This window comes from Pagrus major, chromosome 10, assembly GCF_040436345.1.
Source record: "Pagrus major chromosome 10, Pma_NU_1.0".
Taxonomy (NCBI): domain Eukaryota; kingdom Metazoa; phylum Chordata; class Actinopteri; order Spariformes; family Sparidae; genus Pagrus; species Pagrus major.
In genome coordinates this window covers 10,672,061-10,732,264 of record NC_133224.1, presented here as the reverse complement: position 1 = coordinate 10,732,264, position 60,204 = coordinate 10,672,061, and the positions used below count along the sequence as shown (strand labels likewise).

At 40.3% G+C, this 60,204-nt stretch overlaps 5 protein-coding genes across 7 annotated transcripts; 2 read left to right on the top strand and 3 right to left on the bottom strand.

Moving 5' to 3' along the window:
* Positions 1-3,902: 3,902 nt before the first annotated feature.
* ntn5 (netrin 5) lies at positions 3,903-14,068 on the bottom strand. The gene is made up of 6 exons (XM_073474640.1): positions 12,592-14,068; positions 11,078-11,266; positions 8,964-9,113; positions 6,086-6,136; positions 4,729-4,809; positions 3,903-4,453 (listed from the first exon to the last, which is right to left on the bottom strand). The coding sequence occupies exons 1-6, from the start codon at positions 14,063-14,065 to the stop codon at positions 3,903-3,905; spliced, it is 2,496 nt and encodes an 831-aa protein (XP_073330741.1). The 5' UTR covers positions 14,066-14,068.
* An 11,893-nt stretch (positions 14,069-25,961) lies between these two features.
* On the bottom strand, positions 25,962-31,396 carry LOC141003931 (zona pellucida sperm-binding protein 3-like). 2 transcript variants are annotated; one of them, XM_073475410.1, is made up of 8 exons: positions 30,974-31,396; positions 30,716-30,834; positions 29,595-29,698; positions 28,964-29,138; positions 28,650-28,767; positions 28,477-28,559; positions 28,266-28,372; positions 25,962-26,269 (listed from the first exon to the last, which is right to left on the bottom strand). In XM_073475410.1, exons 1-8 carry the CDS (start codon positions 31,358-31,360, stop codon positions 26,130-26,132), a joined length of 1,233 nt encoding a protein of 410 aa, XP_073331511.1. In that variant the 5' UTR covers positions 31,361-31,396; the 3' UTR covers positions 25,962-26,129. The 2 variants fall into 2 exon arrangements, with proteins under 2 accessions (XP_073331511.1, XP_073331512.1); XM_073475411.1 differs by lacking the exon at positions 25,962-26,269 and adding an exon at positions 27,996-28,179 and having other exon boundaries at positions 30,974-31,395.
* Positions 31,397-31,710: 314 nt separating this feature from the next.
* Positions 31,711-34,693, bottom strand: cnpy4 (canopy FGF signaling regulator 4). Its single transcript, XM_073475112.1, has 6 exons — positions 34,524-34,693; positions 34,195-34,321; positions 33,367-33,463; positions 33,129-33,251; positions 32,753-32,870; positions 31,711-32,281 (listed from the first exon to the last, which is right to left on the bottom strand). Exons 1-6 carry the CDS (start codon positions 34,606-34,608, stop codon positions 32,145-32,147), a joined length of 687 nt encoding a protein of 228 aa, XP_073331213.1. The 5' UTR covers positions 34,609-34,693; the 3' UTR covers positions 31,711-32,144.
* A 5,167-nt stretch (positions 34,694-39,860) lies between these two features.
* Positions 39,861-46,970, top strand: LOC141003868 (calpain-5). Its single transcript, XM_073475344.1, has 12 exons — positions 39,861-40,025; positions 43,416-43,547; positions 43,640-43,851; positions 43,977-44,169; positions 44,254-44,447; positions 44,843-44,920; positions 45,106-45,532; positions 45,600-45,722; positions 45,819-46,015; positions 46,122-46,240; positions 46,576-46,712; positions 46,794-46,970. The coding sequence occupies exons 1-12, from the start codon at positions 39,861-39,863 to the stop codon at positions 46,968-46,970; spliced, it is 2,154 nt and encodes a 717-aa protein (XP_073331445.1).
* Positions 46,971-50,570: 3,600 nt separating this feature from the next.
* On the top strand, positions 50,571-55,185 carry LOC141004125 (transmembrane protein 272). Of its 2 annotated transcripts, none has more exons than XM_073475623.1 (5): positions 50,571-50,657; positions 51,571-51,656; positions 51,742-51,792; positions 51,937-52,143; positions 52,692-55,185. In XM_073475623.1, exons 2-5 carry the CDS (start codon positions 51,593-51,595, stop codon positions 52,898-52,900), a joined length of 531 nt encoding a protein of 176 aa, XP_073331724.1. In that variant the 5' UTR covers positions 50,571-50,657; positions 51,571-51,592; the 3' UTR covers positions 52,901-55,185. The 2 variants fall into 2 exon arrangements, with proteins under 2 accessions (XP_073331724.1, XP_073331723.1); XM_073475622.1 differs by having other exon boundaries at positions 50,585-50,657; positions 51,551-51,656.
* Positions 55,186-60,204: the final 5,019 nt, after the last annotated feature.

Here is a 60,204-nt window from a genome sequence, read left to right as displayed (position 1 = left end):
ATCATTTGTAACAGCAAACGCTGCTGGTGCGCACATGTTTGCAGTACAGTGTGTGTGTGTACACATGTGTGTGTCTGCATGTGTGTGTCATGGCGTTGCTGCCCGGAGCTGTGCCATGCTTGATTAGTCCTAATCTAGCTGGGAGTCAGGTTGCTGTGTCGGCGGCGTGTCTGTATGGAAAGCATGCAGGCTGCGGATCACAGGGATTGACCCTCTGCCTCTCAGGTTAACAGAAGCCCTGTGTGTGTGTGCGTGTGTGTCCTGAAAACAGTGTGTGAAAGTTGCTGAACTTGGACTTGAGCTCTTGGGTGTGAAACAGGAACTTCGAGGATGTGCGGAGGAGATGCAGAGGCTTCAAGAAGACAGCGACATGACATTTGAAGTGTGAGTGCAAGAGATAGTGAGAGATAAAGGAAATGAGAGGATAAAAATAAGAGTGTGTGTGTGTGCGTGTGTGTTTGCAAGAGGTCTAGTTGAACTTTGGCTCTGGCTGGAGTCACCTCTCGTAAAGCGTACCCTCTGCAGGTTGTAAACATAATACGACACACTCACAAACACACACTGCCAGAGAAGAAGCTGATTTTTTTCCCCCCATGTTCCACCAAAACACTGACCCTCGCTCGGCCACAGCTCCTCAGAAAAGTTTGTGTTGTCGGTTTAAAGCGAACGGAGCTGCAGATAACCCCCTGCAGCAGAGCGAGCCGCAGGCTTAAGTTGTCTGTTAGTGTCTGTGTAAGTGTGTGTGTTTGGGGAGTTTTAGGATCAAACCCTCATGTCGACAGAGGCCGCACCGAGGAGACGACCGCTGACAGGTGCTTCCTGCAGCAACACAGCAGGTGCTTCCAATTCACACACACACACACACACACACACACACACACGCACGAGGGCAGATACTTTGCCTCCGAGACATGATTGTGCATGTACTGGCACACATACATTGTCTGTCCCTACCCCCCTCTCTTCCCTCTGACACACAAGTCTGTTATTATTATACATGTGTGGATGTGAGCCGTAACCCTGCACTCTGCAGGCTACATGCTAAACCCTAACTGTCACAGTTGTGTTGTTGCTGTTGTCTTGAGTTCAGTTGTGTTTTCTTGTGCTAATTCTTTCATTAAAATTAATCTTTTTTTAATCTCATTTGGTTGAACTTGAAGTTTTTGACAAGTTACAATTAGTGCTTATACTAATTTTACCATAACAATAGGGAAACAACACAACCACTGGTTAAGACGCAACATTAGCATTCATTTGGAGTCATGTTTCTGGACAGCTGATGTATATATAATTCGGATTTTCACTCTCTTTTGTGCTCCATTTCTGGTCTCCACAAAAGGAAAAAGTTTCTTTTTTTAGCGACTAAATACTCCTCTTTCTTCACCAGCTAGGTTAGCTAGCTTGCTAACTTTGTCTGTGAGCGTCTTGGTGCTGGTCAGGTAGCATACAGCATGGTTTATTGTCAGAAATGATGAGATGACAGCAGTGAGAGTTAGCCAAAACAACAAGCTAACAGATGCTAAAAAGTGCTGTAGAGCTGAGCGATCATCCAAGTTGAATAAAATATTTTCATTCAAGTTTTTTTTGCAAACAACAGATATGTTAAAAGTACAATATGTAGGAATCTTAGTTGAAAACATTCAAAAATCAACTAAAATTACTAACAGAATGTGAAATAATAACAGTTTTGCACCTTTAACTTTGTACGTGTGTGTATCATATGAACATTTCTACAATGTGTATTACAAATTAAATTATTACAAATTACTTTTTATTAGGAACACTAGGGAATGGTGGTGGTGTGACAGCTCGGCAAAACATTTAAAAATGTACTAAACGTATCAACATAATGAGAAGTAGTTACAGGTTTGACTTTATTATGTCTATGTAGAGATATCTGCTGAAGTTAGCATGCTAACCAGCGGTCTAAACACCAACTGGTCCCCAAACTCCCAGTCCGGACTGCTAGCTGCAAGGCTAACTTAGTTAACTATTTAACACAGCTACAGTTAGCAGTTACTCTGAGCATATACTGCCCTCTATTTGTTTTCAGTTTAAATTTGACAGGTGGCCAATTCTTACATATTGCACCTTTAAGCACAGCATTGTCACAACAAAGCATTGAAATTGAAATATAAAAGAAACGTAAAGTTGCAATATGTTAAAGGTTTGCAGAAATATACAATGACTTGTTTTAGCACAACTGGCTAAAGCTAATTTTGGATACCTTTTAAACAAACAAAATTTGATAATCACAATCCTGATTAAACAGAATCTTTGAAGACATTTGGACTTCATGAGTATAAAAAAAACCCCAGACAGCCCCTCAGTGAACTGCATGTTCAGCCCCACTGACCGTTCATCAGTCAGCAAGTCTATTTTTCTCTTTTTATTTTCAATCACAGGCTCCAACACAGCGGCACAGCCAATCACCGACACGGCCGCTACCAAAACAACATGGCGGCTCGACAAATAGGAGCTCGTCCATCTGTCCACCACCTCCACCATTTCCCCTGGGCTATGACGCCATAGCTCCCAAATGGAAACAGAAGTCAGGACGACAGGTTGGACCGATGCTGTTCAGATCCATATCTGGGCTCCTAACGGTCGATCTGAGGATTCCTATATGGTTAGAAAATGAGGCTGAGGCTAGTTTGGTCTCTGTGTCAGCTGTCCAACGAGGGAGCAGATTGTAGATAGTGTCCATTTCCCCAAATAATGTACAGTATGAAAGCAAGGTGGACGTGTGTGTGTGTGTGTGTGTGTGTGTGTGTGTGTGTGTGTGTGAGTGACCTTGTGCTTGCACTGTTATTCAAACTACTGAAAAGTGAGAATGTGAGAAAAAGAGTTGTGGACATAATAACGAAGCAGTTTTAGGCTCGGAAATGGTGAAAAATAAATGAAAGAGTGTCCCTAAAAGAAAGATTTTATGAATTATACTCAAATATGAGTAAATGATTAACTTAGATATGGCTTTGTATGTTTATTGCAACCCAGTCGCTGGAATAAATGTTGGCAATGTATGTTTCTTACTAACTGCTGCTAACTGCAGCTGCCAGCTAGTTAGCTCAGTTAGCCATGCAGCTAGCGGTCTGGACAGTGAGGATTGGTGTTTACACTGCTTGCACTGGAGCTTTGGACCATGATGGGTTGGGGCTGGCTGGTTAGCATGCTATCTTTAGTAGATATTTCTGCAAAAAAACAGACGCATAACAGCAAAACTGTTGTTTCTTCACAGTCTGTTGATAATTTTAGCAAATTTTTAAATGCTGTCAACTAAAATTCTTACACATTGCACCTTTAAAAAAAGTATTTATATAACAAGGCTGTGCTTTGTTTTTATTTCCGAATGAGCTTTGTTGACATTTGTTGTGTAGCAAATGTGAGCGAGATTATGTCCCCTTTTTAATAATCTGATAAATTCACTTTATGGATTTTATGTTATTTATTTAAACTGTCTGTTTTTCTGTGTGTGTTTGTGTGTGTGTGAGACATAATTTAATATTGCAATAAATATGATTACAACAACACAGTACTTAAAAAAATCTTTATACGACAAAAACAGATTAGATTAGTCAGACTTTAATTTTTTAAAAGCTTCTTTAGTAGAAAATATTAACATTTATATAATTAATATTTCACATTGCACCAAGGTTGTTGGTGGACATTTTCAAATATTTTCCTCATGGGTGAGTTTTGCTTTACCATTGACATTCACATTTTAAGATAAGTACTTGAACATCACATAACAGCTGAGTGTGTGTGTGTGTGAGTGTGTGTTGTGGAGTTTCTTTGAACTTTCTCCAAGCTGGGAAGTAAAGTAACACCTGTTTTTGTCCTGAGGCCTTCAGGAAGAACTGTAAAAAAGTCTTTCTCTTTTTGCAGATTGTCCTTGTGGTTTTTCATCCAGGACCTTGAGTAGAGCACACCAGAGCGGGTGTGGTTGGCGAGGAGGTCGGCTCTGTGGATTTAACCTCGCTGTCTGTATAAGAGTGTACGTGCGGCGCCTCTGAGGTTTGAGTGTCTTTCTCAGTCAGCAGGTGAGGGGGGATGTACCCAGACTGGGCCTTTGTCTGCTCCCTGTGATGGTGGTGCTGCTGCCCATTAGGGGATTTCGGTGGGCAGCGGCCCCTCTTGTCCTGCCCCCGGAAGCCCCTCAGTTTGGGGCTCCAGTGTTCCCGCCACTGGAGGGCCAGGGTGGAGCGGTCCGCCACCAGGCGACTCTCCTCAGGGCCCCAGCCCCGCTCGCCCTCCTCTGCACCAATCAGAAGGAAGGTCCGCCCAACGTGGAGGGCCGGGCAGCCACAGCTGAGGTCACGGTCGGGGACCCAGAGGGAGTGGGGGCCCCTGCGTACACGGGAGGTGGACCCCGTGCGGAAGACGGTTTGGACTGAGATGGAGAACTGCCACCAAGGACCTGAACGCTCCATCCCTCTCACCTGCACCTTCAGCACTGGGAAACACAGAGACGCAATATAAATTCAAGTTTTTTAAAAATTCTTTAATATTTACGATAAATATTTAGGTTTAGAGATTTGGTTTTATTCATCAGATTTACACCAGTCTTGGTTTTATTTAAAAGAAAAGTAATAAATTGTTTCAAAATGAATGCCGCTTTAATATGGATTTATGTTGACTCAGTCATGAAAAAAAGGGGGGAAAAAAGAGATATAGAGAGCATCATTTTTCTTTTTGGTCAAGGTTATAAATAAAAAACATGACACCAACCGTAGTCCTTCAGACAATAAGTCTCCAAGTTCATCCTGACTTTAACCAGAGAAGGCTGGCAGTATGAAACACACTCCTCCGCTATAACAGAGAGAGAGGCGGAGAGGGAGAGAGGGAGGGAGAATGCATCAAATGAGAGGGTATCATTTCATAGCAAGCATATCAGCACATGTCTTTCCCCCTAATTACAATATGGCTGCTTCTATTTGTCATCACAGTATCCTGTGACTAACAGATGACCCCGAGTGCAGCAGGTGGGACATTCCTCAAGTCGCCACTAGGAGGGAGTGGTTAGCTGCTGCGTGAAGGGTGAGAGCACGGGCTCCCAAAACGGTTTCAATTCAAGGTCCAGTGAGAAAAAAGATGTGTTGCTGTACACGAGGCGACATCAGCAGGATTAAAAGGATAGTTTAGAGGGTGAATTATTCTGTGATGGCAAATACATTATTTCCTATTTCCGATGAAAGTTGCTCTGAACATTTAAATCTAGCAGCAACATGATGATTTATAACGAGATTAAAAGAGATATATACATACATTTTTAAAGAAAAGGCAAATTCATGCAAAAAAATTGGACTAATAGAAAAATGGACAGCCAGAAGTACATCAATATATATATACTTAACATGCTTAACATTAGAGGTGGCTGATAAAATCATCTATCAAGGCATATGTCATTTCTTACAGTGATATCATACATTTTTTTTGTAATTTAAATAAGACATACTGTTACGTTAGCGAAAGCCCAAAGAACCAGCAAGCTTTCCCTTCATATAGCTCTCTTGTTTAAGATGGCGTTGGTTACATTAGCTTATCATGGATTGTAAATCAAATATCGTCATATGTAAAACAGTCCTGCTCATTTATTTGCTGTCTTATACTTCATTGCCTTTTTATTATAAAAATGTTTTTTAAAAAACGAAACAGCTAGAATGGTACTCTGTAGAGAGCATACCTCCGAAAAAAGGCATAATAATACCCTCAAGCCCAATCCAAAATCAAATTAAACATCAGGATCTATGCATTATTCCCTAAGAAATTAACGAAAATGTTCATAAACGTCCCATCTCACAATATTAAAGAAAGTGAGAAAAAAATGACTGGATCTGCCCTTTTATTTGAATCCGCACCAAAAGTTAATGGGGTTTATTCTAGGTCAAAACCCATCCTCCATCCAAGTTTTGTGGATTTCTGTTCAATAGTTTTTGTGTTATCCTGATTACAAACCAACAAACTAATGGAAATGGGCGAAAACACAACTTATATTAAATGCGAGCAGGTGGATTTTATAAATAACACCTCAAACTGTATTAAATGTATTAATTGATTTACCATTTCTACCTGTTAATCTACTCACCTATGCTGTACTGAGGCTGGTACACCGGGGTCGGAGCGACCTCTTGAATTCCTGCCGACATAAACACAGTTTCAGACAGGTGACGGGAACAGATGCACAGAGAAGCTCCAGCCCACCTTCATGAGCTGTCAGGTTGTTGCACACTGTGTGTGTTATGTGTGCTATGCTTGAATGCCTCTCGGTGCGTGAGGCATGTCTGCACAGAAGATAAGCAAGTGTCAAAAACGTGTGTGTGTGGTCCTTTTTTATGGGCTGGAAACACACTCTCTGACGCTCACTTGAACACAGACACAGACACAAACTTTACTTTTGGTAATTTAATGAGGTCGGACCATCACTTCTTGTATGGTTTTGTTTCAAACACTGAACAGAGACTAATAAAGTTTGCTTGACTGCATGTCCATGAACTTGTAGATGGAAAATGAACAACCTGCTGGTCTGTACATACATTATCCAGGCCTCTTGTAAAAGTGTGTGCGTGTGACAGTGCTGCCATATTTTACCACTCCGTCCCCCCGTCCATGTCCTGTCCTCTCTGACACAACTGGGCCAGTGACACCCTACACCCCCACCCAGCTGACTGTCCCCCACTTTTAAAACACTGGAAGGTGCTCTGTGTGTTTGTGTATATTCACATTAAGATATAAAACAACGAAGATTAGGGCGCAGGGTTGGGTACCATTTAAAAATTGTCAGGTACTATTGCCTTTACGACACCTGAATCTCTTTATATTAAGACAGTACATTTCATAAAGAAAGCCAAACTTACAGGCTAAACACAAGTACATGAAACATACAATATAAAAAGGGAAAAAATATGATTTAAACAAAGAAATACCTGATCAATAAATAAGTAAACAAGACAACATGACCACAAATATCTGACCATCACCTTCATGATACTGAGTTAGTGCATTGTGACTTTGGATAATCTTGACGGTGAAGAAAGAAAATGAAGCATCTACCAGCAAAATGTGCTTTTTTTGTCCATTATAACTAGTTTAACTTTATAAATTTACCTTCCACAGTTCGTTTTTTCCCCCATAGTTTGTTTTGTTTAAATAGGACTGCTTTTATCAGGTGTCTGTCCTTCTACTACTGACATTTAGGCTATATAGAAGCAAATGTAATAAATTATAATTTGTCAAAATATGTAATTTAAAGGTAGCTGACCAGCATGAATTCCACTTGAACCAGAGCTAAGATGACAGATAAAGGTAAGCTAATGTCTTTAAGCACAAGCTAGCTTTCCCGTTTAGCTGCAATAAATGTAATGTATTTAATTTATCAAAATATGTGATATATACAGTAACTTTGCTAAAGCCTATAGCACCAGCAAACTCTCTCTTCACATGGCTCTCTTGCTTTAACTAATGTTATGTTAGCAGGAGCTTAGCTTAGCTTAGCTTTACTATAACAATCTGTCAATTGTTTACTAAGGAATGCTACTGAAATTTCAATAACTCGGTAGCAAGTAAATTTAGTTTTGCTTTAGTTAAGGAGTGCCCTTACTATCCCGCCAGCTAGCTTTCCCTTCGTATAGCCTAGCTCTGTTGCTTTAGCTAACATTAGTTATGTCGGTGTAACGGGAGTTCAGCTGTAGTTCTTCTCCATCGTGATTGGATTTAGCTACAGCCTCCTTTTATTACAACAAACATCTTGGTAATTCAGTTAATCAAAATTACATACCGTTTACTTACTGAAATTTCAATAGCCAATTAGCAAGTACATTTATTTTTAGCTTTAGCTAAGGCTAGCCCTGGGTATCTGACCGTGATTACTATACGTTTTGCCTTTGTAGGGGAGGACGGCAGAAACACAACCTTAATTCTGTGGACTTCCTGTGCTGCCCAAGGTGTGGATAAAAAGGTTCACTAGAAGCTAACTTTAAGTTTAGCCTGGCTGCTGCGTGCCTTTTGGTCTGTCTGATGAGACGAGGTGTTAGAGGTGGTGGTGGGGGTAAGAGATGCTATAGATAGCCTGAGATGGTCTGGCAGTAAAAACAAACAAGGTTTTCTTTCACTCACTCCTTTCACTGGGAGAGTTATGGGTCTGGGCCCTGTGATGGGGAGCCTTTTGAGCTGCACAACAGGTGTGAAGCTCGCCGCCGCTGGCTCCCTATGTCACCTGATTGGGGCTTACACCGCGCCAGTGCCTGTGTAGTTGTCGGCACTCGTGCGATTAGCCGGGGATGTGCACGTGGATTAGCACTCATGGCCGAGGTTCGGTGCTGGCCAGGCGCAGAGATACGAGTAGCAACAATCTACTTGATCTGACGCTGATCCCAGATCATCTGGAGATGAGGTTTCCCTGTCCCTGTGAGCTCATGTTAACGCTGCTATGGACACCGTCTCCAGGGATGATGAAAAGGGGACACGCTGGGAGATTGGGCCAAATTAGTCTGGATGGCAGCGGCCCCTTTTATATTGAGCTGCTACTTAATAAAGGCTTAGAGAGCTTGATAGGCGGTTTAATCAATTTAGGTCAAAAGCAAATCGAGTTGAAGGAGAAATCAAAAAGGTCACTTTATCATGACTGACAACAAACTATTAAGTCTGTGATTTATTTCAGTCGGCTGGCATTGAATGAAGAATGAAGAAAATTACTCATAATATAAAAACTTGCGTAACGACCCATATTTTCTGAACCGATGACCCCTTCAAGGCAAGTTTAGGCAACTCAAACTTCTTGGATAAGAGTCAGATGCCATGCGGTTTGCCAGGAAAAACAGAATTCAGGACTCCTCTCCAAACTTTTTTCTCTTATCCCAGCATTAACACATCAGGCGACGTCTGCCTTTGCTCCTCGTAGGATGGGTAATTAGTTTCTGACATTTTTCCAGATTCTTAATAGGCATAAATACTGCTAGTTGACTTACGTATGCAGGGCCGGATCGGGGACCTGCCCTGTTTGTATCCCGGGGCACAGCGGTTACACCTGAGGCCTGTCACACCTTCTCGACACAGACACTGACCTGATGTCTGGTTACACCAGCGACCCACCGCTCCCAGTGGATGGCACTGACACGCTGAGAAAAGAGAATGAGAGGATTAGAGAGGTGATACTGATGTCTCATTTCTCAAAGGTTTTCCAGCCTCTCAGTGGCAGCAAAACAAGCTGACAATTTAACAGACATGTTATAAGCGTACAAAGTTAATGTGGTGACATGCTGGCATACAGATGCGTAATTTCACACCAGCTGACATGGAGCAAAATTAGCTTTTGAAGTCCTGTCTCTCTCCATCTGACACATCTAATTTTGACCCTCCTTTTATCTCTGCTTTGGTCTTCAGCAACTACTAAAGGAAAAATCTGGCTCTTTAGTTGCTAGATGCTTCAATTTCTGCATTTACACCCCAAGTACTGAGAACTTTTAGTCCCAGGAACTCATTTTCAAGGAGCTCAAACTTCTTTCAGCCCGTTTTTCTGAAGACCAACAAAGATTAAGGCAAATTAGACAATTAATGTGAAAAAGCGATGGCTGTTTTTACACATTTTTTTTGGAACTATACAATACTTATGATACCATATAAAGTGACGGACAGGCATCATTGTTTTTATTTTGCAAAACAGCTGCCTTCTGGCACAATAAAAAGAAATATAAGTGTGAACAAAAACAGTGAAGTTGCAGGCTGTAAAACCAAAACAATCAGCTGAAAGACCCTAAAATGCTCAGCAGAGCGCAGAACTGGAAAAAGTAGTCTTGTTGTTGGTTCAGAAATCCAGTGATGTCGCAGAAGACTGTTGTACTGAGCAGCTTCCACATGTGAATATGTTTCATTTGTAGGAATATAAAGCATATTTGGTTGTTGTAAACACAAGGAAGCAAGTTTTTTAAGATATATCAAGCAAAAACAAGTCAAACTCCCTGGCTAAACTGCTCGAAGGACAGACAGGATGATAGACGGGATTAAGAAGACCATTCATCAGTAACAGCACCCAGGTTTAATCCTGCTTGACAGCATCCGAGTGTCCTTGAGCAAAGACGGACGACCTCCACTAACACCATAAAAGCTATTTTGTAGCTGTCTTGTTGGGTAAACAAAGACAAATTCCTCCGTAGAGCAATCAACTGAATGTCACATGGAGGACAACGCTAATATTGTAACACATCAAAATTTGCGATGTCCCTGGTGCTTTGAGCCCATCAGTAGATGGTTCCTGTATCCAAAATAATTTATTTTCTGCTTCTTCCCCCTTATTGTTGGCTGATGTGAATCTGTATAATGATTACTGCCTGGATTTGCCTTGGTTTACATTACAAAGCTTTTTATTTACCACTGCTATCACAGGATAAGACCGGATGAGAGAAGACAGATAGGGAGAGGAAGCCACACTTCAGCAGCTCTGTTCACACTCGAATAATGTTTGGACAAATCTTAACAATGAGTCCAAACAACCTGACTGGAGAAAATGAATTATGGGCCACTGAAGGGTAACTCTGTGAAATATAGCATCAATAAATTAAAGCTGAGATGTGAGACTGTGTGGTGGAAGAAATGAATTTGCAGTTCGCTTTTGTTTCATGCATAAAAAGTGATAAAATATAGGGTCGTTTAATCATAGCTCATGTTTCTTCATCCCTCAGGGGGAGCGCATTAACTCTGGATATATTAGACCTGTGGTGGAGCTTCCACACGAGCATGCCAGAGTGTCACAGTCACTTAGGACATGTGACCAGTCAAAGGTCAGGGGTCGCGGCAGATGCCAACCGGCGGTAACGATGAGGATGCAGGTGGCAGCTCAGTGGGGTTTCTGAGGGTTTTTTGTGTGCGTATCGCTAACAGGAATAGCTGCCCTCTCTCACAATGTAACCACCCCATAAACACTTCTGTACGCTGGGACAGAGACAGAGTGCAAACGCTGTCTCTCACACTGTGATTTGCTTTTCATCTTCCAGGAATGCACAGTTAGTTATGAAAGTTACATGACATTTAACCATGTATATGCACCTGAACCCTCTCCCACACACACACACACGTAGAAACTGACGTTGGCAGGCCTTGCGGTGGTTCAGCAGCTTGCTGTGGTCGCGGGTGTATCCGTTCTGGCAGTACTGGCAGTGGCGTCCGGCCGTGTTGTGGCGACATTTCTGACACACGCCTCCGCTATGCCGGCCCGACTGCTGGAACACCTCCATGCTGAAGCGGCACTTGTTTGAGTGGCCGTTACACTCACAGGCTGGGAGACAAAGAAATAAATACCAGTGATTTAAATGTTCATCACAAGATCTCACATCCAAAGGTTTGAATTAATTAACTTTTAGTTTTTTTGCCATTAGTTTACAACACAGATAATTTCCATTAGATCTGGCAATACAAGTAATTTAGGGCTGATAAACTCATAATCCTGGTTATAAAAATGAATATAGTAAAGTGTTAAACAGCTGTATATTCCAACAATAATCTCTCCTCTAGTCTCTCCTCCTCCTGCTCATGCAGTAAAAGAGAAGATACATTTTCTGGTATCCCTGATCCCTTTATCCAATCAAGACAGAGAACTCCATAAGAAGGCGGTCCTAGAGAGGAGGGACGGGATTGCTAACTGCAAAATGGACAGGAAGTTAGCTAAAACGATTACAACACTTACAGCAGCTATAACCATGTAACCACTGCCTCTAAAAAAAGTTGAAAGAACAATGAGCCGTTCTTTGGGACGACTCTTCAGAAGGATCTGAACTATATCTGGCTCCCTTCAAAGAGCCATAATTCACATCTCTGAGAGGAATACATATGTAGGCTTTATTGGAGAGCTGACAGCAGAAATATGACAGGAGGAAATGAGGTGAGAGAGAAATGGGGATTTGACATGCAACTTCTCTCTGGCCAAACTTCGACCAAGGGATATTGCGCTTCATGTTTGGGGCTTTAGGGAACGAGGGCACCCGATTTCTGTTTATTAAGAGAGGAACAGATGTAAACAACATGTAAATAAAATGGCCCACTCTAACTCTGGTACAAAGGAGGGCATGATGTCACTGCATCGTTATTACTAATGCAACGCAGACACCACCGGTTACACATTAAAATAGCATGTACATATTATCGCTCCATATTCACATTCATCAAGTATCAAGCAAAATGTGAAAAGTGTGCTTGTCAAAGCTGAAAAAGTTTTAGCTTTGCTTATACTGGATCATCAAGAAAACTTTTAATTTAAAAGCACATACACACAAAGATTGGTGTAATTATCAAGAGGAAGTCTGAGAAAGTAACCCTGATGATTTCATCTCGACCTGGACTCAGAGACTGTTTAGATTTATTACAGAAAGCCTATTACGAAATGTCAGCGTGGACAGACATGGGTGTTTAACGCTCAGGGAGGGTGTACTGAAAGACACTACCCAGTTGCATTATGGGAAGTGTTACTAGATCAGTCTGTCCCACAGCTTTACACAATGCTATATAAACCAGTTGTGTGTGTGTGTGTGTGTGTGTGGCAAATAACATAAAATAACATAACATTTTGTACAATATTTTCGTTCAGCAACAGGATGGAGGACTCACCAATACAGGGGTTTGGGTGTGTGGGTGTAGCTCGATGCCACGGTCTGTCACAGTAGAAGTCCTCGCACACGTCACAGTCTGGCCCGGCCGTGTGATGCTCACACACGCACACTGCTCGGCCTGTGTCGTCACGGCGACACCTAGAGGCATGTCCGTTGCACTTACACCTGCCGCCGACTTGCAGGTCCGAGAGGGCCAGAGGAGCTTGGACAGAAGAGGTAAAAGCAGCGGGTGGGGGCACCTGCAGGCTCCTTGAGCTTTGTTTGGTGTTGTGATTATTGTTCCTCCTCTTCCTCAGCTCCCGCCCCTTGTTGCTCCTGCTCCGCCCCTCAACTGTCCAGTTACAGCCTCCGTTGGGGCAAGGCAGCCAATGATTGTTTTCCTTCTTGCGACCACGGCCTCTGCCTCTCCCACCTTTTTTTGATGAGGCGAGTGAGTCTGTGCTAAAGCTAACATCCCTCTCCTTGCTGGTCACATTGTGCCCATCTTCGTCTTGTCTTGACGATTTATAATGACCCCTCCTTCCATGTTTGTCCACTTTCTCCCCTCTGTTCGCCCCCCTTATCTCTGAGTTTTTTGTATCCCTGTCAAAAAATACCAGTGTATTATCTGTGTTTAGCTTCTCGACTTGTTCTCCAGTGCGCCCCTTGGAGCCTGGTCTTGACCTCAGAAGCCCAGTCCCTCCGTCATGTTCTGCACCTTCACGCCATCGTGTGTCTTCCTTCTTATCATAGTTGCTCACCTTGGCGTCTTTGGACACCTTGTGGAAGACCACACGGATGTCTGTGGCTGTCACCCAGTCCTGGAGGGTGTGGCTGTGGTCAAAATCAGGAGAGGAAGGCCGTCCGTCCAGGGTGGAGAAGGCCAGCACCATGCCCCCCCGCTGCTTTTGCAGGGGGCGAGGATCTGAGCAGAGGGGCTCTGTCTCTTGTTGCCTTGTCTGGGCCACCGTCTGAGAGGGCAGCCCGAAGTTCCCAAGGCAGTCACTTGAGTAGTGCTGCATCGGCCTCCAGGTGCGCCCAAAGTCCATCGACTTGAGGATGGAGATGGAGATTGGGTCCGATGGCTCCCCCTGCTGGCAGAACTGCAAACTGATATAGGTGATCTCAAAACGGCGGCCAAGAGGCAGCGTGAAGACCCATTCTCCAGTGTCAGAACCTCTGTGAGCCATCCAGCAGGTCACGTTGTGGGGGTTGTGGAGGTCCGTCAAGGTGGTGATGTTGCTGTCATAGTCAGACCCTTGCAGTGAGTGGCTAGCATTGACTGGGATGCCATAGGCGGCGTTGATGAACTCCGACAGGCAGTGTCGCGGGCGGCCGTCCAGGTGGTAGCAGGGGTCGTGAGGCGAAGTCCAGCTCAATGGGGCGTGGGAGAGGGAAGAGGAGATGAGGGATGGAGGAAGGAAAAGGAGAAGTAGAAGGAAAAAAGGGAAGAGAGAGGGGGAAGGGGGAGGGGAAAAGGGTAGGAACATCATGTCATCCAGCCTGTGGAAGGAAAAAAGATGATTTTTAAGAGAAAGCCATGGGAGTTAGATCATAAAACAAAAAAAACAAAGTGATTGATTTATAAGACTTGCATTTCAAACCAACAAAGGAAATCTAAGATAGACCACCTGTGCCTTTATTGAAAACACACGATACCAGCTCGCTGCATCGCTTCATCTGCACCTTATTGCCTTTTGGTAGATGCCAGTAAAGATCTCATCTTGTAAAAATGTAATCTCCAATCTGCACAGTTGTGTCAGCCACCGGTTTGAACCTGTGACCTTGACAGCCCTTAAGCACATATTCGTCTTAAAACTCCCCTCAACCCCGAAAAGAGAACGATGAACACGGGTGAAGAAGGGCGCGCACCCAGCGGGTCTGTCTGAAATGACAAAAAACATGCCCGACAGCTGGGGCTAAACCCTGAGCTGGACCACATCCATCACGTTTATGGCTCTCTCCTTTTCAAATCACTTTACCGTCGGTCAGCGCTGTAGCCGAGCGACGTGCCTGAGCTTGAGCGGTGTGAAGAGTTCCTGAGCAGAGGAGAGGGTATGAGAAAAAAGAACCGAGGGGAGGGAAGGAGAGGAGTTGGAGATTAGTCTTGAGGATGGTAGGAAGTGATTTATAGATCGAAATGTGTGTTCGGCTTGAGCCCCTACATGGATACTTCCGTGCTAAAGACAAACACAGACTTGTGTACGTCTGCAGCACGAACAAATCCCTTCCCGTCTGTTACAACTGGTGATGAGTGAAATTTATTCGTCTGTCAAGATTTGATACCCAAGAGCGTTAATTCTGGCATGTGGACAAAACGAACAATGCGTGTACTCTCTCTGGAACCTGTGATTTATTGTTTTTAGGCCAGAAGCACATTCTCAACATGCACTTCTTTTTCGACTTTTTTTGCTAAGAACCATTTTGCACTTTTACTTTTGGGTCACTCTTGTTTCTTCCCTTCCCAAGTCAACTGTCATTTTCTCATCAATAACTACCTTCCTTCCACATTTTCAAACGACTTTCCCCTTGCTCTTCCGTCTCCCTGCCCATCTATCACCTGCCCCCTTCATTCTGTTCTGGGAATATTCTTAACTGCTGCAAGATTGATGATGTCCTAACAAGCGTTTGACACTGACAGCGAAGTCAGCAGGGCTGCATAAACCAAACCCATAGGAGAGGACGGGCTGAGAGCCTCTCCGGCCTCGTCATCCCGCTCAATTAGCCAACGACCGAAATATGAGGCTTCCCTCAGGGACCACACAGCTCTGAGGGGCCTTGCGAGGAGGCCGTGGCACTCCCTCGGCTGCCTTAGTCAAACTGCTCCTAAAGCAACGACGCTAGAAAGTGGATCGACCAAACCTGTTGGGGACAAAAGCCAAGATAAGGCATATCAGGCGACCCTGTTTTGTGGCGTTGCTACAGGAAACGCTCCAAGCAAAGGGTGTAGTGACGAGCGGTCTGACTCTGACCCCGGTGCCACCGAGCCACATTCCTGGGGTCCAGAATGCCTCGGTTGGTCATTCCTGACGTGTCGAGACATGCCCCACGGGAACCTGAACGCACTGATAAAAGCAGGACTTATAGTTGATCGGGTGATTAATTAGGTTTCTTGTTTCATACGGTGTCGAAGAAGAGATTATGAGCAGGGTAAAGGTTATTAGAGGATTCAGGGAAGTGCTGGAAGAATTCACTCTGGATGAGGAATGACGACAGCGTAGGCGGGTGGGGGTTCAGGGTTGGGACGAGTGAAACCCACGAGGCTGGAAGAGAAAGAGGGCGGTTGTTTAACATTCCCCTGACATGCACTTGCTCTTGTCTTTGTCACATTACATGACTAATTAAACATCGGCCCATTACAACCGCTTTGATAAATGGATGCTCATCTGAGAGAGGCCCCTGAGGTTTTTAACGCGCCCCTCCAGGCCAAATCCAGACTCTCTCTTGTTCCGAAACCAGATCATCTGTCTGGCACCGCCACCGTAACCAACCGGATACGGTTTCAACGGGTTTTTCTCTGCTGCTTTCCATAAATTCACACAGCCGAGGTGTCGGGAGAACATGTTGAAGACGAGCGACATTTGTAAAAAGCTGCTTGATGAGAAGAAAATGAATTCTTTTGTTGACTACGAATAGCACACTTCCTTTTTCTTTCTCCCCAGTGAACCTCAAGTGGAGGTCTAAATGACAAAAAAACTTAAAACAACAAATTCGCCTCAATTTTTGTTTGAGTGAAAAGGTTTTGAAATGACTTGGCAGCAATCTCTGCCTTTCAAAAAGCTTATACAGCCAAATAGTGGTAAGATGAGATCAACATCTCCGGCGGGTGATCTTTAGAAGCAGCTATGCTTGGCTGGCAAGGGGCTGGAAAAATACTTGCTGACAACCTGGGGGCATGTTTACAGCATAGTCGAACAGAGGAGAGCGAGGAGGCCGACGCTCGTGTTCGTGCTCTGCAGTCCCTATTTATTTTCCTCGTGTAATTCTCCCTCTATTCTTCATCGTGCTGATATGTGTCCTGGGGAACTTGAGGAAGCCAAAAATATTATAGTCAGGAAGGGACAAATGCACTGTTTTATGGATTTGGAAAGGGCTAAACTAACAAGTATTCACCTCCTCGTGGATGCTTACATCTTTTATTGTCTTTTAACATTAAATCAGACACAAAAATATCAAAGTAAAATCATATCTGAAGAACATAATCTAAGTTAATTAAAAATATAAAACACAAAATACTTTGTCGTACAGATATTAAACCCCGTTGTAGACAGTATTATACTACTTTTGCATCTTTATTATTTGCATGTGTTTGTATTATGTTTGCCCCATGGACCTCTGCGTCTATTTGTGTTTTGATAATTGATGTTTTTTTTTAATTATTATTTCTACTTCTATATGTCATTTTTGTTTATACTGCTTATCTTTTGCTGTCTTTCTATTACCTATGTACTCTTCTCTGTCTAAGCTCTGTGAGTTACCAGCTATGCTCCTCCAAGTGGTTGCTTTTTAATGTTCTTAGGGTTTTGACAGATGGAATAACTTGCAAGACACATTAGACACTTTATATCCACTGTTAAATTTAAGGGCATTATTAGGAATGTGGGGAAGGAGGCATGTTGTTGTTTTTCTTGAGAGGCCACTATGTTTGAATACCTGTTCTCCTGTTTTATTGTGGATTTTTGTGTATCATTTTTTATATGTTGCATTTTATTATGCTGTAATTTTGTAAAGCTGCTACCTTGGTCTGGTTTCGCTTGTTAAAGAGATCTTGATCTCAATCTGACCTTCTGGTAAAATAAAGGTGAAATAAAAAAATGATTTAAATAAATATTGGCTGTTGCAAAGCAAAAACTCGATGAGGAAAGTGGAGCATAAAAGTAATTAAGAGTAAAATATGATCTCCAAAGAGAAGCAACCTATGAATTTGACCTCTACCAAGGAGGTTATGTTTTTGCCCATGTTCATTTGTTGGTTTGTAATCAGAATTACACAAAAACTACTGAACCCATTTCCACAAAACTTGGATGGATGATGGGTCTCAGCCCAGAATAGACCCAATTAACTTTGAGTGTGGATACAGACAATTTCATTAATTTCCAAGGGAATAATTCATGAATCTTGACAAAAAAAATCAAGTGTATTTAGGTGGCTGGTATCTATGAGTGAGTACAAAAGGGGACTGTTGGGCCTTGGCGGAGGTATGCGCTTTACTGAGTGCCATTCTAGTTTATGTATGTTCTAACTAATAAACTAATTGAGAGTAAAATATGATCACCAAAGAGAAGCAACATGCAAATTTAGCATTTTGACCTACAAAGTATAAATTTTCACTTCCACCAAGGAGGTTATTTTTTGCCTGTGTTCGTTTGTGTGCTTGTTGGTTTGTTTGTAATCAGAAATACACAAAAAATATTGAACAGATTTCCATGAAATTTTTATGGAAGATGGGTCTCGACCCAGAATGGACCCCATTAACATCTGGTGCAGATCTGGATAAAGAGATGGATCCAGGAATTGTTTCCTCACTTTCTTTAACATTGTGAGACAGAGAGAGAGAGAGAGACATTTTTGTTACTTTCTTAGGGAATAAGACTTGAAACTTCTGGACCATATCTTGATCAATAGTTTGGCGTTTGTTCCACTTTAGCAAACTCTTTTATTGTGATTCAGCAGCATACAAAAGTTTTAAAGGGGTTCTGTGGAACTTCTGTGTTGTGCTGGAAGCCGGTTGTTAGTTTATGTTAGCGGACTCCATTTCTCAACTAACGTTAGATCGTGTTGCTCTCTGTTAGCGGACTTGAAAGAGGCACTTGAGAACGTGCATAAAGTCACATCCTTTAGACTGTTGCATAAAATCCGACCCGAGATATTTACAAAGACATCCACAGTCCAGCAGCGTTAAACAACATAAACTAATCATCAACAGTCTTCTGTAGGTGACCGAGAGGGACGGAGAAGGTCTCATTTTTCACGTCACGTTGCAACCCGCTCACATATGGCCAATAAAAAAGTGATTGATACATGTAAATTTCTACTAATTTTACAAAGAGCCCCTTTAGGTTGTGGAAATAAAGCTTAGACAAGTCTGGTGTGTGTGGTATTCTCTCCTGCTACCTGTTAACTCTCTTTGGCCTGTTCACACTTTAGAGCTGCGGGCCTGTCTGGGTCTGGAGCTGTTCTGGTGAGCAGATGAGCTGGATTTGGCCCGTCTCACACATTTTAACATTCCTCGTCATGGGCAGGAGCTCCGGCCGGCCAAGACGGAGGCAAATATGTTAAATTCAAATTGCTTTGCTACTTGGTAATGAGTTTCAAACGGCTAAACTGTGGTTTCCACAAATGAAGACGGTTTCGTATCAGGTTGATGGGCGCCGGGGAGATTTCCGAGGACTCTGCTCGAAGACACGGAGTCTTTAAATAAATATGATCAATGATATAAGCTCTCTCTTTACATGTTTGAAGCTGGACCAAGGCACCTGTTGGCGCATGTTACCACACTGACACCTTTGTTAATTTGCAATTGTCCTCAGCTGGTCAGAAATACAACACTGGGTGAGAAGAGCGAGTATGCGGCCTGTATTCTCAAACGGCATTCCTGCCTGCACAGTCGAAGCCCATGTGTGTGTTATTCCACACGGAGCAGATTCCACGAGTTCTGTTTTAGGTGTAATAATCTAATTTTAGTGGGGCAGCCCGGGAGGTGGAAGCAACAGACAGCACAAAATGGATTATCACTGCTTGTATCTTTAGCTAAAGGCCTCTGTCCTTCACGTTTGCACCTCCAACAAACTGCCAATCCGATGCATGTGCAAGGGGAGGGTGTGGGGGCCCACAGGGTCCGACTGCACCTCCACAGACACATGGAGGGTGTCTCTGCCTCTGCGTTGACTTCATTTTTTGAATAAAAAAACACATGTTACACACTTGATATTTAAAGGCGAGTTTCCTGTCAATTCTCTCCCCCCCACCACTCCCCTCTTTACAGCCTCATACAAGTTGGCAGGACGCTCTCCAACAGCTCAGGCTTCACATGTTGATATTGAAAAACAGATGGAAATGAAATCATCGTGATTCCACGTTGCAGACACGCCAAAGTCAACCTCGGGCATGATGGGAGTGAGCGGCGGCCTCTGGTTTGTAATTGCGTGTTAATTAAATCCACACAATGTAACAGAGGAGGTTCAGAGAGAAAACAAAAAACACTCCGGCACAAGAACAAATAAAAAGCAGACATTATTTTTGTTGGCTGACTTGTTATTAAAATTGGTGATCAGATTATATAAAATAAATAAAAACACACTGAGGGCCCCTGCATGACTGAGAAGTGTATGTCTATTAAAGTAAATACGGTATATTTTCTCATGCTGCAGAGGGACTTTATTCAAACTAATTAACCACAGACGGACTTTACAGGAAAACAGCTCGCGGTCACACGCAGGTTTGCGGGCGTTGCGTTTAATGACCCTTAGAATAATGACTCACATGCCTCGGTTCATTAAACACAAATGTTTGTCATATTTAGTCTGATTACTTTGGCAAGAGCTGAGAGTGAAGCCCCGGAGCTTAATTAGCTCCATTCTGCAGAGTTAATTGCTCTTGTTAGGCCGAAACTGACTGAAGTCAATTAGAGAGGAACAAAAATATTTACAGTGTTGGACTATCACAGTTTGATCAAATAACATGATTCAGATTTTTTTTTTTTTACAATCTTGATAATTTGTCTGGTATGTGTTTGAGATTAAGGACATTTTTTTCCCCAATTAATCAAAATAAAATCATGTTATTGTGGTGGTATGTTGGTGTTTTATGTTTTTATATGTCATTTAATCCGCCACAGAGGGACAAAATGATAGAAATCTAACATATCTCGCGTTCAATTGCTTACAATTATATCACAATAAATGTGGGATCTTCCAGCGGCAACATGCAGGAACATTTAGTGTTTAAAAAAATATCAATTTTAAGGAGTTTTAATGACATTCAGTCCTAGTTTTTCAAAGTAAAAGCTCGACTTCTAGATGTACGCTTACATGAATTGTAGGGATAAAATTAATTTTTAAAAGAGAGCCAAATTAAGACTGAAACCAACTCTGATAGATTTCTGCTCTAAAATCGGTCAAATGGAGTCAAATAAACACAAAAACAAAATGCCTAAGTTTAAAAAATACGTAATAAAAAATCAAAGTAAATAAAGTCTGATTCATGCGCATCGGCTGAATTTCTAAAGAGAAGTTGAGCAGCGATGTCGGACGAAATATCAGACTATACTTAATTTATTCTGTAAATCACAAGACAATTTAGACAAGTTAACACAACATGGTGACAGATGCTCCTCTGGGGCAATTTTTACAAATAAATGTCTGTGGATTTCTACAGTGACAGACATGAGATCACACTCTCTTTACGCGCCGCTGCAGCCGATATAAAAACCCTCACCAACACAATGAAGAAACCGCAGAGCCTCAGCCAGCGCACATTTTGAAAAGATTAAGAGATCAATCCTCACCATGTGCCTCCCGGTGATTCTCCCTCTCCTGACGTCCCTCCCGATCATGAAGAGGAGCGCAGCAAGTGTCCGCACATCCGACAGACGAACCTACTGTACCGAGAGGGGGCAACACAGCGGCACTACAGCGGGAGGAGGAGGAGGAGGAGGAGGAAGATAAATTAACGGGATCAGCTGGGAGGTGCGTCTCTCTCCCCTTTATAGTGAGTGAAGTGAGCCAAGAAGCGCCTCCACCTCCAGAGGAGGCACATCCTGCCTGACGCACAAGTCAGAGCAGATCACACATGGCGAAACGTATCCGTCAAAGTTTTTGCTGATTTTAAGTTTCAGATGTTTTCTTTTCTGTATTCTAATGTTGATATATCATCCTTACAGGTCCTGTATTTCTAATTGATATTTCTGAATATATATCAATGAAAAAGTTATTTATCTAAAGTCTGATGCACCAATCAGATATTTGCTTTTAATTGTAAAAGTGAGTTGTGAGTTGAAAAGTATAAACATGTTCACTCAAGCATCATAATTAAATACAAATTTGAGGTACTTGCCATTTTATACCACTTCACACTTTTTACTCAACTGCATTTTCACTTATATCATATTAGGATTTTAAAACCAAGACAAACTTTACAAAAGGGCCCATTTTTCTTCACTGAGAACTTTTTGATACTGTCAGCACATTTTGCTGCCAATACTTGACTTGACTAATGTATGACGAGTATTTTAATATTGTTATGTTGCTATTTCTATTTAAGTTAAAGAATCTGGCAGGCGTGGAAGTGACTAATTACAACTGCTCAAATTACTGTAATTAAGTCACTTTTGGGTGTAGGCCTACTTGTATTTAATTTTTCTAAGTGTGTAATTTTCCTTTCACCTAAGTATGCAGTACACAATGTAATCAACTTAGTTCCTTTAAAAACATAATTAAGTACAATTTGAATTCATGTCTAAACCTTCTATCTGCCTTTTCGTAGCCAATAAGGCAACCTGATCACTAATGAGTGAATAAAAAGCCTGAGGTACGACTGCAGCAGGTCGAGGTTTGGAGAGTTTAAAAGTCACTAATAGAGTAGTTTTTGAGAAGAAGATTGTACTTTTACTTAAGTCTTATGTTAATTCCAGTAGTTTTACTTGTGATTGAGTAATATTTCAATAATGTAACTGTACTTGAGTACAGATTTTCTGTTTTCTTTCCACCACTGGAATCTGGATACTTCCTTCCACCCACAGTGAAGTCCAGCTCCATTAAACTACTCAACAAGATACAAGATATAACTACCGTCAACACAGCCACATACACCATTAAACTGCTGCTTTTTTTATAATAGATTATTACTGTTACAACCAGTAATAATTGACTATTTTCCATTTTTACTACTTTTTCTCTTGATGCTTTATACATCGATACATTTTGATTAATCTTGATAATATTTCTGTACTATCTAGAACAGTTATTACAATATATGTATCTAAAGCCCCTGTAAATGTCATTTCAAATCATAAATATTTGTCTTCAGCCTTAAAAATTATACAAATTAAAGGGCAATTCCACCAATTTTATGTTTTGAAAGTGTGTTTACAGGTCTTGGGGAGTATTGCACATGTGCAAAAAGTAGTGTAAAGCCTTTTGTGGCTCCAGAGGAAGCTGCATGTAATCTGAACATAAGACTTTATACTTTTTTCACATGTGCGGTAGGACTTCCCAAGGTTGCAAACACACTTTAATGTGTAAAATTGGTGGAGTTACCCTTTAAGCAACAATCAAAGCCAGTGTTTGGAAAACATCTGTATTAATCATTCAGTGAGAGTTTAACTGTAGATGCTTAATCAGGACTGTGTTCAACGACGCCACAACATTTTGAAATTCAAATGTTGCTAAATCCTGATTGGCGCATTGAAATATGACATCAGCTTGTTCCAACAGAGACACACCCATTCAAAATCAGTGAAAAGAGGACGGACAGATGCACAAAAATAAAAATGTCTCAGCGTAAAAGACTAAAAAACTGTTCTTACTTTGGCAGAAAATCTTGTGTTCTTGTAGGATCCTGCAGCTCAGATTAACAAGCTAACTGAAGTAATAGATTTTCAAGGCCTTTAAGTGGGGGATCTGTTTTCCACCACTGGTAAGACATTACTCCTGAGTGTCATAATTTATCTGAAAATAGACCATTTTACTGTATTTGTTGTTACAAGCTCAGGAGAAAACAGTAAATCAGAACGTCAACACACTTGAGGGGAAAAAGTTCCTGAAACAGGTTGATCTGCTTTAGAGACAAGTGGAATTCATTCAACTTTCCAGGCAGTTTTTCCCTCTTTAAAACAAAACCGTCATTTTAAGACTCAATTAAACATTTCATGGCTTGTTAAGGACATTTTTTTTTTTTTTGCACTGTGCAGATCCTCCACCTCCAGGTTTATTACCACAGGCCAACAAATTGAGGACACAGAGGGAAGCTGGTTTATCTGGTCTTGTCCAGGCAAAGATCCCACTCTCCAGTTTGCTCCAATTATCCCTCGGTGGAATAGGAAAAATGGTTGAAGCTAATTGGCTGGAGTGGATCGTTCTCAGATGTGAACCAAAACTGATACAGATGGAAATATAAGAAAGAGATTCGAGGGTGGAGGGAGGGAAGACGCTTGATTGGAGAGGAGGAAACTTTCCCAGAGAAAGCCATAAAACTGATTGATGACTTCCCTCGAGGAATGTTTCCCCAGGTGTGCTTTGTGTGTGTGTGTGTGTGTGTTTGAGTGTGTTTGAGTGTGTGTATGTGTCTAGTAGTTACAGTGCAGTTAAGAAATGCTATCCTTGGACGCAGGACAAGTGCAATAAAGTAAATTGAGGGGTGAAATAGCACGTTTATGCGTCAATATTGCACTTTGGCAGCATCAACACAGGGTTGAGTGAGCTGAGCTGGAGGTGAAACTAAATTGGTAGCATTATCAAGAATGACTTAACTAAGAAAAAGACTAAGTGATAACAGAAATCAGCCCTAAAACTGATATAAGAAAATGTTTAACTGCTTAGCAAAACACTTCAGGTGGTCCTTGACAGGTGCTTCGCGCTGCCAAAGTTTGCACCCTGCAGCTACGAGTGTGCTGAGAGACTGAATCATAATAAATAAAATACCATGGAGGTGTAATTATGAAAGTCAACATTAAGCCACCGTGACAGAATAAGAGCAGATTTCACAATACATGGGCGTCTGTTTGATGGATTAGCTGTGCTTAAAATATTTAAGTGCTACAGTATGGCATTGTGCTTTGGTTTAATGATCAGACATAAACAGGAAGATGTAATATATAGAAATTTGACTTATGTGCATCCACAGTCTTCATGCATTTCTCAATTGCTCAAGCAAAAAAACACCACAGAAGCTCTAAAAAAAACCTTAAATCCATTTGTGGTTGCATGAATGGGATGGTGTGCTATCCCCTGATTTTAAAAAATGGCTGTATAACATGTCATAATACCTAAACAACAGAATTGGTTGATTGCCAACGACTCCCAAAACAACTTATGACCGTTTCTGAAACGTTATAATGTGTATCACCGTTTTGTCTTCATCATCCAGTGGCTAACGTGAAACAGTTGCCATTTGGTCAGATTTAGGCACCAAACTAATTTGCTAGGTTTAGGAAAAGATCACGGTCAGGGTTAAAATTAGTACGTTAGTTATGCAACTTTAGGATTCGAGTTAAATGAAGTTACTTAACGAAAGTTCAAATAAGTCAACATTGACTTTTTTTACACGCGACATGAATGGTGGCCTCCATCCATCCCAACCTCTTTCCTCTGTAGACTTTGTCGCTCTTTATAAAACATCACATGACTTCCACCTTTGTTCCTGTCATTAAAAACCACCAAACAATAAATGTAATTTGGGGTCATAATAAACTACCCGCACAGGCGGCCTATAAGGCTGTTTTTCTTGTTTGAGATTGTAGTGCATTTACAAGTAGCATTAACTCTGTAAGGAAGATTTACTGCAAAGGTCCAGAAAAAAAAGAGAAAAAGTTGTCTATATTGTGGTTTAATGAAAATATGTGGAACTGATGAAGAACCGAGATTTAGCAGTGAAATATTGTCAAGATACAGATATGTTGATGATATGTTGATTTATAAAGGCTTGAGAAACAAAGTTTTTCAAGACCTGAGATTGGCTAAATCAATTTTACTCAAATATATATATTATATAGAATGAGGCAAAGGGTAATAGTAAAGACAACAGGTGTACCTCAAGGATCAATGTTAAGCCCCCTACTATTTACTCTATATAATAATTATTAGTGATTTTTCATGGTCACTGGGTCAACTTGTTAATGTATGCTGATGATACTGTTGTATACACTGTGCAGAATCAACGGAGTTAGCACTCATTAATGTTAACTGCCATGGATAGGATTACACAGTAGATAGTAAATATGCAAGACAAGTGGTATGTTTTTCTACCCTTTTCTTCCTAAATCTTATTCTTATCATGGGTTGAAGTTAATTTATTTAATTAGTTAAATATCTTGCAGATTGTCTAGTGACACGTAAACATATTCCAGACCATTCAACACATTTGTGATGTTGTTATAGGACGTAGGTCCGTATAGGGAGGAGGCTGAGATGGTCAACAAAACATTGGACTTTACACCTGGAGGCTGCAATTTTAAGTTTTCATTATTGTAATCATGACTTTAACAACATAATCTTAACCCAAACCATGATGTTCCCCTAAACCTAACCAAGGCATCTTTGGCTTAATTCTGGATCCAAAACACAAATTAAAAACATTAAGATGCATCCAAGATATGCAATGATCCTTACATGTTGGGGGCAGTCATTTAATAACAAGGGTCCTTGTACAAACAAACCTAAGTTAAGGGTAAAAAATGTATGCTGTGTATAATACTGACTTCCACTCCATTACAGTGAGTGACTTTGTTCACCATTACCAATTTTTTATTATGTGCTTGTTTAGTGCTGTTCTGATATTGTGTGTATATTTTAATTGTGATCTGCCAAAGGACTGCAGATTTATGTTTAATTGTACATCGTCCTAGAGAGAAAAAGCTGTTTTTCTTGAGGTGATGAGGTAAAGGAATAACCGTGCGACCGTAGTTATACCAACATTGTGCTGCGGCCACCCATTGTTGTCAAGCTGATGTTTCTTCCGAGCCTTTAGCACAGCTGCATCTTCTGAAAAACAATTAGACTGAATACATTATCACAATTCACTGTGTGTTTTACTACGGGACATCAAGGTTCAGAGGTTGTAAGATGATCCTCTATTAACGTGCTGATGTATCTCACATGTCCATATCAGGGATCGACCCCCCTCCCCTCACGTCTCAGCAGATCTTCAAGGAGATCACGTTTCCTCCCCTCTGACCTTCTCCAGTGTATACAGCAGCAGTAAGAAGAGAAAGGAAATGACGGACAGATGAACTGTCCTCGACCATGCAACAGGCTTCTCCTATCAATTCTCGTATAAGGTTTTGCAATAAGAAAACACAAAATGGCATTGATCTTACTCACAGAATGTCCTTCAGGTAACTATGATGATATGTTTTTATGATTTAGCGCATCAAGAGACATGTCAAGTAACCTTGACTGATGGCTTTGGCTCTAAGACCTGGTTGGCAAAAGGAGCAGAGTGGAAAATTATCCTGGTTGCCATGAATTCAGATGCAATGTTTTTGTTTCTCCAGGCTTCCCTCACTTTGTCTCTAAATGTGCTGACAGGTGCTGGATGGAGACCAGACTGTTGTTCTGCACCGAAGGAGAACTCACCAATGAACCGCAGGTTTACCTGCTGCGTTTAAGGATCAATGGTCAAGAGAAAACATCAGTCAAATGTTTTACCTTCTGCTTATGATGATATAAAAATAGGTTGTCCTCAAAGGTAGATGACAAATAGCTAAAAGAGAGCAAGCTTGTGGCCAAAGGGTCTAAGATGCAGCGCAGGAACCTGTTTGCAGATGACATGAAAGTTCTTACAAATTAAGTAATAGCTCTGAAATCAAAGCAGTACTTTAGCTTTCACTCTTATTTGCTTTTCTGTTTGTAAAACCTTAGATCCAAAACGCAAAGATGTGTAACGGAGGCTGGCTATTTTACAGTGTCACAACAAAATGTATTGTCTAAAATGACATCAATGTACGGAAACAGCAAACTTGGGAATACTGTGAGTTTATTATAAATTACCCCTTTAGCATCTTTTACTGCATTATAACCTTAATTTTCTTTATATACTGTATATATGGCCGCAGCCAAAACTCATATACCTTTTGCCAATATCTGCTGATTAAAAAGGGCCTGTGTGATTGGATAAAAATATTGTGTTTGATCTTGTGGTGGAGTTTTGTCATCAGAAGAAGTCATTTCAGAAGAGTGGTGCTGACAGATGTGGATTTTTTAACCTTTATTATGCAAGGTTGAGAAATAGACCACTAATGAAAAAACAATTGAGTGAGTTCTTACTCATTTCCTTTCTCTGACTGATCTCCAGCCAGATTGTGACTACACAAATGAAGTTGGTTAAACTGCATCCTGCAACACACACAAATCAATCAGCCTGCAGACAAAGAAGATTTAGTTTTCACTTTTCTTTTTCTTTATATATATTCATGGCAGCCCATCAAAATACAGTCATCTTATCCATTTTATTTATTTTAATTATTTTTATCTTACATTACTATTGGGTATATGTATTTTTAATTATTTTTACTTGTTTGATTTTATGTGCCTCATTGTAATCTTTTTTTTTTAATGATTAATTATAAATAAATCCATATAATTTATGTCTTTAGTAGGAAACAAACTACATTTAGTTATACAACCTTATGTTATAAAATTCTAACAAATTCATTTTGAAATGTTTAAATATTATTGTTATTATTACTACTCTACATATATTGTGAATGGGGAAGTTGTACCTGTCCGCTCTAGTCTGCTTCTAAAAAACACAAGTCTGACTTTGTGAAGTTTTTCTTACAGGTGCTTAAACACCAGTTTTTTATTAATTTAGTTACTTCAACCCAGATGTTTGTGTTTTCCCACTGGCCTCAGAAATATTATCGGACCAAAACTGGTCTCCCTGTGCGGCTCTGCAAGTACACAAGAATCTGAGTTAATTTAATCATATTTCAACATCATTCATCTAAACTGCTACAGATTTTGAATGCAGCACTACCAGCTGGTCCGTGCTTTGTTCTGCTCCTCACTGCCCTCCTGTGGTTGGACTTGGCGCTGCTGCTGCAGCTCTCACACACACGGTCATCTCCATCCACTGACCTCCACCTGATGGATAAAAATATTTGTGATTATCCTTTTTATAAGCTCCAATTTCTTTTTTAAAGAAGAGGTTTTTAGAGAAATAAAACAGGAGTTAAGATGAAACAGACCTCCCACTCATGAAGGAACAAGCCTTTTTCCCTGGATCCTTGTTTGAAATGGGCTCTGCTTCCAAGTAACATGTTATATAAATCTGCAGGAGACAGTACAACACATGCTGAGGTATTTTTCTTCTCACTGTGGGTATAAATGTATGTATAAAACATGTGAAATCAGTTCTGACGGTGTGTCTGTGGTCCTGGTGGAAGAGGAACGGTTGGAGCTGAATGTGGAGGAGGTGGTCCTCGACTCTGGGCAGGAAACGCGAGCTGGAGCCGTGCAGCTGGGAGTCTGTGAAACATCTGGAAAGGACGGACACATCCTTATCAGATTTAACTTCTGATCTCAGCATTTATTACATCAGTGATTTGGGTGAATTTATAATAACAGGAAAGTGGAGGGATTTGAACCGGCAGTGTGGGCCAGGAGGAAGTAGTTTTAATATTGGTAAAATTAATCAGAGGAACCGCTGCAGACATGAAAGATGTAATGACTCACCCCTGGTGGTCTATGAAGGGGTATCTGGGGTAAGAATTCACATCAGAGGTCAGAGTGGCCACACAGCTGTCTACAAACAGACGAAGAGGAGGATGATGATGGTCTACAGAGGCCTGGATGTTGACCGTGTCACTCAGGAAGAAAACAGATGACTTTCTCTCACTGCTCCAGTCACCTGAGGAATGATGAGACATGCCATGGGAATATTAACGAAAATAACATTATTATCTGCCAGAGTACATAAGGAAATTCACCTCTTTTAACCAGATGTAGTCAGGGAATGAGCATGTTTTGTCGGGGCTATAACTAGTAAAGAAGAGTTAAATTACCACTGACCACATTTTTAATTTCAAATGAAAATTTTACCAAAATCTGACTGCATTTCAGCAGAGAAGCTGGCCCTGTTAAACAGTGGTAATGAAGTATATTTTACCATTTTAATTTGGCTTTTTCTTAATAATTTCAACCAAAACCTTAAGTTACAAATAGATACAGGTTGTTAAAACGGTTGCAGTCAATACACGACTGTCCTCAGTGGTAGTTACGGTCCTGTTTGTCAGCCATTGCTTATTTTCTGTCACTTTTTCAGTAGTTTTTTTTTCTTTAATCAACCAGACTGAAAACAGCTCACCTGTCATGAGCCTGAGGTGAAAGTCCAGGTCCAGGTGCGTTGATAGGGTGGAGATCAGCTGAGTCCAGGTTGGTTTCAGAGCCCTGCTACTCACTGTGTACCTCCTGCACGGTGGAGGGGATTCAGAACAGGCAACATAAACACTTGAGTAAACATTTCCAAGAGGAAAAATTAGTAATTAACAGTAAAAACTACCCCAAATAAAGTTTTAATTCACAGCAAATGAATGACAGAAAGATGATAGTGTGGTCACTTTAGACTACAACAGTTTATAATGTTTCTGTGACATCCTCTCTGTCTTGAATCAAACTCATCCCGAACTCTGCAGGGAGACTTTAAACCAAAACTGAACCAGGATCAAATATGACACCGGTCTCTCCTTCAGCTCACTGTCATTTGTGTATATGACCTCAGTCTGTTTTGTCTCCCACCACTTGTTCCAAAATCACAATAAGATGAGCTCTCTTCAGGGCCGGAACAGGAAGAGGAATGATTATAGCAAACACAAACTACTTCAGTGTGTATAAATACAACTAATCATTATTTTTCAGGCTGGAAACAAAAGGTGGCCTTGTTTTTTTTCTTTGGTTTTGTTTTTTACTGTTGTTTCTCCTCAACTCCTCTTGAGTTTAGAACATTTATTTCTCACTGCACATATTGTTTTATACTGGGGACGCAGCGATTTGGCCAATAGCTGATACCAATACCAATGTTTTTGTGTTGTTGTTCATTATATTTTTGTTCTTTGTTGCCATGGAAACAGAGAAATTGATTAATTAATCATGTTTTCTCTTTAGCTGTGTCAAACATTTGTGTGTGCTGATCTATTTATTTGTCTCAACGGCTCTTTTCTTTTACTCTTCCTGCTCTTTTCTTTTTGAAGTTAAGTGTTTTTTTTACTTCCCAATCATTGTCTCCTGCTTGTATTCTGTTTCTTGTTATTTATCTATTCTGTATTTTTACAATAAAAAAAGAAATCTGAGAGGCCGATAGCGGTTAACAAGCCGAATATCAGCTGATATATCGGTGCATCCCTTTTGTTTACAGCATAAACTGTTCTCTGTAAACCACTTTGTACCAGCAACGCACATAAAGCTCTAGTTTTATGTGTGTAAATGCACCTTGCATATTCACACTGGACTGGAACAGCAGCTACTTTCTCTCTCAACATGTCTCCAGCCGATGTTGGAGGAGGAGAGTACAGCAGCAGGTTGTTGTACAGCACAGCATTCTGGGTGAACTACACACAACAGCATCATCAAAATAAAACCACTAGGTGGCAGCATGAAGCCACAATAATCAACAAAACACTCTCACATCCTTTTCTTTTCATACAATAAAACTGACTTTATATTTTGATAATCAAGAGGCTCACCAACCGTCACTTTGCCCCCACAGTCAGTCAGGTGTGCTCTGATGATGTACTCCCCGTTTCCAGACACTTTGGCCGTGCAGAGATGCTCTGCAGCACCCACACGTCCAAGCCTCAAGTCCTTGGGCTCCACACGCTGCCTGGGGTCAAACAGATAAGCTTTCATCACAACCTCGATGCTGTCCTCATGACATTTCACCACAAAGGTTTTCACTGTGTGATCTTCAACGTGGGAGTTTGGCCTTTTTGTCCGATCCAAAGAGTTTCTTTCGAGAGCGGCTAACTCAGAGAATGAAAGGAAAAGAGGTTTGGTTTGGTAGGAGTAGCATCGAATTGTGTCTAGTTTAGACAGAATATAGAGAGAAAGTGTGAAGTAGGCAGAAATGAAAGGCATTGTAGTGTTGCTGCACTGAAAACCTCTGATAACTTCACTGTGGCTGTCAAGAGGAACGCACCTGAGACTGATCATCCCTCATTAGTGACCTGAAGCATCAGTGTAACAATCACACGTTTACCGGCTCAGGGTTCCCGCACCTTCTTAAATTCAAGGACTTTCAAAACATAATTCCCTGAGATTCAAGGACCTAACACAGAATTTTTGAAGACACAAAGTTTGCGAGAATTTTTAGGAGCACTAGCTTTCACACTCGCTTACCCTGCTAATTTTCTGGTTCATATTTTTATTTCTAACAAATAGAAACAAAGTTTCAATTTTTAACAAAATGAAAACAGAACATTCAAAAGTGTTATAAAAAAGTATTTTATTACCACAATAAAAACCTGTACATATTGCATTTAAAGACTGCAAACTGGGGTAAAAAATACCGATATGTACCATATAACCTTGGCATAGAAAGAGATGTAACAGCACTGATATAATACTGGAAAATGTTAACACGTATTCATGTAAAGGCTCCATCCAAACAGCTGAGTGTTTAAAAAGGTGCAACAGTATGTGAAGTAAAAGGCTCACACCCTTCATATAAAAATACCAGGAGGAATTTAGTGTTTAAGTCTATAAAGTCTTAACTCCCATCATAAAATCTAATAAAGGTTTTAACCAGCAGAAAAAGTGTTGGCTGACTGTAGGACACAATACATTCATTCTTTGCAGTTTGCCCGCCAAAAGCTAAAAAACGGAGGTTATTTAATTGTCTTCTGCATTTCCCTTCTTATCTTCATAGCTCCCCGGCGTCATGTCTTTTATCCTCCTTCTCCTCCTCTTGTTCTCCCTCCTTTTCTGTGCTTTCACTCTCTGCCTCCTTGGCCCCTCCTTTGGTTCCCAGGTCTCCTTTCCACACCTCCTCCATACATTCTGAGAGAGGGAGAAAAAAAACACACATTAGAGAGAAGGTTTGAGATGTGTGGTTTATTTTCTGCAGTAGCGAGAGTGAGTTCACTTTTGTGAACTTCTTGATAACACACTTTTATCCAATAAAAGCCTCTTTACTTTTATACGATCATTTTGGCTTTTTTTATATGAAATTGTGGGGTTTTGTTCTCATTCCTTTCTTTTTTTGATTTCTTTTATTCATGTGCAGCTCATTTCAACTTGTGATTGGAGAAGTGCTCTTTCAGAAAGCTGCTCAACACATAAAGCTTATGAAAATGACACCGATGATGAATCTTCAAGGCAGATAAAGGTTTGCACGTCTCAACTGACTAAACTTCTTTATTAAAAGTTCAAGAATGCATCACTGGAATGACGGATGAGACTTTCGCTAAATGTGTTCCCAAGCTGAAGTGAGTTAAAACCATTCAAAGCAACATTAGACCACAGGTGTACCTTGCTCTGTTGGCCTGAGAACGTGGTTCTGACAGAGGAAGTTCTCCAGCCTCTTGTCCTGATGATGGAAGTACCAGTCCTCCACAACCTCCTCATACTGCTCCAGCATCGTCTCACACTGAACAACACACACACACATATTCATGTGGTCGGAAGTAAGTACGTTACTATAAACATCTTTATTGTTAAGTGGTGTTAAAAAGGTGTTTTTACTGTTTCTAATACAGCTTGTTGATACATAGTATAAGTCTGTTTTTGACTCACATATAATATATTATGTTGAAGTATTTATTTTGGCGACATTGAGGTTTGTAAAGTTGTCTGCACACCCACTACTAGACAACATCTACATGAGGCACACACACACACTCCTTACCTGTTTTTTCATGTCGGACACCTCCACAGAGGGTTCGTCCCACAGCTCATACGGCATACCCAGGTCCACTTTAACTCCTTTGTGAACCAGGTTCTTCAGGGTCGTCATGGTCTGACTTGCACCCTGCAACACGCACAAAGCAGCCAGCTGTTAGTTTGCCACACAAATTAGTTTTAACGGCAATTAAATCTACGAGAATCCATGGAAGACCTTTAAAAAGCACACAGATAAACTTCACCTTTGCGTATCTGAGGCTGCCAGGCCTCTCTGCGTGGACACTATACTGCAGGATGCGTTCACATATGTTGTCTACCGCCTCAGTCAGCCGAGTTTCCCTGTGAGCAGAAAACAGGTGCATAAAAATCAATGCATGTATCCTACTTACCCGTAACCTCCTGACCTCTGCTTGAAATGTTTTTTCTATCTATTAAATTTGTATTCAAATTGCAAACTTTTGGGGTTTGTTATACAACCTTGTTTTATTTTGCATCTTAATTATACCTATTTATGGATCAGATTATTTCCCTGATCGGAAAGTTTTCATAACTGCCTTTCTTTCAAAGTACAGATATCTTTGTTGTTGTTGTTTTTTTAAAAAGGGGCACTACGTAGTGTTGGAGAAGAAATTCAAACTCAGACATTTTACATTTACAATATTAAAGAGGTAAATCAAACTCAGAAATAGTTATTTTTTCCATAACTGAATTACTGTCCTCAGAGGAAAATAAGGTCCCCAGAACACTGTTTGAAGCTAGAAAGGTGGCAGGGTCCGCCACATATAAACAAAGTAAAACAAGTATGAAATTGTATTTCAGTTTATTCAGCCATGAAAATGAAGAGAGTAAGTTTATTTAGTTTGTTTAGACATAAAAGTCAGTCACTGAGGATCTCTCTCTTCTGATTAAAACTACATAGTGCACCTTTAATTGATGCCTTTATAGGAGTTACAGGCTTTCAAGCTTTTTTAAGAATACAGAGCATGATTTATTATAGATTAACATAAAGCTCAGTTTATTACATGGTATCTTCTCTTCATATTGAGTGACATCCTCCTCAGTGAACTTACGAGGTGTTGTATTTGATCTTTCTCCTCCTCTTGCCTGTGTCCAGCACCTCTCCCACCTCCAGCACCTCCTTGGAGCGACCAGTTTTCTCCAGAGCATCCTGCAGCTCTATTGTCAGAAACTTACACACTGACAGACAGGAAGAAAAACTTATATATACATATATATGTATATATACACAGACATATATAAGTGTATATATATATAATATTTGTCAGAGGTTAGGCAGACACCCGAGGACACATAAGTATGTAAACACACGTCACAGTGCTGTTACAAAGTCGCATAAATAGCATCACGACAGCTAGCAAGCGTCACTTCTTCGTCCTACCTTCGCATTTATTCGGCAGTCTGTCGTCTTCGTTTGCTGTGACAAGACTGCAGACACACAACAAGACAAGTGTACAAAGTTTCATCGCAACAGTGTGTTGTAAAAGCTGCAGGCGAAGAAAGAGTTGAACATCAGAGAAGCCACATCGGCAACTCAAGTGGCAACTTACAACTGCGCATGCGTAGTGCGTCTCTTCACAGACATGAGCAGCAGATGCCTGATAATTGGATTTCAGGTAAGCTAGTCGACAGAAGAAAACTCATTAGTGCTTATGAGAAAAGTTATATTTATTACTCAGTATTTCACATTTAACATTATTCTTCTTGTTTTGGTTTTAGTTTTAGGATTGCCGAACAATTTCCTCAACATTTTTGCTATTATTTTTGTGACCTAAGTGACCTGTGAGTATCATTTGTTTGTTAACTAACTTGTTTTTGACTAATATTACGCAGAAAAATTAGCATTTTCGACACAGTTACTGGGTTTAAAGTTAATTAAGAAAGACCATATTAGTAAGAATGTCTTACTAACTAGCTAACTTAATGTAATGTTAGATAATGATGCTAAATTACTGCTTAAAAATGTATAAAACTATGGTTACCTATTATTTATAGGTAGTATGTATCCACAGGGGAAATTTAGCACACAAACAGTCCATATTTTTTAGTTTGTTTGGCAAAGATTTTCTAAATTAAGACTGTGGTACCACCTAAAATGTGTTTTTTTAATTACACAAAGGTTTGATAAAGGAAGCTGCAGTATTTTATTTAAAGTAGGGTATGCAAAAATAACCTTTTATTACCTCATTTACTTAATCAAAACTACTTGAATTTTTATGATAATCTGAAGGATTAAATGTTCCTTTATGGGCCGAGAACATTAAACTAAATTAACTTTTTAAGGACCCTCTTGGATGATCTGGAAAATGCATCGTTACGAAGCTGGAAACGGGCTGATTTTGTCATTAAACTGTAACTTTTTAGAGATACATAATTCTCACAGGACAGCAACACCACAAACACACGATCATTTTATAGAATATGATGTGTTGTTGTAGATTAAACTACCCAACAGTGTAAAAAGTAGAAAATTAGCACAAACATCAACATCAGCAGCAGTGAAATGTGACATACACATGAATCCAGCTGTAATATTAATCCAAAAACATCAAATATACACTGACAGGGAACATTTGACAACAAAATGAGTTTACTTTTCATACATGGGGGTAAAGTTATTATAATACTGTTATTTTATTCAAGAAAGGTTTTAAAGTCAGGACCTTTACCTGGAGTGGACTATTTTCACAGTTTTGTATTGGTATTTTTTCCTTTTTGAATGGATGGGTGTCTAAAAAAAACAATAAATTCATCCTGCACCTCATTCATCAACAAAACAAAAAAAATACTAGAAATATTCCCACATATTTTATCAGCTTTGAGTTCAGGTTAATCACACAGGGATGGGGGGAGGGCGGGTAATCACCTTGATATTTGGCAGTGAGGTGGTTAAAATAGAAGGCGCTTGCCTCTTGGTTTCTCGGGTGTCAGGGGCAACACACCACACAGCAACAGATACTCCAGGAGACTGCTGCTGACGAGAAGATAGAGAGGAGAGAGGGGGAAGAGGAGAAGACGGCAAAAAGATAAGACAGAAAACGAGAAGAGAGGGAGTCATAGGCCATGTTAATATGAGGACAGAAAGGAAAGAAGAAGAAGGAGAGAGAGAAGAAGACAGAGGAGCACGAGCAGGAGTGAGTGACACACACACACGCACACACACACACACACACACACACACACACACACACACACACTGGTAGAAAACACGTTTGTTTATGTTCTCCAGCAGGAGAACAGTTTGCACGCAGAAGGCGTCAGAGGATAACGTGTCTGAAACTCAAGAATAACTGCAGTAACTGTAGTATTTGACTGGCGTGAGGCTTCCACAGCTATAATTGTGTGTTATGTCACTTAGCGAGGTGACTGTCTGTCTATTGTCTGTGTGGAGGGGGATAAAGTTACACAGGCACCAGGCTCCAGCTGTGACACCCTGCTCCGTGTGTGTCACGGCTCAATGCACATGGGCACACACACACTCGTGCATCAACCTTGGAGGCTGTTACGTATACACACACATGATACTCAGTCTTAAGAGATGGTGTCAGGGAGCTGGGAGCGCTCACATGAAGCTATGCTTTAATGCCGCAGCATCACTTTTCTTTTTTGCATTTCATCCCCGGCAGTTTGTCTGAAATCATCTCCTTTCTTCCCGACAGGTGCGACGAAACAGATCTCTAAGATGACTTAAGTAGCCGCTGGAGATGAGTCACACGCTCCTGACAGATTCAGAGGACAGAAGAAGAAAGTGTCAGTCAGCTTTCAAGAAGAATAAGAGGAAAAGAGGTGACGAATGCCAGCTGTTGGTCACAACAAATTGTGTCTGATTGTCTCTGGAAGATTTGGATTCCCTAAATGACCAAAGGAGGACATGGTCGTGGATCCACTGCCTGAACTGAAGAAATAGTTTCATCTTAAGACAGCAAGTGGATAAACTTCTAGTCTGACGTTAAGGTAAAAGAATTTACCTGCAGTTGATAGTAATAACACTGATAACAACGATATAAAACACACATAATCTAATTAAAAATGACTAATATTTCATGAAGTCCTTTGGCAAAGCTCACTAATGATACAATCTGTAATCACAATACAAAGTTCAACTCATTCAAATCAGAGAAAAGAAACACTATCACTCAAACTGATGACAGCTCTTTTAATACGCAGACTAACAAAAGACAGTGATAAACATTATAAGGTATAATAATAATAATAATAATAGTAAATAAGTGTGTAATGTTTTCTGATGCTGTCAGAGGATGTTTATATCAGTAATATGTGTAGATGCTGGAGTAAAACATGTATTATATAGCTCATATTTTCAGATAGAATTAAAGTGTAAATGTGTCATTATTTAAGAAATAAACTAATTTTGGATTTATTTTTGATTTGTATTAAATCAGACATTATTTAACAAATTACCTTAAAGTGGATTAAAGCTTCTCAGATTAGTGTTTTGTGCAAAATGAAAGTTTCTTCTTTTCTTACACAAACTGTGAAACTGGCTGGAAGGACTTTATTTGAGGAGAATACATTAAAACAGAGTCATCACACAGAGCACGGAAAGAAAAAATGTCTATTGAAAAATGTAATACATGCACAGTAGCAGTCAAAAGTAGAAGCGATAAACAAGGTTAGACAGGTAAAAATGATAAGTAAAGGGTGCAAATTAAGGGATTTCAAACGCACAATATGTAATTTCTGCCGCTAGGAGTCTTTATCAAAACCAAACAACAAAGACGTTTGCAGAGTGTTGTGTGTGGAGGGCACAGCGTGGGTCATTATTGCTGCATTCATTAGATTATGGATTGAAAAATGAGTGTTGCTAATAGCTGTCGAAACCAACCTGCGAGGTGTCTGTAAACCCAAGCAAGGTTTCATCTCTGTTTTTCCTCTCGGCACAGCGAGGCCCCTGAGCTGACCCTGCCATGGACACACACACACACACACACACACACTTGCACACGCTGCACCTGGCATACTCTCGCCTCACACACACGAGTCGATGCTCACATAGACACATGCTGCTGAGCCCAGCAGGTCATATCACTGATGGCTAAAACGATACTATTACCTTACTGCTGTCCTCACCGTGTCCTCTCAACACCAACACACACACACACACACACACACACACACACACACACACACACACACACACACACACACACACACATTGACCCTGCTAGGCAATACACTTGAGTAAAAAAGATAATAAAAAAGTGGTAAATTGTCTAGTAACAAGTGTCCCATAACTCACTGAAATGCTTCTTATATTTCACAAGATTTTGAGTTTTTGCAGAGGAAGTAACCCTGTAAATATCAACAGCTGTTGTAAACAAAAACAAAATAACGTTTTTGTCGTATTTGCAGGTGTATCAAATTTATGTGAATTCAGTTTAATCGGATGATTAAAGCTGATCCTGGTAAACTGTTGCAGGTTTGGTTCAGGATGTCACATCTCGCACAGATAAGCTGAACTTTACCCAAACAACTAATTTTATTTAAAAGCTAGATTACATGTTTTACTTCTGTGTTTTTTGTATGAGTCACTGTTGATCTGCTTTTAAGACCAGATTTTAACAACTTACTCTACTGTTTGATTAACTATGCAAACACAGATATTCAGTGTTAAAATTTTGACAATGTGCACTTGAATTATGGGTTACGTAGACAAAGGGAGTTGCGTAGCCCGCTGTGTTTACCGTAGTACAACAGTCCTCTTTGTGTCTCACAGAAGTCTCTTAGTAGCAGAATTATTGTGTGACCTCTGGCCATGACTATGAAAGATACTTGTATCTGCCAGAGGAGGTTCAACATACAATTTTCCTATTACTGGTCACAGATGTTTCTGTGTGGTCCACTCATTATACTTATACTTACTCACAGTTTTCTTTTACAAAATCATGTTGGTGAAAACCGCTGCGCCACAACCAATTTAATTTTCTTTTTTCATTATGCTATGTCAACGTTTATACATCTCATTCATCCAAAATGCATATTTTGATTAACATTTTGACTGTCGTTCAGTTGGAGACAGAATAAAGACAATGACAGTTTGAGTTTAGAGAAAACTAGCTAGCACTTAGCCCGACTGGTGTTTGGATGTTGCTGTTGGCTAGATTTGGTTTATCAGTGACGCAAGCAAAGTAACATAGTACATAAAATAAGCACAGCAGAGACGTTAAATCGGTCGGCCCACCATGTTTAACTGCATACAATATCTTTAGGTGTCTAGTTGTTTTTAGCACGAGGTATACTTCAGGGTTTGACCTGTATCTATTTTTGTTCTAAAGCTATTTATATACATTGTGCCTCGGCATCATTTCTATCTTTCGACAACATTTTTATTATCACAGGACATTACAGTCATTTGTTGTACGCCATAACATTTAAATAAAGTGACACTGTAATTAACTACATTAGGTACTAAAGGTGCAATATGTAAAAATTGGCCAGCTGACAAATGCATACCACAAACAAACAGGGGCAGTGTATCACCTGTGTAACCACTAACTGCTTCTGACTGTGGCTGGTGTTAGCCCGTTAGCTCAGATAGCTCATTTAGCCATGCAGCTAGCGCTCCCATTAGCCGACACTGACACATATGTTTTTATAACTATAGTCCCATAATTATGCTCATGAACATTTCTAAATTCATCTGTCCCTTTTCTCTGTGTCTTTCCTCCTCTCCTGAAGGCTCTCCTCTGCAGCCACGATGCCTGAACGTATAAACAACTTCCAGGGTCAAAGCTTTCACAAGCTGAGGCGGGCCTGCTTGCGTCGAGGTGCGCTCTTTAAGGATCCCCTGTTCCCCCCTGCAGCCCAGTCCCTCTTCTACAAGAGGGAGCCTCCGCCGGGACTGACCTGGAAGAGACCGAGAGTGAGTGACAGTAAACAGATTAATAACGTCTTGTTCTTACTTCTCTGCATAGCCATATTTCCCTTAGTTCAAACCAAGTCAAACAACAACAAAGCGTTAACCTGGAGTGGCCCGGCTCAGCATGTTACATTTCCATTAGATTGGGTTAATTAAAGCGCTTTCTATTATAGGAGGCAGTGAAAGATGAGCCCTCGGAGAGCAAGTGGGGCGTGCTGCTGACGGACCCCTCCATTAGTGTGTTTATGTGTGTGTGTATACAGTGTGGAAAAAGCAACAGCCAATTTAAATAGTCCAGGTGTTTTTAGCACAGTGTTGAGATGGGTGTAGCTGTGTATAAGTATATGTGTTTATTTTGGCTAAAGCAAGCTACGTGGCTTTTAATAGCAGTAGTGGAATGGGAGGTTAAAGTCAAGGTTAATTTATTTATTGTCCGGTGTCTGTCGCCAAAATCTATGGAGATTTAACAGTGCAAGGACTTGTTAGGAAATCATTTTTTCTTTTTATATTTTTTCATATTTCAGTGTTTTTGTTTTAATGTACATATAATACAGAAAACACTTAAAACAAAGTGACTAAGACAAATTATACACTTTTACCCAAAATGCTTTTATACATTCCATGAATGAAAAAGGAGCAGGGAGAAGAAAAACTTATATTGCTTATTATAAGTTTCTTATTAATAACATAAGATACTGTTCATACAGAGTGCTCCAATCCTTACTTGTTTTTTTCTTTTCACAGATCATATAAGAATCCAACAGTACATGATCAGAAACAATCAGTATCTGTCATCTTAACATAAATATGACAATAGTTCATAATGTCCCATTCATTTTTCTTTAAATTTTATTTTAAATTGAATCATGTTTGAGCAGCATTTTATGTTATTGTGCAGAGAATTACACAGTTTCACTCCATATACTGAAATACACATCTGATTTAAGTACGTACAGTAGTAGTGATCTTAATATAAACAACCTCTGTGGATTTTCAGGGAATAGTCTTTTTCTGTATGCATGACTAATAATGTTTTCAAATCAGCAAAAACACATCTTTCTTCATCAACAGTTTGTTGGTATGTTCTCTTACATCCACCTGTTTTAACGTCTTACTGCTCCTTTCCGTAATACCCACACCTCTTTTTTAAACTGTCCTGACACGTGTAAAGAAAGTCAAGAACAAATATTTTATTTTATTAGGAAAGCACGATGAATTCTTTTTCAAGTCAGGGAAACATTACCTCAAAATTACCTCAAAAATAAAAGTATTATAGACTAGTAATTTCAATAAAATCTACTTTACTTGGTAGTTCTGAGGTAATATCCTTATACTTTTTAAAAAAGTTTAAAGTAAAGTCAACTTAAAAGTTTTTTCCCCAAATGCAGGAACCCATGTAAATCTTGGTTTTTGCATTGTTCTCCAAGTTAAATCTAACACTTTTTAAGACCTATAATCCCAAGTAAAATTACATTTAAATGCCTTTTCAACAGTCATACCACTCAAATAAATGACAGAAAACCAAAAGAGACAATAAGTCCAACAATTATTTATTAAGCATGTGCTATATTGCCAAATATAGCTCAGGTTTTTGTCAGCAATTACCAGTAAGTTTAAAAAAACGTGACATAGACATGACATGGATAAGCAGCAGCAAGTTGATAGATGGATTAATCAATAAAAAATAATGTTACTGTGAACTACATGCAGGAAGAAAAGTGCAAAATATTGAAAACCTTTGCAGAGTAAATCTATTCACTGCTTTTAAAGACTTACAAGACCTCTAGCACGCTGTCCTCCAATTAAAAATGCAGAAACGTCTGTGTGTTATGATCAGTAGTTCATGAAGGAACAAACCGTCAGCGCTGTTAATGTGAATCCCTGCTGGCTGTTAATTCGCTGAGTCAGTGCTGAAAAAAGGGGTGAATGGTATTGTGTTCCTAATGCTCCACTCAGGTATTTTAAGCGTGTCAACAGGGAATTGGATGATAGAGTGACATCTGTCGCCTCTCTCTGCTGACACACACACACACACACACGTCCCTTTCACCGTCCACTTCCTAATCTAGGCGTCCTCGTACTTGTTATGAACTTGATATCATCTCGAGGAAGGTTCACATCTTGCCTTGAGTTACACTTAAAGAGGTTGTGACCACTGAGTGTGTGTGTGTGTGTGTGTGTGTGTGTGTGTGTGTGTGTGTGTGTGTGTCCAGCAGCACTTCTACTGTTACCTGACCCTGTCCAAACTGAGATCAACAGGTCCACACAGACAGGATCTGTCTCCTCAGCAGTGCTGACACTCTGACTGAATCAGCTCACTGGCCTCATAAAACACTGACACTACTAACTGCTGCTATCATAAATCATAGTTTATTTTAGGCTTCTGTATAATCTATATCTTTATATTAAGAATGGATTAAAAGGGTTAACTCGTAGTGATAGGGCTTTAATTTGAAGTGAGATTTGGTTTCAGTGAAGTCAACGCGTTTAATGAGCAGATATTACTCATCACAGGGTTCGATGTCAACATCCCTCGACCCCGAGGAATTCTGTTTTAAAAGTTCAGCACACAAATTTATAATTGAAAGTGTTGAAAGATGAAAAGCCAAGTCAATAATCATGGTCAATAATGAAAAAGTATGGTTGATGAGCAAATCAGGAGACCATATTAGACCAGGTAATGGGGAACTCCCCCCCCCGTAAACTGTTATTTCAGTAGGGTTGTCCCGACTGAAGGAGAAAAACACATTGAAGATCCAGCCAGTAGATCCAAGACAGTAGATCCAGCAGGATAAATCCGACCCGAAAACAACCAAACTAGATTTCATTAAACTAGAAACCGAGCCTAGAAAAAGCTGACTCCCCTCAGCTCTATGCAGCATTTTAGCGTCTTTCAGCTCATTGTTTTGTTTTTCTGACCTTCAACTTTTACCTGTGTTTTTGTTTACTCTCACCACTTTTTCCAGTTTCACGCAGCAGCAGACAGATTGACTGTTCTGCAAATAGTTTTCGAATAAATAATAAATATAGTACACTTCTCATCAACCAAATCAGCTTCAGGCTTAAATTAACAACTTCCTGTTAGTCCTGACTGTTTTCTGGTTCAAGCCCTTCCCTCCCATTCCACGTACAGGAATGGGTACAGATAATTTAGTCGGCTGAACAGATTCAAATAATTGTGTACTTGTTCATCCCTATTAAAGACCTGCTGTACGTTGCCTGCCCAGCAACAAAGGGCAGATAGACAAAGTTAGAGACCAGCGTAGCGTTTCGCAGCTAAAGAAACTAAAGAGATTTCATTCAGAAGTGGGCGGAGGGAAATATTGGACTTAATATTTGTCAGAAAATCAACTAATGCAGGTTTAATGTGTCTTTGTTCTGATCAAACTTCAGGAGATATGTAAGGACCCCCGTCTGTTTGTCGATGGCATCAGCACTCGTGACTTGCACCAAGGCAGTCTGGGTAACTGCTGGATGGTGGCAGCCATCTCCTGCTTAGCATCTGAGCCGTCTCTGTGGAAGAAGGTGGTGTGTTTTTGTTTCCTCTCCCTTTTTCCTCCTTGCCAACCGTCGCCCTGTCTGTATTGACATCTCCTCATCTCCTCTCCTCCTCCCAGGTGATCCCCGACCACGTGGAGCAGGAGTGGAATCCAAAGCGTCTCGACCTGTACGCGGGAATCTTTCATTTCCGGTTCTGGCGACTTGGCCGATGGATGGATGTTGTTGTGGACGACCGTCTGCCGGTCAGCAGGGATGGAGTGCTGCTCTTCTGCCGCTCAGCTACACCTCGTGAGTTTTGGAGCGCCCTCTTGGAGAAGGCCTACGCCAAGTAAGAGCTCCATGGTCTTATAGGAACCAGGAATTACATCCACTTGAAAAACAAACACCTGTTGAAAAGTGAAAAGAGCGGAAAAAACATTAATCACTCAGTTGATCTATCTGATTTCTCTCCAGGCTGAACGGCTGCTATGAGGCCCTGGAGGGAGGAAACACCACAGAGGCACTGATCGACTTCACTGGTGGGGTTTCGGAGCCCCTCAGCCTGGATCGTGAGGCCCTCAGCCTGCACAGCGACCAGAGGAGGGAGTTCTTCCAAACACTGGCCAAGGCACATGAGCGCAAAGCCCTCATCACCTGCTCCATACGGGTAAAGCCTTATTTTTCTGAGTATCTTCAATCAAAAGAGATGCATAATATGTTAGAAGAGTTCAGTATGTTTGTCATTTCTCAGCCAGCAGAGGGGGAGACAGTGGAGTCGGTGATGGACTGCGGTCTGGTGCGAGGACACGCCTACGGGATCACAGCGGTGAGGAAGGTGAGGCCCGGGGAGAAGCTGCTGCAGACAGGCGGGGTGGCCCGACTCTTCATGGTGCGCATGAGGAACCCGTGGGGGACCACAGACTGGACGGGTGCCTGGAGTCAGGGGTGAGGGTGCTCTGAACTCTGCACCGGCTTCATCTGCCACATGTGTGACTGCTTAGTACATCATACATTTTGCAGGAGCTGTGGGAACAAAGCCTCTGCTGACATTTAACAGTGTCAGTGTGTTTTACAACATTTTATAGTGCCACTGCAACTTTTCTGGACAATTTCTGACATTTTACAATAGTTTTGGAGTTGCTTTACGAGGGGACATCTGTCGTTTACATTATGAAAGTCTGAGAAACTCTGAAAATGGCCAAAATGGACCTATAAAGGTTTCCAGAAGTTGAAACACTACTTGTATATTTCACATGTCATTTCCAGCGTGTTGAACCTTGCAGCTCTGCATTTTTTTTTCTGCTGCCATTGACATTGTTGCGCTTGCACGCCCCCTGCAGGTCGCAGCAGTGGCAGCAGACGAGTCGGGCAGAGAGGGAGAAGATGGGCCTCGTTGTTCGAGACGTTGGGGAGTTTTGGTAGATAATGTTCTTTTTTCATCCTTTATCATTTGTTTGAATCGGCAATACCTTCCGTAAAGTAGCTGTTAGTTTTCCTGGATGGATATTTTAGCAGGTTCGATTGATTCGATTCGATTGAATAAGTTAAAAGCAGCATGATCTATACATTCTGTTGGTGACCTCATGTTTATTTAATTCCTCAGGATGGATTTCGAGGATTTCTGTCGCTACTTCACAGATGTGGTGGTGTGCCGGCTGGTGGAGCAGGCTCTGCTGTGGCCGAGCTCTCACTGGAGGGAGGTGCGCCGCTATGGGGAGTGGGCTCCAGCTCCAACCTCTCCGGAAATACCCCCACCCACTGTCCTCCACAGCAACCACACGCTGAGCTTGGGGAGGAACAACGCCAACGCCGGAGGGACCAAGCAGCGAGGTAACCGGAAGGAGGCCAGGCTTGGGGAGAGTCAGCAAACAGGAAATAAAGGAGGAAGGTGTGAGCGAGATAAAGCTGTGAAAAAAGCGAAAAAGGAGGATGAAGGTGGGGAGGTGGAGGAATGGGAGGCACAAATGGACAAGAGGAGTCGATGTGGAGGATGCATCAACCACAGAGACACTTTCCTGCACAATCCACAGGTAAAACCTTTTGTGGAAACTTAAGTGTTTTAATGAGTTCAAGAAAGCTAACATGATTTCTTCTTAGTTCATGTTTGAGCTGAGAGGCAAAGAGGAGGAGGTGCTGATCTGTCTGCAGCAGGAGGACAGGAGGATACGGAGGAAAGATGGAGGGGGAGAGAACCTGCCTATAGGCTTCGAGGTGCTGAAGGTGAGAAGTTCAAATGTTAGCGACACATCTTTTATCAATTTCCACAAAAATTAAAAATACAAATAACTTCCTTCCTGCCACCTCATCCTGGTCCAGGTGGAGGTGAACCGCTGCAGCCGGGTGCACTGTGTGGTGGAGCAGGCTGCCAGCTCCGTCTACATGGACTCCCGCAGTGTGACGCTGAAGGGGACTCTGGCTCTGGGTCGCTACGTCGTGTTGCCCACCACCTTTCTGCCAGGCGCCACAGGACGCTTCCTCCTACGCTTCTTCTCCCACTCCCACGTCCAACTCAGGTGTGTGACAGTGTGTGCATGTTCTCAAAAATATCAGATTTTCTCTTCCTCTTTATGCCAATCTTCTGTAGACTCGTTTAGTTTAATCTTTCTTTTTTTTGTACAGGGAACTGAGGGATGATTTGCCGTCCCCCTCTCTGTTCCAGTGTTTTCTACCTCAACCCTCTATTGTGACCACAGTCCACCTTCGCAGAGCGTCAGGACTCAGCCTTCCCAAACAGACAGGTGGCTTACAGCACAACACCACATCCCCCTTAGTTTTAAAGACAGAAGAGGGCAGAACAAGTGAGAAAACACACCTGGGGACACACACTTGTTGCTTCCTTAGCAATGAACCAGAGCTAAACAGTATTTCAAATGCTGATCACATGTTTTCCCTGTGTAAATGTTATTCTGAAATGTATCTACAGCCATCAGATAAATGCAGTTGGTTAAAAGGTACATTATATCGCTCTGAAAGTACCTCAAAATGCACTTTAGTACAGTAGTTGAGTACAAGTTACAGCTTGTTCTCTTGTTTCTTCTTTACACCTTCTTGTGTTGTGTGTTGCGGCCCACAGCTCCAGATGTTTACGCCATGGTGCACTGTGAGAACGACACCATAAGGACGCGAGTATTCAAGGCAGAGGGAAACCCCGAGTTCAATCTCAGAGCCATCTTCTACAGGAGATCCCCCGACACACACATCTCTATAGAGGTTTGACTCATTCATATCCCCTCTGTAACACGTTCACTCACAGTATGCTCACACAGTCAGTCTACCTCTTGTTGTGTGCAGGTATGGAGCAGAGGTCTGCTGTGGGACTCGGTGCTCGGCAAGGCTCGACTCCAGACGGCAGAGTCTGAGAGGAGTCGGAGCCACGTGATAGATCTACGAGGCGGCCGATCCTCTTCAGGATACCGACGGTGCATCTACATTGAGACGTCCTCCAGCGCCTGTCTCACAGACTTGTGACACATCATGCCACGGCAACCGCCGTCCTCTCAGGTGGACGCTGATGAGCAAACAGTTTGATGATACAAACAACACTGGTGCTACATTCACAAATTTACTAAAACTTTGTTGTCTCAGTGCAGTGACAGTTTAGAGTAAATAAAGTTTCTGTTATTTATTTGTAAGCTGCTCTGTCTGCTGGTCAGATATGCAGGTGAGGCGACTTCAGCAGTTTATTAAAAAACCCTGAAACTGCTGCCAAATTAAGTGTTTTGTGTGTCATATATATACTGTATGTGTGTTTTTTTGCTGTTATTTAACCAGTTATTGAATTAACATTTTTTAAATTTCATCAATTAACACATTTTATTTTATTTATACATTATTTATATTGTGAATATGCATTTGTGTTTTGAAAACATTTTAATATTATTAAATAAACAACATTGCTCGACTGTTTTGATTCTTATTATTACAACACAATTGTTTTTATCATTCCGAGGGTTTAAATCATAAATTAATGCAACACGACAAGTTACCATTCCTGCATGTCTCTTCATTTAAAGGTCCTGTGTTATGCTCATTTTCAGGTTCATGTTTTTAATTTGGAGTCCATATATCCACATATATATATATATATATATATATGTATATATATATATATATATGTATATATATATATGTATATATATATATATATATGTATATATATATATGTATATATAAAATGTATATATAAAAAGGTAGAATATATGACATATTATTTATTATATATATATATGTATATATATATATATATATGTATATATATATATATATATGTATATATATATATATATATATGTATATATATATATATATACATATATATATATATATATACATATATATATATATATATATATATATATATATATATATATATATATATATATATATATAATAAATAATATGTCATATATTCTACCTTTTTATTTGTATCATGGAGCTACGCTGCCACAGAGTTGACTTGACATAACTGAAGCTGATACTACTGAGGAAACTACTGTGTCACCATAGTCACTGCCGTATGAGTTCAGTCCACACTTTGCTCCAGTGCAAGTTATACAAACACAAGATAAAAAGCCTTTATCTCTTCTCATTTGGCAGCATTTGTTTATCGTGAGGCAGCGCCTGTTTTATTTGAGGGCTGCTTTTGGAAGAGAGCGGTCCCATTAACTACCATTACCTGCACCTGAGGTCCGGTTCACTTGAGGGAAAAGTTTTTTGTGTACCCATCTGTTCTCTCTGCACTTCATGCCACTTAATTACTTAGATTTTCCCATTAGACTCTGTGTGTTTTCACAATTCTTATTCTTCTTTTTTCTTTTTTTCTCTGTATTCCCTGACAAGGATCCCTTTTAGACATTTTAGGCACATGTTGTGTGTCTTTTTATTTTATTTTACTTTCATCGTTAATTATGTTTAAACTTAGAGATAAGGATTTGCATTTTAATGAATAGACATAAAAAGGAAGCCACAGGTTGGGAATCGCTCATCTCCATTGTTACTATGAATGTGGCTTTGGGTATAGAAGTAACTCATTAAAGGGGCAGTATGTAAGGATTTTAGTTTAAAACAAAAAATAACTAAAATTATCAGCAGAATGTGAATAAATAGCAGTTTTGACATTGTGATGTCTCTATGTTGCAGATGTTTGTACTTACGTTAGCATGCTGACCAGCTTGCCAAAGTTCAGGTACATTCCTCTTGTCCCTCAGCTCCCAGTCCAAACTGCTAGCTGCATGGCTAACTGGGCTAACTAGCTAATGGCAGCTGTGGTAAACAGCAGTTAGTGGTAACTCTGGTGATATGCTGCCCCCCATTTGATAACTTTAGTTACCTTGCAGATTCAGATAAACATTAAGAAAATAGCCTATAATCAACAAATAAATTGATAACGTGTTAGCATTGATAAAGAAAAAACTTTATTGATTCCTTGATGTATTTCACAAGATACCTATCGATATCAGATTTTCACTACATGGTTACTGTGGCCGAAAGTATTCACAATATATTATCGCAATATGTACGGGAAGAGTGTCACGCTCTTGTCTGTCCTCTCCTATGACATAATTTTGTCCAACAAATAGTAGCCATAGTTGTAGCTGGCTCGCTTCTTCTTCTTCTGCTTCTTCTTCTTCTTCTTCTTCTTCTTCTTCTTTCTATTTTATGGCAGGCAGGATTTAGGTGCATTACCACCATCCTCTGTGACAATGTGGGTGAGAAAAGGAACAGAAATGGTTTAAGAGGCACTGGATTATTTATTATTATTATTTTACAAAATATTATTATTATTATTATTATTATTGTTGTTGTTGTTATTATTATTATATCAATATTGTACGGAAGCCCTAAAGGGCCATGCATTCATACATTTTATTTCCTCCGTTTTCCCGTGATAACGAGTTAATTTCATTTGTTTTCTCGAGATCTCGAGTTATTATCTCGAAATAACAACTGCCGTTTTCCCGAGATAACAGGATAATTATCTCGAGATAACGAAACTTTGTTTTCCCGAGATAACGATATAATTAATTTGAGATCTCGAGATAATGACTGTGATATGACAGGCCTGAGATTATGGAGACGCCCGGGACCTCGTAGCTGGTCAGCTATGTAGTTAACGACGACATCAGGCTCACTTAGATTGCGCCGCCGATGTAGCTGAAGCCTTGCTAACCGTCTTTTTAGATTACGCACACTAATGTGTATATTATCTGTAATAGCAAGGCATAATGATATTTCAGCCTGTGTCAGGCCTTGATTGAAAAGATATGTGACGCGGTAATCGATATGCTCCTGCTCCTCTGACATTGCTACACTGAATGATGTTTCCTGCAATGATTTAATATACTACACTATCGTTTTGTTTTCTCAAGATCTCGAATTAATTATATCGTTATCTCGGGAAAACAAAGTTTCGTTATCTCGAGATCTCGAGAAGATTATCCTGTTATCTCGGGAAAACGGCAGTTGTTATTTCAAGATTATAACTCGAGATCTCCAGAAAACAAATGAAATTAACTCGTTATCTCTATTTCGAGATAATAACGAGATCTCGAGAAAACAAATGAAATTAAGTCGTTATCTCGGGAAAACAAATGAAATTAACTTGTTATCTCTATTTCGAGATAATAACTCGAGATCTCGAGAAAACAAATGAAATGAACTCGTTATCACGGGAAAACGGAGGAAATAAAATGTATGAATGCATGGCCCTTTAGGGCTTCCGTAATATTGCATTTTTGAATATCACAATTATCTTCAATACTGCTAGGCTATATCGTGACACCCCTTCCTGGCAGTATGTATAGTAAAAAAAAAAAAAAGCCCAACCTTTACCACATGCAAAGATACAATAATGCAGATATTGATTAATCTATCATTATAATTAAATATATAGGATGTTATTCTGCATAATGAGAACTTTTATTTTTGGTTCTTCATTTTGTACACCTCCTAAGATAGATTTTGTGTTGCTCCACAGTATTTCGACATTGTGGTACAGTATTGTTGTTGTCATCAGTTATCAGCTGACCGCCCTCTCTGCGCATGCGCGCTGTGGAGCGGCGGAGGCTTGTCAGTGTAAACAGGCGCGGCTGAGTGCGAGCAGCGCAGCGGAGACAGCAGCAGGTAGAGGAGAGGCGAGCCCAGCCACAGCCACAGGTAAGAGTTACAGGATAAAACAAAACTTTTTACTACACTTTAGAGACTTTGTGCGGGTTTATTTGGAGAGAAACTCACTGACAGACTCCAGGAAGCAGAATCGAAAGCGTCGGGGCGGAGAGGAGAAGAGTCAGCAGGTTCAAATTAAAGGACTCACGTTATCTGTTCAGGTCTGACAGCATTTGTTCAGCAGGTTTTTTACCAAAGTATCTTTCTCAGCCTGCATGTGAGTGTTGCTTTTGAAAACTTGACGTTAACCTGTTGAAAGTGCTCAAAAGTCCATTTTTTTATTTCCCTGTTTTAAGTTTTTACACAGGAGGATAAATCATGTGATTCAACTTCCAATCATATAAAGTGCAACCAAAACAATTCACATTCCTCAATGTTCCTTCATTTTTTATGGTTGGTTGGGCACAGGTTGACTCTTGCTGCTGCTCTTCCTGTATTATTGGTCAAACTGGCTCTGTGGGGAATGCAGCCAAACCTCTTCGCTCTTATTCAGAGAGTAAATGTACTATTGTGTGTGTGTGAACATAAACTGGCTCATGAAGATACAAAGTGAATTAAATGTAGGTTGTAACAGATCTCTCTAAGGAGCAGCATAGTAAAATTCAAATGTACAGCAGGACACTTACAAGTGATTTCCCTACAGCTATAAAGGGAAACTCCACCAGATGATGACATAGCGGTGTCATCAAGGTCACCTCGGCTCAGGCTCAGCACATTTTTGCCGTTGTCGCTCTAAAAATGACTGCGAAGAAGAATGTAAAGAACAAACGCTCTTTACATCATGTTTACGTATTTATGACCTTTGTTATTTGTCGCTCGCATTGCATGAAAACTGCCAATTTCTTTTACTTCTTAAACAACATTATTGTACACTTCTGTGTCAGCTCTTTGTCTTTCTCTGTAGGTTGGAGTCCTCGTTACCCATCATGTCAAACACTAGGCTTATTCGACAAATCCGCAGTACTCCTCAACCCCCGACACCGGTACTAGGTGAGTCACACACGTCCCTGTCATTGTTGGATTTTGCCTCAGATTGCGTGCACGTTTATCTAAACATCTAAACTTCTTCTTTCAGCAATTTCAAAGTTGGTTCTTTGTGTCCTGCCCATTGCTGAGATTGCAATTGGTGAGTGAGTGAGTGATGCACATTTACAGGCATTTTAATCACGTTTGAAATGTCTGAAACTTTCTGCACTTGTGGATGAATTATTTCCTAAATATTGTGAGAATACAACGCGACGTCATCACCCCCCCTGTGTGTGTCCAACAGGTGCGATACACCTGAATGACTGTCCGCGGAAGCCCTACATCCCCATCTATCTGATAGTGCTGGGAGTCTTCGCCCTGGTGCTGGCGTTGCTCTCCTGCCTCCCGTGCGCTCAAGAACCCGAAGATGGCACGACCAACCCGCTGTACCGAGTCTGCGCGACCTGGAACTCGTTGATCTCGAGCTTCCTCTTCTGCTGGTTTATCTGTGGTGAGTTTAAACAGCGGTAGACTGATGAGCAAGCACGCAGAGCGGAAGCATGACCAAAGATTGATCTGATATCACAACACACCCAAGGGAAATGCTTTCTGTTAGTGCGTCCTGGGTGTGTGTTTAATTTGTGACACCTCAAACAGAAAGCTGGCCATAAGTTCACACCAGTCTGATTAAATATTAACCCCTCTCAGTATAACAGCCTCCAGAAATGTTACATAAAATATATCTTTTACCAACATGATGCCAGACCTAAGCCTTTTTCCACATTTCATTGATTGTTTTGGTTGTTTGGTTTTATTTGTGTTTTGCGTTTTATTTATGTAGGAGAAATAAATATTTTTCACATTCCAATTTCAACCCAGAGTTTCTGTTCAGAGGAACAGGAAGTGCTTTAGCTGACTTTGAGTTCAGAGTTACAGACACTTTACATCAGTGTACATTTTACAAGCAGTGAGCAGGTGGTGGAATACTGGCTTCAGGACTGTGATTTCTGCCCCACGTTAAACAAATCTGACGTTTCCCTTCGTTTCTTTTCTGTCCAGGTAACGTGTGGATCTACTCGATTTACAAGCCGAACTTCGACAAGACCACAACAGCTATGGATCCGTACTGTGACAGGACACTCTACCTGTTTGCCTTCTGGATCACCACCCTTGTCTACATCCTCTTCGGTGTGATCCTGGTAGGCGGCTGCCTCGTCCTCGTCTGCTTCTGCATGTGTGGCCGAGCCGACGCTGACGACGATGTCTAGAGACAAACTAACTAAAGAGGAGGCGGGATGCATCTCATGGGGCTTCACGCCATGAGCTGGCTGCTGAGGCTGTTTTTCTGTTGTATATGTACAAAGACCCAAGTCGTTCTTCTTGTTCTACCTTTTCCAATCTGAGCTTTGAGGGTAAGGGAAGCACATTACAGGGATGAATGAATCTTTGTAGTTTGCCAAATTAAAGGGACAGTTCAATCCAGAATCAAAACTACATATTTTACCTCTTTGCTTTAGTGCTATTTATCCATCTAGATTGTTCTCTCTCGTATTTTGGATCTCAAAGCACCCCAAAAAAACATATTCAAAAACCTCAACAGCAATATCTCTTTCCAGAAATCACGACCTGAGTGAAGGCAGACATCCGTACAGCCGACATCTCCAAAACTCACACTAGAATAATCTAGGTGGGTAAATGGTACTACAGGTAGGACATTGTGGTGAACTGTCCCTTTAATGTTTCATACTTTGCAACACAAGACTTATATGTCCCAGCCCCAGTAGTTACATGCTGATCCCCCCCGAGATGCTGTAGATTTTCGCACTGGTTATAAATCACATCTGTAACTGTTGTCTCAATGCTGAAAGATAAATAAGACGTATTGTTTACAGGTTGAGTCAGGAATTGGGCTTAATTTTGTGCAGCATAAAGTCGTTAATTTTGCCTCTTAGTTGCTTTAATGCTCATGTTTGTTAATATTTTGTATCATGTATCTATAAAACATAAAACTGTTAATTTATCAATCAGACTACACATTTTCTGCCATGCACTTTACCAGACAATGATTTCTTATGTCAAAAGCCTTTATGAAAATAATTCTATAACGCTTTCGATCGCTCACTTATGTTTAATTAAAAACACTAAACTTGGTTTACAGATCAAACCGTATCAGATGAGTTTCATTGCTATTAATGTCTACTAAATATTAAGATTATTAATCAACACACAATCTAAATGTGTTGTATTTTTTCATCTAAAGAATCAAAAGAGAGAATCGCGTGGAAATGTGGTATGTGGGAACTCATTAGGAACAGGAACTGTGTTTTTGTGCTCGGCAGTCAGATGATAGCTCATGATGATGTGAAAAACTGCCTGTCTGACCACAAGACATGCTTTACCTCACGTTGAACTCTCAGGTCACACTAATATTGAAAGAAATCAGGGGAAGTGGTCTCTATATGACACCAAAACAGCTATTTTATAGTACCTTCTTGCCAAATAATCATTAGTCAGATGGGTGAACAAAGCATCATGTAACTTTTACCTTAAAATAACAATCATTTGATGGAAACACATGTAAAAGAGATGAAGCATGATTTATTATGAGAAGCGTGTAAAGATTACAGAAAATAAAATCACAAACCACAAACTATGTCACTGATTTTGATGAAACTCTCAACTCTACGAAGTTCCTGACGGACAGATAGCTTGCTGCTGCTAACTGTAGCTGATTTGGCTGTAATGTACCTTTCCTCTGGCTGCACAGCTAACTGCGGCTGCCGTTAGCTAGTTAGCTCAGTTAGCTGTGCAGCCATGATTCACGAAGTTTCCTTAAGGACAACCTGCTTTACTTGTTGCCAAAGTAACCACTAACCGCTGCTCATTGTAGCTGCTGGAAGCTCAGTTAGCTGTGCAGCATGGCTCACTGTAGCTGCTGTTGGCTAGTTAGCTCAGTTAGTCATGCATTTGTGATTAACAGTTTCCTGATGGACAGATACCTTTACATTTTGATAACCTCTAACTGCTGTTGACTCTAGCTGCTAGCTCAGTTAGCTTTGCAGCTCACTGATTTGGTTGTAATTTAGCCTAACTCTCCTCCGGCTGCACGGCTAACTGTAGCTACTCTTAGCTAATTAGCTCAGTTAGCTGTGCAGCCATGATTTACAGTTTCCTGATGGACAGATAGCTTTACTGGTTGCTAAAGTAACCACTAGCTGCTGCCAGCTGCAGCTGCTGTAAGCTCAGTTAGAAGTGCAGCACGCTGACTTGGCTGTGATTAACCTGCAGAATATTCTCCATCCATTCATTCTCCACCAGGCCAGTAGCTGCTCCCTGTGTGTTCGTGCCAAATCTAACCACCTGATCTCCACACCCACCTGCACACCTGCCCCACATTAGTCAAACTTTGCCAGATCAACGGCTGTGGAACACAATCTCAACCTAGCTCTAGTTGTCGTTATATGCCTTCTGTTTGTTTTTGCCTTTCTGATTGTTCTGTGGTTTTGTTTGCTCTGTTGAAAACCATCCAAAGTAAACTCCTTTTAACTCTTAACTGCTCCGTGTCTTGAGTATTGCAATTGAGGCCTCTGATCTGGTTTGAGAGACAAGAAAATCATAGATTTCATTAAAAAAAATGTCCTTTTTCAGTCATACAGGGACTAAAGAGGAAGGACATTATATATTGAAAAAAAATATTGATTTAAATCATATTCAAGTTGTAAGACAAGACCAAAGACGATGGGATCAAACATTAAAAACAGGTTATAGAGTGTATGAAAATGAAAATGAATCATGAATGCTGAATTATTTTGACTTTCCCGTCATTTAACATTGTAATAGATGGGGAACAGAAAAAAGGAGCTGCATTAGGAAGTTGAGGCCACACAAAAGGTCATGTGAAATTATAAATTATGTCTCAACGTATCATCAAAATTAGTTTCCAGCCATCAGGGAGGAGATACACCGAGGAGACACTCTTACACACAATAAGGTAAAGCATGTCCTCTCTGATTACTATTACAGGTTATTATTTATTGTTTCTACATGCCACCTTATTCATTGAACTTAAATAAAATTAATTTACTGCGTTTTTGTTATTAATTTCCAGCTGAAGCAAAGAAAACCCCTCTTTCCTGTAGAAACTTTTAAATGTATTAATCAGATTATGCTACTGTTACTTGCTGATACTGTTCTTGCAGTTAAAAGAAGCAAAATGACAGTTATTTTCAGGGACATCTTGTGAAATGTCGTCCCACTGCCAGTTTTGAGCGTGCAGACTGGATTTTCTCATGTGTTTCTCTCTTGGTAGGTTGGATTCATTATAACAGACGATGTCAGATAGTAACAGATCCATCCGCCCACTGCCTGGACCATTAACCGGTGAGAGACAGCAATGTGCAGAAGTCATGCATATATTAAATTAACATCATCAGAGCCATTACAGGTTGACTTGTTAAAATTAATTAAATTATTCTGTCTTTCTTCCTTCAGTATGTATCAGGGTGATCCTGTGTGTCATGCCTTTTGCTCAGTTTGCAATAGGTAGGTGATTTGTGCATTAATTTGTGTTATTAAAGCAACATTTGGCATATGAGACAATGAGAATTAAAGAAGTGATTAATACAAAATAAGTCAGGTGAAGTGATACACAGCTTGCACTTTGTCCTACAGGAGCGATTTACCAGCGTGAATGCCCGCGGGAGCCCTACGTCCCCATCTACCTGTTGGTAGCGGGAGTCGTCTCCATGCTGCTGGCCGTGCTCTCCGTCCTGCCCTGCAATGCCTTCTTCGGGAATCACAGCCCGATTTGGAGCAGCTTCGTCTCGCTCTTCTTCTTCTGCTGGTTCATAGCTGGTAAGCCAAACTCTCTAAGCTCTAACATAGGTAGTTAAAGCTCAAGTCAATATCAGCAATCACTCAAAATGGCTGTTAAGTGAAAGGTGTTGCTCGCAGCTTTTCAGCCTCTTTTAGCACATTGTTTTAGTTTTAGGCCTTTTCCACAACATGTACCTGTGTAACTGACATAATTGGTCAACAACATGTCGCTCTGTGACTGCTGGACACTTAAAGGCAACTATCTGCTAACGTGTTAGCCACTACAAGTTTATAAGGCAATACTGTGTCAGGGCTGCGAGCGCTCCTTCCCTTTAAAGGTGCAGTTCGTAAGAATTGGACACCTGTCAAATTCATATTCAAAACAAAAAACAGGGGGCAGCATATCACTATAGTAACTGCTAACTGCTGCTAACTGTAGCCGCCCACCTTTTTTGAATGTTTTCATCCAAATTTCTAACATATAGCCCCTTTAGGAAAGAAATTTGAAGGTCTTGTGTGTATAATTTAGTGGCATCTAGTGGTGAGGTTGCAGATTGCAGCCAACTGAACACCCCTCATCTCACCGTCCACTACGGTGGCCACTGTAAATGCTAAAAAATGCTGTAGGTTCTCTCCAGAGCCAGTATTTGGTTTGTCTTTTTTGGGCTACTGTAGAAACATGGCAGACTAAGTGCATGAGGACCTGCTCCCTCTATAAAAGGCTCATTTTCATTCATAATAATGAATATTATATTTTACATTTACATTTTACATATTCAACAATGGATCAAATGAGAATGTGCTATGTGAATGGTATCGTTAATAGTGACGTACCTTCAGAGAAGAGTGTTAAATGCGCTATTTCGGCATCGGCATAATTTCCAAACACAGATGTTCCTGGACAAACACCTCTTATAAACCCTCTGTCCACTACCTGCCTAGCACCAAATAGCAAGGTTAACCACTAGCTGGTGAACATAGTGGAACGTTTAATTAAAGCACCAGATATTTACCCTCTGGAGGTGGTGGAGACCAAAGCAGAGCTAAAAGAGATTGAATAGTCGACTTAGATTCCTTAGGTGGCCAGAAACACAACTCCACAGGAATGCTAATGTTGTTCCTTCACACAGAGCTAACAAGCTAAAATCAGTCCTTGTGTCACAGTGATGTACTGTTAATGGGTTAACTTCTGTGAAAAGTAATTATCATCTTCTTTGTCTCTAGGCAATGTGTGGGTTTACTCCATCTATGAACCCAACTACAATAAGACGGTTAACATTGAAAACTACTGCAACAAGACACTTTACCTGTTTGCCTTCTGGACCATCAACCTCAACTACATAATGTTAGGCCTCCTCCTTCTCTACAGCTGTTGCTCATGCCTTTGCCCGTGTGGTGATGATTAAAAGACAACACAACAATAAATATACAGAGAAGTGGGTGATTTAATGAGGGTGAATATACGAATATTCATCTGTTTTCATGTGGATCTATCTTGTGTACATTTTACTGAGGGTTTGTCAGCAGATTTTTTTTTAATGAAAATACTGGAAAAGGAGATCCTTCACCTCGAGCGCCAGCATTACATGGTTAAGTATATTATGTCACTGAAATGATGGTATGCTAGTATATGTTTTTGAAATTCATAACCTTTCCCCACCAGTATTTTGTAATGGGAGATCATGTTTGAATATTATGAATAACATTTTTGTTCTTTGTATAAATGTGCAGTATTGTTGGAGAAATGTTATGTTTATGTTTATCTTATAAAATCTTTTGACACTGATGCCAATTGGATACTTAAGTTTCAGTACAAATATATACACTTTTTTTTCTTTAAGCTCTTTTTTTCTCTTTTAACAAAACATGCCAAACTTCCCATTGTATCAGTGTTTAATGTTGCCTTAACACAAGCAGCCATGCACAAACTAAATAGAATATAATATATTGTTAAGTTTATTAATAACATCAGGAAATATCTGATCATCTGAGGCCTACAATACAAAAGTATGGAAGCCTAATGCTGCCATGCCAGAAAAAAGAAAAATGGTATCCAGCTCATGTTGTAAAATGAGAACGTTTATTGTTGTAATAACATGTTTTCATGTTATATCAAGATATTTTCACATTATCTTTAAAATAAAAACGTATCATGTTATAGCAAAACACTTTTCTTGTTGAAAACATCGTACTGTTTATCGTGTTATGGTGTAAAATGTTGCATTTTAAGGTTGTAACACAAAACATTTTATGTTTTTATGTTAACAAGATGTTTTCAAGTAAAAACAAGATATTTTCACATGATATGATCAAATTATACCATGACATATTTAATGTTATAACAATATAAGTTCAGGCTAATCATGACATTAAATTTTCATATTGTCCCATGCCTAATAACAATATAAGTTATGTAATAACATTTTAACAATTAGTTATCACATTATAACATAAAACATTTCAAGTTATAACAATATAAACTGTATATTGTAATGTGATGAGTTTGTATTTAATGTAGAAAGTCTTGTTAAAACACAAAACCTTTTCTTGATGTGGCAGTAATAGGCTGTCATACATATGATGTCATCTTTCAGTATCTGACAGGTTTAAACACTGGGTGCTATACGGGCACATTTCAACCACTTTCTCTGATTTCTTTGCTTTTTTTGTTCTGTGTAGTTCATGGATTTATTGGCTCTACTTGTCTTCTCTGCTTGTGTCCGTCTGTAGTGGAGTTGCAACAGTGTCTCATGTGTTGTGCTGCAGTCTTGCTTACTTTCACTATCAGTGACTAGGGTTATGTGGTAACTTTTATAACGGTGCATCGCTGCACGGTTGTACACAAACAGTCAGAGCATGTGGGTGATCAGCTGCTGAAACATAATCATCTGAATCTGCCCGTTGGTGAGTGCAGTATTTTCATATATAAAAGTAAAATAAACGAATAAGATACATAACCTACTATTTACTTTTCTGTAAGGGGAGGGTTTGTTGTGAACTGCATTACATTATCAAGTGAAAGAAGTTAAATAAATAAATAAATGATTGAATCTTTGTAAAGATAAAGATGCATACATTTTTCATGAATAAAAATAAAATAAAAAATAAATGATTTAATCCTGGAAAAGATAACACAATTACTACTTTTTTGTAAGGTGTTGGATGAGAGACAAACATCGTCATCTGTCGTGAGCTGAGTCAGAGTACAGGAAGTCAAATAAATAAACAAATGATTGATTCTTAGAAAAGATAAAGATGCATAATATTTTATGTAATGTAATGTTTACAACCTTACATTAATGTAGAATTATTTTAGTTTTTAGCTTTTCTCAAATCATCCCCACGTCTATTATTGTAATAGAAAAGAAACCAAAAGTGAGCATCAAGAAGCAGGATACTGGCACAGGAAGTTGAGACATACGCAGTTTGGTTTAATATAAAACCAAACTGTTTTGGGGCAAAAGCCTATTCTTTTCATCTTGAGATGCACAAACAGGTAACACATGACCTATCTGATACTATCACAGTAATTTTATTACTAATTGTTTTCACATTTGCAGAATGTATGGTCATTTTCTACATATTCTGTATGGAATGGAAAGAGCTGAAAGAGGGTGTTTTCTGCTTGTTAATGTCCAAAACCTATTCCTTCTGTCTCAATTTTGTTTGTCTCTTCGTAGGTTAAATCCATCATCACTAACAGGATGCCAGAGGTTGTCACACGTCAACGCAGCAGCTGTCCAGGACTAACAGTTGG

Bases quoted from the DNA above. Each gene is read 5' to 3' on its own strand.
- LOC141003868 (XM_073475344.1), top strand. From the start codon at position 39,861: ATGCCTGAACGTATAAACAACTTCCAGGGTCAAAGCTTTCACAAGCTG. The intron at 43,548-43,639 runs GTGGTGTGTTTT...TCCTCCTCCCAG, and splicing joins AGCCGTCTCTGTGGAAGAAG to GTGATCCCCGACCACGTGGA. The intron at 45,533-45,599 runs GTAAAACCTTTT...ATTTCTTCTTAG, and splicing joins CTTTCCTGCACAATCCACAG to TTCATGTTTGAGCTGAGAGG.
- cnpy4 (XM_073475112.1), bottom strand. From the start codon at position 34,608: ATGAAACTTTGTACACTTGTCTTGTTGTGTGTCTGCAGTCTTGTCACA. The intron at 34,322-34,523 runs GTAGGACGAAGA...CCTGTCTGTCAG, and splicing joins ACTGCCGAATAAATGCGAAG to TGTGTAAGTTTCTGACAATA. The intron at 32,282-32,752 runs GTACACCTGTGG...TCCCTCTCTCAG, and splicing joins TCTCAGGCCAACAGAGCAAG to AATGTATGGAGGAGGTGTGG.
- ntn5 (XM_073474640.1), bottom strand. From the start codon at position 14,065: ATGATGTTCCTACCCTTTTCCCCTCCCCCTTCCCCCTCTCTCTTCCCT. The intron at 9,114-11,077 runs GTCAGTTTCTAC...CTCTTTTCTCAG, and splicing joins CCACCGCAAGGCCTGCCAAC to CGTGTCAGTGCCATCCACTG. The intron at 6,137-8,963 runs GTAAGTCAACTA...TTATGTCGGCAG, and splicing joins CCCGATCCGGCCCTGCATAC to GAATTCAAGAGGTCGCTCCG.
- LOC141003931 (XM_073475410.1), bottom strand. From the start codon at position 31,360: ATGCCTTTCATTTCTGCCTACTTCACACTTTCTCTCTATATTCTGTCT. The intron at 29,139-29,594 runs GTGAGCTGTTTT...ATCATTCCTCAG, and splicing joins TCACCTCAGGCTCATGACAG to GTGACTGGAGCAGTGAGAGA. The intron at 28,373-28,476 runs GTCTGTTTCATC...TTTATCCATCAG, and splicing joins TGTTCCTTCATGAGTGGGAG to GTGGAGGTCAGTGGATGGAG.
- LOC141004125 (XM_073475623.1), top strand. From the start codon at position 51,593: ATGTCAAACACTAGGCTTATTCGACAAATCCGCAGTACTCCTCAACCC. The intron at 51,657-51,741 runs GTGAGTCACACA...TTCTTCTTTCAG, and splicing joins ACCCCCGACACCGGTACTAG to CAATTTCAAAGTTGGTTCTT. The intron at 52,144-52,691 runs GTGAGTTTAAAC...TTTTCTGTCCAG, and splicing joins CTTCTGCTGGTTTATCTGTG to GTAACGTGTGGATCTACTCG.